At 43.6% G+C, this 72089-nt stretch overlaps 1 long non-coding RNA gene across 1 annotated transcript; it reads right to left on the bottom strand.

Moving 5' to 3' along the window:
- Positions 1-22595: 22595 nt before the first annotated feature.
- On the bottom strand, positions 22596-30029 carry LOC142138668 (uncharacterized). The gene is made up of 2 exons (XR_012688084.1): positions 25976-30029; positions 22596-24107 (listed from the first exon to the last, which is right to left on the bottom strand). It is a non-coding gene; the product is annotated as an uncharacterized LOC142138668 (long non-coding RNA).
- Positions 30030-72089: the final 42060 nt, after the last annotated feature.

Genomic DNA, 72089 nt, shown 5'->3' with positions numbered 1-72089 from the left:
AATGGAGATGGTCTTCTCTTATCAAATGCTTTCTTACTAGCGGCAGAGGTGTGAAGCAGTCTGCGTCTAATTAAATCCCACCTAGATGAGAAGTCTAATAAAAGGGAATCTATTGCAGGAACTCCGGATGCAGGTACATCATTAAAAGGAGGAACTTTAAGATGAAATCCTTGGAGAGCAAAAAAGGGGGATACCGAGGTAGACTCATGAGAATGATTGTTGTGAGCAAACTCTGCCCAAGGTAGCAAATCAACCCAGTCGTCATGTTTAGCCGAAATGAAACATCTGAGGAATTTTTCAAGCTCTTGATTAGTCCTTTCTGTGAGACAATCACTTTGGGGATGGTATGCAGAAGAAAAATTCAACTTAATTCCACAGACACGAGAAAAGGCTCTCCAAAATCTAGCGACGAACTGAGTTCCACGATCAGAGACAATAACATCCGGACAACCGTGGAGGCGGAAGATCTCCTTTATGAAAAGTTGCGCCAGAACGGGAGCAGAAGGAAGACCCTTTAATGCCACAAAGTGAGTGGCCTGAGAAAGGCGGTCAGTAACTACCCATACCACGGAGAAACCTCTAGAAGAGGGTAAATATGTAATAAAATCCATAGAGAGATGACTCCATGGCTGATCCGGGATAGGTAGAGGTTGTAGCAAACCATAGGGAGCTTGTCGAGGAACCTTGTTCTGAGCAAAGGTGGGACATGCCGCAACAAAATCTCGAACGTCCGAGTGGATAGACGGCCACCAATAATTATGGGAAATGAATTCCAATGTTTTCTTTACACCAGCATGACCAGAGAATCGGGAGGCGTGAGCCCACTTGAGAAGCTTGGACCGAAGATGCAGAGAAACCAAGGTCTTCCCGCGAGGAATCTTTAGATGAGCAGGAGTGGTGGCCAAAATACATTCTGGATCCAGGATGGGTCTAGGAACCTCCTCTACCGTATCCATACAGTCGAAGAAACGAGAGAGAGCATCCGCCTTCTTCTTCTTGGACCCTGGTCTGAAGGTGATGATCATATCGAAGCGGGAGAAGAACAGGGTCCATCTGGCCTGACGAGGATTTAGGCAAGATGCAGTATGTAAATACAGCAGGTTCTTGTGATCTGTAAAAATTGTATTTGGAAACCTGGCTCCTTCCAAATGATGTCTCCAAGCTTCTAAGGGTAACTTGATGGCAAGGAGTTCCCTATCCCCTATGGCATAGTTCTTTTCCGCGGCCGAAAGTTTACGAGAAAAGAAGCCACATGGAGAAAATCTTCCAGATGAATCTTTCGGAGATAAGATAGCCCCAACTCCAACAGAGGATGCTTCGACCTCGAGGAAAAAAGGAAAAGTAGGGTCAGGTAGATGAAGAATAGGGGCGGAGGTGAAGGCTTTTTTAAGAGACGCAAAGGCCCTCACAGCCTCAGGTGGCCAGGGTTTAGAATTGGCAGACTTCCTGGTCAATGCAGTAATGGGTGCAATCACAGAAGAGAAGCCTTTGATGAAGTGCTGATAATAATTGGCGAAACCAATGAAACACTGGATAGCCTTGAGTCCCATCGGCTGAGGCCATTCTGAAACTGCCTTTAACTTCTCAGGATCCATGCGTAGTCTGGAGCCAGAAACCACATGGCCAAGAAAAGGAAGATGGTCCTTCTCGAAAACACACTTGTCCAAATTACATAATAGATGATGTAAGCGCAGTTGTTGAAGCACCAAGGAAACATGATGACGATGCATAACAATATCAGGGGAAAATATCAGGATATCATCCAGGTAAATCACCACAAACTGATATAAGAAATCTTGAAAATCTTGTTGATAAAATTTTGAAAAACTGCGGGGGCGTTGCAAAGTGCGAACGGCATAACTAGATATTCGAAATGCCCATCGTGAGTATTGAACGCAGTTTTCCATTCACCCCCTTGCTTGATACAGATTAAATTGTAGGCACCCCTAAGGTCTAGTTTGGAAAATGTAGAAGCCCCCTTTATTCTATTAAAGAGGGGGGGAGGTAATGCTAGGAACAGAAGGTAATTTCTGGTTTCATTCTGTCTGCTGCAGTGTTGTTTTCAGCCTGGGTGTGATCACTTGAACTCCTCTCACCTGCTGCTTAATCTGACAACTGCCCTGGCTGGCTACTCCTTCTTTAAATATGTAAACTCATGGTAAAACAGCTTGAAAATGCAAGCCCAATATGTGCCACGGAACAGTCCATGGGTTCCTGTAGTTTAGGACACTCTGCCTTAAAGTGGCCTGGCTCACCACATTCAAAACACTTCAGATTAGACAGCTTTGCATCTGGCCCTCTGTCCGTAGCACTTTTGCCATTGGGCTCTGTAGCAAGGATTGTCAAACCTGGCTTTTGGTGTGGCAGCAGCTTTGGCACAAATGCAGGTTCTTTAGTCATTTGCTGTAGCGCACAAAACCTTTCTACCATGGTGGCAAGCTCTTTATAAGTTTGTAGGTCTGATTGCAGAACCCACCTTTGCAAATCGTGGTTCAGCCCCCGGATGCAGTGATCTATCGCCAGAACTTCAATAATCCGAGAAGGCGAATTCTCCTCAGGCTGCAGCCATTTCTTTAAAATTTTAGAAAGCCACTTGCGCTTTGACCGGTTTTTCTTTATCATAGCGCCATTGGTGATAGCGCTGGGCTCGGCCTGGCCCGGAAACTCCAATGTGAGCCAGTATCTCAGACTTTAGGCACAAATAATCAGAGGCCCGTTCCTCATCTAGATCCATATAAGCTCGCTGAGCTTCACCAGTCAGATATAGCACCAGTCTCTCAGCCCAATCTTTAGGAGGCCATTTTGCCCTTTTTGCAAGTCTCTCAAAAGACACCAGATATGCTTCTACGTCATCAGCTGGTGACATTTTCTGCAGAACCGGACCAGGTGGTTCATTTCTGTCATGCCTCACCTGGCTTAACTCTTCTCTTAAGAGCCTTGTGTTTTCCACCTGTGCCTCGGCGACTCGTAGCATCTGAGCTTGCTGCTCTTGCTGCGCAGCGGCCACATTCACGAGGATTCTCAGTACTTCCTCCATGTTGATGTCTGCGCGGGTTAGGTAGCGGAAACTTGCTTCCCGGAGCATCCCACTCCTGACACCACTTGTGGCAAGAGCCCGCTACTGCTGAAGCACACGCGAACATCGTCTTCCTTTTTATGTAGTTTTATTGTCAGGATGGTAAATGTTTTCAAACCCTACAGTTTTCACAGCAATTCTTGGAGACCCTAAACGCTAGCTAGACATAGCTCAGCTCTCTCAAGACCAGCCAGCTTCCCCAGCGTTGGTCTCCATGCACAAATGACACAAACAAGCTTTTATGCATGATACTCCTCCCCCAGCCTTAGCTTTATGGCCAGGTGACACACCTACCTTCTCTTTAAGAGAAAACGCCCATCACTGGCTCTGTTTGCACTAACAGACACACCCTGTCTGTTTGCTGAGAGGAAATCATGTAAGTTAACAAAACTTTAAACTTTACATAAGTCTTTACTTGGTTTAACCTGAATCTAGGTGCATAACTGCGCCAATGTCTTACTCTGCTTGTATGTTTTCTCTGCATCTTGTCAGATAAATGCCTCCCTTTATTACAATATATATATGAGTCTCCCTATCAGAGACATGTATTTCTTACACCCTATTGCAGTGGTTCCCAAACTTTTGCAGTTCACGGCACCCTTAGAGTCTCCATATTTTTTTCAAGGCACCCCAGCAAAATAATTACCGAGCAGTCCTGTTTTATAAGTAGTTGGGTCAAAAAAAAAACGTAATAGGTAGGACATTTCTGTCAAAAATAATTTACAGCTAACTCACACTGTGCCCTCCTTCATCTCCACACACTCTGTGCCCTCCTTCATCTCCACACACTCTATGCCCTCCTGTATCTCCACACACTGTCATCTCCACACACTCTGTGCCCCCTGAATCCACACACTCTGTGCCCCCTGCATCCACACACTTTGTGCCCCTGCAACCACACACTCTGTGTCCCCTGCAGCCACACACTCTGTGTCCCCTGCATCCACACACTCTGTGCCCCCTGCATCCACACACCCTGTGCCCCCTGCATCCACTCAATCTGCCTCTCTGCATCCACTCACTCTGCCCCTCTGCATCCACTCACTCTGCCCTTCTGTATCCACTCACTCTGCCCCCTCTGCATCCTCGCTCTGCCCCCTCTGCATCCTCGTTCTGCCCCCTCTGCATCCTCGCTCTGCCCTCTCTGCATGCTCACTCTGCCCCCGACATTCAGTGAGAAGTGAGGAGGGAGGAGGATGCTGGGTCCTGGGAGCCGCCGGATTGGTAAGTTTTGTGCTTTTTTTTCTCCTAATTCCACGGCATCTCTGTGACACTTTGGTAACCGCCGCCCTATTAGATATAGAAATAACAGTGATTGTAACTATATTATACATTGGATATCAATATATTAGAATATACCACAGACTCAGCTATAGCTACCAGCTATGAGATCCCCTAGTTTGCTTCCTAGGAACTATGGGCCTGATTCACTAGCGAATAGATCTGCCGTTTTTGCGGATTTTACGAAAATCTGCTCTGCGCATGCCCAGAAAAGGGAGATAAAAAGGAAAATCCGTTACGTATGTTAAGAATTTCTTGAGTTAAGATGAAAATCCTCTTTAAGTGCACTTAAGAAGAATTTCTACACTCAAGAAAAAAGGGATCTGAATGGGCGGAGATCCGCACAAAGTTAAAAAGAGGAGGCATTATTTGTACTGACTTAAGAAGAGTAGGCATTGCCTCAGAATCCATTGGATAGTTAAGAAGAAAAGCTGTGAGTTTTATCTTAAATTCCTGCTTAAACTTAAGGAAGTTCAGAGTCATGTTTAAATCCAAAGCAGCTAGCTAAATAACAACAATATACTGTTAAAGAAGAATTGCTCTTTTAAAACATTCACAGCTTAATATGCACAACGTACATCTTAATACACTTCACTTTTTTTTTTTTATTGATTTTATATTTATATTAAACATTGTATACATTTTTTTAAAAGCAACCTCTTTTTAATTTCAACCAGAATTGTAATAAATTGCTATATAAAGTGGATGATGTATCAACAGTTAGTTGCTGATATTTGTAAAAAAAAAACAGCTAAAAACACGCTAGTAATAATATGAAAGCATAACAACTTTATTTGTTAAAAGTGTTTTTGCTAATTTGCGCGAACTTAAACCAAGCGTACTCTTACATAAGGGACACATAGGAAATCCACACAAACATGGTAGGGATATATAAACTGCAGAGAGATAATGGCGTTGGTCTGGATTCAAACTCAGGTTTCTACTGTTGAAAGGTGGATTGTCTAACCTCTAAGCCAACGTTAAAGTGGAAACAATATGTGGATGAAATAGACTAGAAGGAAAAGCTGAGCATCAATAACACAAGCTTTTTTTCTTTTTTAATTTTGATTCATGTCAATAAGTATACTTTGAAATATTAGAGTCCTAAAACCTTGGTACATGCACAGTTTAAATATTTGGATATGGAAATGCATTCCTGTATAATATTAATATTAATATTTGGACTTAAAATTGATTGTCATTTTTCGGGGGGCACTTAGGTTTCTTTTGCTTTTACCTCTGGATATTTCATATATCTTTGGAATCAAGTTATTTTGATCAGCAGCTTTTTTGTGTTATAGCTGCAGACAAATTTCAATATGCAATTTATCCATATTCCACAAAATGGGTCAGGAATTGAACTTATGAACCCACTCCTGAAAAAGTGGCTTGTCTGACCACTAACCCAACGTGCTGATTGAGCATTACATACATTCCAATCCACAAAGACTTGAATGACAACCACCATGTTTTAAAGTTATTTTAGGTAAAATAATAACATGTGAGTAGAAAAGCCAGAAACCAAGGTAATACTGTTCTGAAAAATCATACAGCACAACACAGGCACTAACTGGCAACATTAAGGTTTGAGGCTAAACAAGAAAAAATGCACACACATTTTGAAATCAACGCCTAATAATTCGCAATCATAAAATACATACACGGTACCCCAGTCATATACTAGTGTTCTCTTTTCTAAGTGATACATTCAAGTAATCTCAGTGAAACATGGAGATATATAAAGTCCACACAGATATAGGCATAACTCTGGATTTGAACTCAGTACCCTAATGTTGGCAGGTTCAAGTCCAGATTGAAATTTACATACACCATATAAACTACACTGAGTGAAAAATTAAAACATATTTGTAAGTGAGACAACTGTTACATTTCACATAAGGAACACCTAAATATTGTTACAATACATCTGAAAAAAATTAACACAGGCACTTAATACAACTTCATTCATAGTAATTGGAATACATGCTACGAGTTTGGTACTTTCCAAACATACAAGAGAACTGCATTTTCTTACCACATGTGCATCTGTCATCATTTGACCCACGGCAGTATGTACACCTGCAAACACTTCTTTAATTATGAATCGGTTTAAAACACCATTTGTTGCATTTGTTTTTTGTTGGGAGTTTAGGGATTTAGTTTTGTCAGGAAGAGTGGTGTCAAGAGGTATGGTTTTTGAAATTTACTTATTAACCGATAGTTGTTTTTCTGTGCCTTAAATATGCATCTCTACTTTTCTATGTAATGTTTTTAAATTTGTTATTATTTGTAATTTTGAGGTGGTGGCAGTTTATTGTTTTTATTTTTGTCTATTGTAAACTATTTTGAATTGTCAAGCTTCTTGCACTGTGTCTTGTCACTTTGACTTTGGTCTGAGTATTTGCTCAACGTTTGTATATGTAAAATTTTTGCCCCTTTTCTTGTCTCTCTTTCTCACCCCAAACAGATTTGCAGATTGTTTTTTTTGACCAATCCCGGTTGTGGATTGTTTTATTTAAATTTTTGGAAGGTCCCCCTTTTGTTTTTCCTGTGTGGTAAGTATCTACTCCCACCTACTGTTCTGTCTGTTGTGTATCCCTTTCTGTATCTTGATAGTGATGTGTTTTTATGTGGTGGTGTTTGGTCACTTTGACTTTGGTCTGAGTATTTATTCAAGGTTTGTTTTTTTCTAATTCCTGACTGTACTTTTAAAAATGAAGCCTCAATATGATGTGCAATTTTCTTGTAAGTATGATTTGTTTGGAGTCTACATAGGAAATACCAAGCTGTTAAGCCCTCAGATAATTAGTGTATAAATCATACTTTTGTCAAACATACGGGAAATTCTGGATTTGGATTAGAATCTGGTTTTCGAGGAGCATGAGCCTCCACACCATCCAAATCAGCAACTGGCACAACATTGCAGTCCTAAGGAGCGTGTCTTTTGGCCACGTGTCAGCTCTTTGGGATGTCAGATGCAGAGGTTGTCCGTTGCTATCCGCTTACTCCTCATGTCATTTTGGACACCCTGCGCATTGTGTAGAGTGACCTTGAGCAGTACCGCCTTTGACCAAACTGTTAGCGGTACTGCACTTCTGTGCGACTGGGTCGTTCCAGACCACAATGGGGGTTGCAGCAGGTATGTCCCAGGCCACCTTCAGTCGTGTGCTGAAGGTTGTGCTCAGGGCATTTCTGTCGCGCATCTCCCAGTTTATACATCTGCCACTCGATGAGAAGCCTTTTGTGCTTATTAAGCGGCAGTTTGCCACCATAGCCAGCTTCCCACACGTCATAGGGGCAGTAGATGGGACACATGTGGCCTTGGTCCTGTTGAGTGGGAATGCTTTTCTGTATTAGAACAGGAAGCATTTCCACTCGATTAATGTCCAGGCTACATGTGACCTGTCTCTCCAGATTCGAGACCTGGTTGCCAAATGGGATTGGGAGTACCCATGGCTCCTTTGCGTTTAGGCAATCAGGAATGTGGCACAGATTTCAAGAGTGGCAAGGGGGTGCAAGGCCACATGCAGATGCGTGGCTTCTTGGTAATTGGACTGATGTTTTTTATGTTATTAAATCAATATTTAATTAAATACAAACAAGTTGAAAGTGACTGCTCTCTGAATGTGATATTTGACCTTGGATGTTAGGTTTCTTGGTAGTTTTAAGTAAACTGTTTAGTTTGTTTGTGCATGTTTCAAAATCACATATTAATGTATCCACATTTACTAATCTGAAAAATAACATCTAAGGTGAAATGATCGTGTTAAGTTGGAAAATAGCAAACACAATCTAAAGTTTAAAAAAATACAAGCCCAATGCCTAAGTAAATTTGTTTACCTGTTAACATTTTTGAACCTTAAATTGTTAAAGAGGTGGTTAGTTTTAAAGTAATCACTACATGTGAGATAGATATTGCCCAATGGCAAGGTGCTTTCAATAATTAGTCCCTAACATTGATTCAAAAACAGTGGGATTACAGTGTTTACAAAGGTTTACCAAGTCAATCTTATAACTCTTTGGTTATTACCCAAAAACATGTCACATTGGTAAATTAAGTAATGTGTGACCTTTTTAACCACAGATTGTTGAACCCCCATTCACCACCATGTAGGTGCTGGCAGGGTGAAGGGGCCACAGCACTGTCATTTGGTATCGCTGAAGGTGGCCATGGAGTTGCACCCAGGTGAATATTGTATGTATCTGTAGTGTATTTTAAAATTACAGGTACTTGTATTTTAAAGTGTGGGTGCAGCATAGAATTTGGAGGTATTCAAGCTTATGCAGGTAATTTGTGTGTGTGGCATGACAACAAAATCAAATCCCCAGGTTTAAGACATGGGGGTAAATGTATCAAGCTGAGAGTTTTCCGGCGGGTTTGAGATGTTGCCTATAGCAACCAATCAGATTCTAGCTATCACTTTGTAGAATGTACTAAATAAATGATAGCTAAAATCTGATTGGTTTTTCAAACCCGCCAGAAAACTCTCAGCTTGATACATTTACTCCCTGATGTGTTTTTAATGTTAAGCTCTCCCAGTCCTCAACAAACCAGACTCCAAAATCAATATATAGCAGGAACCCACTATGCACTATTCCGTGTTAAGGGTAACAAGATCCCTTCCATGTTATGTTACACTGGCTACCTTCATCTGCAGAAAGGCATAAAGAAAGTGCACGCATTAAAGTAGTTTCTGAGCTAATATTTTTTAAGTAATTTCAACAGGAAAAGATGTGATGCATTTTGGAAACCTGCATTTCCTGTCTTATGACACGTTAAAGATTTGTGAAAAATCAACAACCCTGCCTATGTGAATCTTTAATTTGGACTGATTGCTTGGTCATAACCCAAAGAGCTTTATGACAAATGCCAGTGTCTTTTAGTGTGTATTTATTGTGGTGGAATTATGTATTAATGTCTGATAATAATAAATAGTACCCTGCCATAGTGACGGCAATCACTACCAATGAAGTGTCTTCTGCTTGCTACAATGCTGTTCACCCTCTTCTCATACACACCATTGGTTTCATTTTTCTTTGTTGCCCATTTATGTCCAGGTATTCCTTAAAATATATTGTTTACATCCTTGAATAATTTTCAATCTGCCACATACAGCCATTCCCTTTAACTGGCAATATAGTTTCTGTGTTTAAACTAGCTAGTAATAGTTATATTTGTGTGGTTAGTATGTAAGCACTCTTTTATTGTGGCATCTGTTTAGTTTTATTAGTTTGCCAATTCAACATGCCATTTTAACTTACTTTAATCTTTCCATTTTAGCACAACCTCGGTTAATGTGTGTCAGTAAATGTTTCAATGGTTTGCACCAACGCTTTCTAGGCCACTACATATTCCAATCACATTGCAACATTTGGATTCCTCTCCCAAACCCCATTTTGCTACTAATCTTGCCCACAGACAAAGGCAAACCACAAAGTTGTCACAATCAAGTCCAATAGCTTGGTGTCATACGCATCTTCAGCATATGTTTAAATTCTCACTGTGAACAGAGTATGGCACGAGCAATAAGCACTTGTAACCTCCCTTCATCACTATTTATTTCTTGGTCCTGTGCTTTTGGCTTGAGTGGAAACATTGGGAAACACACAGGCCATTAGGCTGGTGCCTGCAGGGAGGTATTTTTTTTGTTGGACAAAGAGCACTTATCACATTTTTTTTATTCTTTTAATTTGGATTGCTGTAGAGCACATTTGATGGTGTTTGTGTATAGACCATTATTTGTGACCCTCTCTCCCTAAATCATTTGAGGCTCCTTTCCTACGGGGGAGCGGAATGTTCAGTCAACCTCTGGAAAAAGGGGCCTGCTTGAACCTTGCAGCAGAGGTGGTCTTAAAGACTCTTGCCTCCTAAGGGGCCTTTTGCCTCCGGAGGTGGGGGATGCACAGTGGCTCTCCCTAGCCTTGGCCAAAGAGGGCCTGAAAAACTCTCTCTCCCCTCTTTGGGTCCTTTAGGCTCCTGATGGATAGGGTAGAAATGGGGCCCTTTCCCTCTGGCCCAGGGTTCCAAGACCAAAGCCTCCAGCACAGTCACAGACTGCAATGGTTGATTTAGAGCACACTCCTCACCCTTTAATCTTTTGGGGGGGAAAAAAACGCAGCAACATTTCCCACATTTCCAGTTGAGAACAGCAGTCACACAATCACACTTTCTGCCCTTTTCCTATTAAACCTGCTTTCTAATTTATTATCTATCTGCTAAACATGTGAAATGTTTTTGGCACGTTCGTGCAATGTTCTATTGCTGCCATACATATTTGCACACTTCTAAGCAGACTACATTATTGGTGGATGACACATATTGTGAACTTCCACCACTTGCACACACCAGTCTGATTTTTATTTTGTTTTGTATTTAGTCAATCTGGGGGACATGATGCGTTTGCCTTGTGACTTATTTTGTAATGTTGTCCCACATGAACTCAGAACAAGCCTGCACTTTGTCTCTTACACTTACTAATTTAGTATTAGCTACACTGAACCAGGTATTTCCAGACCAGTATTGTGTGGCCTGCTTGGATAGGGTGCACCATTTTTGTTTAACATATAAAATGGCAATGATGGCAAAGGATGTAAACGTTCCGCATATATAATGTGAACGTGTTCCAAGGATGACATGATCCATTTAATTTAATAAGCAGTATGTAACTAAACTCAAATTCATGTTGGATATTAGTGTGAGAATTTTAAATCGATTCAAAAAAACATGATCATTTCAAATTGTCACTGAAAAAAAAGACCCATTACAGGCAAGGCAGAATCTTGATGGAACTTTCTGCAAGTGGCATCAGAAACTATGTGTCATTAATTGTTTGCGCAAAATAACACTGTTGTTAGACCGATTTGGAATTTTGACGTGCCTACAGTTGACATAACCAAACTACTTGCAAATTGTTTGCCTTTATACCACTATGATACAAACATTAAATTCTCGACACACAACATAGTGGCCATCCTGCAGAATGTATTCTGCAGGGTGGCCAGTAATCAAGCAGTTATTACTGACCACTGCCACACATTCCCTACGGAGATGCCCCCCCCCCCCCCACCCAAACAAGTGCATCTAGAAATATCTACCTTCAATAAGCATTGTTTTGTGTACCTAAGTAGCACTAGTACTACTATGTGAGGAATACGCCATGCCTGTAGCAACATGCTGTGACCTAGACGGAATGAGTTGTAAAGGAAAAGAAAGCAGCACAAAGCAGCAAATGCAGGGCCGTAACTAGGGCTGTGCGACAGGGGCGACCGCCCAGGGCGTAATGCTGAAGGGGGGCGCAGTTTATGAATATTTTAGGTTCATTTAATTAAAATTGAGGGCTAGAGGGGCGACATTTGACTTTCTCGCCCCAGGCTCTAGAATTTTAAGTTACGGCTTTGAGCTAATGTGCAACTTTGCCATGTCACAAAACAAGGGTGATTACAGTAATATTTTGGAGTTTGAATTTAATTGTCAAAAATGTAGAACAAACCAAGGGCACAAAACAAAGACAAAAATTATAGTTAGAGTTATACTTGGAACAGCCGTAACCCTACTCAAAATCTTCCCAGGATTATCTTACTTGATAATTGACTTAACTACTACAAGTATAATTCACTTTTAAAACCATGTTACCCTGCAAGTGGGGCTAATGAGTACTCTCTTTGGTCTTTCCTTTACAGAATGTGTTTTATATTAAATTCATGTAATGTTGAAAGCATTTTCACATCATATTTTCATTTTAAATTGCGCAATAAATGCAAATGTAACATATACTTCAAGCATTTCTTCACTTAATTTGTGGATTAAGGACACAAAAAAAAGCCGGTTCAAACAACACACACCACAGGACAATAAAACCTTTGCTTGTTCTAGATTAAGAGGTACACACATATTTATGGTCCCTGGAATAAGGAACAGACAGGTCAAAATTAAACTTTAATTGTAAGAAATGCCACAATTAAGCATCAATGCTTATCACTTTACACAAATCAAGTGTACGCTGACGTTACATACTTGTCCCTGTGCCTCAAACAATGTTAGCCATCTAACTAGTATTTTCTTTTTTGAATGTACCTTGGTTTATGATTGGTTTAAAATATTGGGGGCGGTATGCTTGTGTATGTGTTTGTTTACAATCACAAACAACTTGGAAACAAACAATATTTGAATGCCACTTTGGAAACACATTGCTGGGCCATTTGTATAGTAAAGAGTAATGTTGTGGTTTGGCCCTTAGTGTTTTAAGTTATGTGAAGTCAGTGTACTATTTTTTCATTGTACTAACAATCAACAATATTATGTTATCTTTTCCCATATCTGCATTTTAATACCACAAAAGACAATCTAAAATCCCCACCCCCCTCTCCTATTTTTTTTTATTAGTATTAGACATTGATATAAACAAATAGAAGTAAAAAAGTAAACCAACAAAATAAAACACAGCAAAAACTTGATTTAATTTTTCGCCCTCTTTTTCCTCCATTTGGATGCCGTAAGATGTTTTTGACTTCAAGGGACCCGCGATGCTGAGGGCTTGGGGGAAGCATCCGAACTCTCAGGGTCAGCAGGGTGTGACCGACTATGTGATGAAGGGTCAGGGGGCTGGCCAGGGGGGTAACCAGAGACCTGGGCAGGGGAGTAGGTAGAGGCCTGGGCATAACCCCCCCTGTATGCAGGGTGTGCCACAGGGTGTGACTGGCCAGGAGGCTGAGAAGGGGAAGGAGGCAGAGAAATGAATATTTGTTGATACATTTAGAATAGTGAGCTGTGGTGTTGGAGTAGGTGAAGGAGTGACATTGAGTGGAGGGTGTGTTGAAGTTTGTAGATTCTGGACAATTTGGCCCAACAGGGTGCACATATTAGTAAGGGTTGCATTTAAAGTGCTCATGTGCTCAAATTTGTGCTCAAGACAGGTGAGGGTATTGGACATGTTACGGACGTTTAAGTCAATAGACTGTGTGGCAGATTCAAAGTATTGGCTTATGTGTCACAGGGGCCTGAAGAGGGGCCTCAACATCACGGGCATCCTCCTCAATTTGTTCTCCCTCTGGGTTAGCACCCACACTGATCTGCTCCTCCTGCAGCTTTGTGAAAAAGAAACAAACAAAAAATATTAAGGGCTAGATTTACTAAACTGCGGGTTTGAAAAAGTGGGGATGTTGCCTATAGTAACCAATCAGATTCTAGCTGTCATTTTGTAGAAAGCACTAAATAAATGTAAGCTAGAATCTGATTGGTTGCTATAGGCAACATCCCCACTTTTTCAAACCCGCAGCTTAGTAAATCTAGCCCTAAGTGTCAAATATACCCAAATCTTACAGTAAGAAATTTCACATTGTGATGCATCCATTAAGAATAATCTGAATATAGGTTATGGCTAAAATTGGACCTAATTAAATATACATTGGATAATCCACACAGAAATTACAGTCATTATAATGTGAATACTGATAGAGGTGCCACATGTTTGTAAACTAAACACAAACATTAACATACACTCTCCCCCCAGCCACCAACTCCTTCTCTCCTTCTGCCCCACCTCGGGTGAGGAAGTCCACTCTCTCATTTCTTCTTCCCCCCCTTCTACCTGCCCCCAGGACCCCATCCCTTCTCACCTTGTTCGCTCCCTTTGGGCCTCCACCTGCTCCCACCTCGCTCACCTCTTTAATCTGTCCCTCTCCACCGGCATCTTCCCCTCCGCCTTTAAACATGCTCTCGTCTCACCCATTCTCAAGAAACCCAATCTTGACCCCACCTCACTCTCTAATTACCGCCCCATTTCCCTTCTCCCATTTGCCTCCAAAATACTCTAGAGACTTGTCTGCAACCGTCTCTCCACCTACCTCTCTGAACACTCCCTCCTTGACCCTCTTCAATCAGGCTTCCGCCCCCTCCATTCCACTGAAACTGCCCTGGCTCAAGTTACACACGATCTCCTCTCGGCTAAAGCCATGGGCCACTACTCCCTCCTGATTCTCCTCGACCTTCCAGCGGCCTTTGACACCGTTGACCACCCCCTCCTGCTTCACACCCTTCAGTCCATTGGCCTCTCCGGTACCGTCCTCTCCTGGTTCACCTCTTACCTTGCCAACCATTCCTTCTCTGTTTCCACCTCTGATTCTCTCTCCCCTTCTTCCTCCCTTCCAGTCGGGGTTCCTCAGGGCTCTGTCCTTGGACCCTTACTATTCTCACTATACACCTCTTCTCTGGGTGTACTCATCAGCTCCTTCGGCCTTAAGTACCACCTTTATGCTGATGACACTCAACTCTACCTTTACTCTCCTGATCTCTCTCCCTCCCTTCTTTCCAGGGTATCCGCATGCCTCTCTGCCATCTCCTCCTGGATGTCCTCTAGATTTCTTAAACTCAATCTTGCTAAAACTGAACTCATTGTCTTTCCTCCCTCTCATACCTCCTTCCCCTCTGACCTCTCCATCACTGTTGACAACTCATCTATCTCCCCTGTTCCCCAACTCCGCTGCCTAGGTGTCATCCTCGACTCCTCTCTCTCCTTTGCCCCTCACATTCACTCTCTCGCCAAATCCTGCCGTTTCCAGCTTCGCAACATTGCCCGCATTCGGCCCTTCCTCTCCCAGGATGCCACCAAATCTCTCGTCCACTCTCTGATTATCTCCCGCTTGGACTACTGCAACCTTCTCCTTATCGGCCTCCCCCTCTCTCATCTCGCTCCCCTTACATCTGTACTTAACGCCGCTGCTAGGCTTATTTTCCTCTCTCGCCGTTCCACCTCTGTATCCCCACTCTACCAAGCCCTTCACTGGCTCCCTTTCCCCTACAGAATCCTTTTCAAGCTCCTCACTCTGACTTACAAGGCCCTCGCCAACTCCACTGCTCCCTACATCTCTAACCTTATCTCTATTCACACTCCCTCCCGCTCACTGCGATCGTCCACTGATCGTCGCCTCTCTTCCCCTCTGATTACCTCCTCTCACGCACGTATCCAAGACTTCTCCCGCGCCGCTCCCCTCCATTGGAACAAGCTCCCCCGCTCCATCAGAACTTCCCCTAATCTGTCGTCTTTCAAACGTACATTAAAAACCCACCTTTTCCTTAAAGCCTTCCAGTCTCATGCCTAAAATCCCACCGGTCGGCTACCTCTCTTTCTCATCCCTTCTTCCCTTCTCCCCCTTCCTCGACTCCGTCTCCGTTTCTCCCGTCTCTCCGTCTCATCCATGTGTCTGTCTGTCTTCCCCTCCCTTTAGATTGTTCGCTCCTTTGAGCAGGGCTCTCCTACCTTCTGTTTCCATCACTTTTAACTGCGCTCTCCAGCTACTCAGCTCTCCTCCTCTCAGTCCCTCTGCCCTCTGTCTCCTCTCGCTTCTCTCCGCTCCCCTCAGTGACTCTCAACCTGTCATCCGTGCCCACCCTCTTGGGCCATAGTTACCTGCCTATACTCACTTTTCCCCTCCCTCCCTATCTTTCATGCTGTGCCTGAGCCCCCAGAGTTATAGTGCTTACTGTTACTTGTACTGTGCTGTTTCACGTTGTACTGTGCCATTGTTTGTCCTTGTACGGCGCTACGGATACTTTGTGGCGCCCTATAAATAAAAATTAATAATAATAATAATAATAATACACCCATAGAATATAGTCAAAATGTACCTAGAGGAGATAATGGCCATGTTAGGGGTGGGTCGCTAATGGTATCAATTCGGCCCTCCCCAACTAGAGACTCTTCCAAAATTGCCACACTTGTGCGTTTCTCCAGTGGCGTCAAGATTATGGTGTGTGCTGGGCTACCACCCGTTCTTTGAGCATGCCTGCTTTGCTCAGTTAATTTCTTTTTTAAAGTTTGCTTAAAGTCTGACCAGCTGCAAAAAATAGAAGAATATATTAATTGCAAATCTTTAAACAACTAAACCATGGAACATAACATTGGAATGTTACAATTTAAACACCCAAAAACACACACACAGCTAAATGTGTGTTCATTGTCCTGGGTGGCTAATTGTCTAAAGGTGATATGTACATTATGTAGGTACAAATGTGGCCTTCAAAAACACATGCCTTACACTGGTTAAATATGTGTTAAGGTTATACTTGGCACTCTTTTACTATTTTTACAGTTTACCAAACTAATTTAAGATTTGGTTTAACCTATTATTTTTACCGTTTTTGAACATCTTTGATCTCCCGCCGACAAGGACCAATTGCATAAATTTTTTGCGTAATCTCTTCCCAGTTTCTCGTTTTTTGACTTGCTGACATACGTGTATGTTGAGTATGAAATTTTTCGATACACACTTCAACCAAAATATCTAATTCATGGCCAGTAAAATATAAATTTCTCCAGCTTCAGGCCCCCGCAGTTCTTAGCCCTGCAACTGACATTTTTATGCCAAAACTAAAGAGAGATGGAAAAAAGAAATGTTTAACATTTACATTTATTAACACTCCCGACCCAATACCCAAAAATATTGCATGCTTAACAAGAGCAATGCATTCCTACATAGTTTTCAAGTACCTGAACATTAGAATATAAATGTTTGTGTATATCAATTGCAGATGTGTAGCATGTACACAAGTGGACGGCAAAAAGGCAGAAACTCATCTTCTAAATAGAGCTACATTAAATTTGGAAAATACACCTTCCATTGTAAGACACCCCAAACCAGTTATAAAAAAAAAAATCTTGCCAAAAGCAACATCACAAAATTGGAAATTAATTAATAATCTGATAATATATATAAGTCCACATGAACAAACTTCCAAACCGAAAAGTTGTGATACAATAGCCATACAAGGTGTGAGTAATTGGAAATCGTGCTAGTCACTTCTCAACCAACAGTAATGGCCAGCAGCCCCATTCAGAGGGCTGGAAATTAAAAAGTAAAGTGGACAGATTCCATTCCTCTAGTTACTTCATCAGCCTAGTTTACGTCATAGACTAAATAGTAGACTCACCAAAATCCAAATCCAGGACAGGATCACAAAACAAAAACGTGATTTTTTCCGAAACAACGACAAAGAATCTAAGGAGAGTGAAAAAGGAAAACATAAGGCCTATTGATATTGTAGAGTTTTTTGTGGTATTTTTTGGGCCACATTAAAGATATTACTTAAAAACATTACAATGATTCAGGCCACCAATGCTATAGTGTACTTACTCCTGGGTTTAATGTGGAAAACCCAGTAGCAGAGTGTAGCTAGAAATGTTACACTTTTCAACAGCATATACTAAGATCTGTGAAGAATAAAATTCGAACAATCATGTCCATCCTTAATATATTACAGTCTAATGTTTACAGTTGATTTTGTTTTGAAAATGGTTCATGTAAAATGAGAAATGAAACTAAAATTGCTTTATGTATAAACAGTGAATTACATAAGACATATAAATGTAATATAATATTATAATAATAATAATAATAATAATAATTAAAATAATAATATATAACATACTCACTGCAATAATGTCTCCAAAGTGTCCCACAAACAAAAATATCTGCCTGCAATCATAGAAAAAGAGCAGAACTGAAGGAAGGGCGCAGCTGCTTCTAAATACTCGTTGAATTGCAAGTCCAGGTGTACATGTCTCATCCTAATTGCTAAGCGCAGTGTACACGTCTCAATGCAAATGTTAACAACCCCCCGCTGCAAGGATACTATAGTTGAATGACAGGCAGACATTTTACTCACAGGTGTAGCTTGATCTGCGAGTGACGTAAGCATGTCCACATGTGCACTGCGAACCAATCAGAAAGAAGAGCATTGGAGAGCAGATTGCAGAAAATCAAAATTAGGTCCTTCACATTCGCGCGGAGAGAGCTAAGGGTGCTGACTGAGGGCATGGATAGTGCAAAATATTCAATAGATACTGCTGCTAAATATGACTTTTTACAGCCAGAAAAATTATTGTTTCACACTGGGGAATATGGGACACCTCAAAGCACTTGTAGTGCAAAATATTGTATAGATAGATACTGCTGCTAAATATGACTTTTGGCAGCCAGAAAAATTATTGTTTCACACTGGGGAATATGGGACACCCCAAAGCACTCGTAGTGCAAAATATTGTATAGATAGATACTGCTGCTAAATATGACTTTTGGCAGCCAGAAAAATTATTGTTTCACACTGGGGAATATGGGACACCCCAAAGCACTTGTAGTGCAAAATATTGAAAAAAATGCCTCCTCTATCCTCCTCTAACAATTGCTAATGGAATTGGTATCAGAATTGAAATAATAATAGAAAGAATAAGGTATACAATTATTGCTCTGTCCCTGCTCTAATACTGCCTGTGAACTAACCCTGCTCTCTCCCTCTGTCAAATGACGATGGATTGGTGTGTCGGCGGGTATTTATGCATTTCAAATATCGCGAGAACTGAGTTTTGAGATCCGACTACGTCACGATGACGTTTTGCCTCGATTTCGAATCCGAATGGCAGGCTCGGTACTCGGATAGGCGAAGTTTGGTGGGTTCGGATCTCGGGGAATCGAGCCCGCTTGTCAGGCGCCGTCCGCACGGCCGCCTGTCTGCCTGACCCCACCTGTCAATTATTCTGTCCCTCTCCCTATTGGTTGGAGTTTTGGCTCCAAAGTTTAAAAGGCACCTCCTCCCTGTCCTCAGTGCCTGATCTTCATGTTACCTTCCATGGGTTTCTGGCTCCTGTACTATTCCTAGCCATAGAGCTGACATTCTACTCGCTGTATCACCTCTCCTCAATTCCAGTGAACCTGCTGATTACTAAACTGTATTCCTGCCGCCATCCTAGTGGTAATCAGTCGTCCGCAGAGCTGACACTCTACAACACTTCTTCTCTGTACCTGCATAACCTGCTGGCTACACCCTGCAACATATCATCGCTATTCGTGAGTAACCTGCTGACTACTGAACTGTATTCCTGCCGCCATCCTAGTGATAATCAGTCGTCCGCAGAGCTGACACTCTACAGTGCTTCTTCTCTGTTCCTGCATAACCTGCTGGCTACACCCTGCAACATATCACCGCTATTCGTGAGTAACCTGCTGACAACTGAACTGTATTCCTGCCACCATCCCTGGGGTAATCAGTGATCCACGGAGCTGACACTCTTCTTTTGGCTACTTACTCTTGTTGCTTGTCTTCCTAATATCTCGACTGGTCACTTCCAGTAAGGGCCGCGACCTGCAAAGAGGTGCAGCTAAGTCCAAACCGCCTTGCGGCTGGTCCCTGGTGAATATCTCCTCCTTGTTAGACTCCGCGCCTTACTGGGAGTTGTATTTAGTCTCCGGTTGGTTCCCGTTCCTTACCATTCCTGCTGCAGAATCGTGACACAGACTCGTGACAACAGCATTTTGGGGGTGGCAACACCCACAGTTGCCCTAAGCAGTTTTTCACATACTACAAGACCTTACCCACATTTCTCCTGTAATATGCTTCCCTAATCTGCCACTATTTACATTATATGTTTATTGATCATGAAAAATACAAGATTAATGTCTAAATTTGAATGCGTTTTTACAATTTCACGTCAACATCCCTATGTAACCTAAGGGAAACCACAAATTTGGAACAGCCCATCTAAAAGTGTTTTGTGTTTTGTTTTTTGAAGGTCTAGGGTTTAAAACACTCCATTATTTCTGTTGCTAAATGCATGTTTCACAATCTCGGCTCAAATTATTATTTGACTACAAGTATGTAACTGTGAAATGGAGAACATTTTGCAACAAAATACTGAGTAATTACGTTATATCCAAAAAATAATAGATATTATTATCCAACAGTCCATCAGAAGCGTGAGGAGGCGGCCGAGCAGCCTGAGGATGAGGAGGAGGTGGTGGAGGCAGAGGACCAGCAGCAGCAGGAGGAGGAGGAAGAGGAGGTGGTGGTGGAGGCAGCGGGCCAGCAGTAGGAGGAGGAGGTGGTGGAGACAGCGGGCCAGCAGCAGGATGAGGAGGAGGTGGTGGAGGCAGAGGACCAGCAGCCGCAGGAGGAAGAGCAAGAGGAGGTGGTGGTGGAGGCAGCGGGCCAGCAGGAGGAGGAGGAGGAGGAGGTGGTGGAGGCAGCGTGCCAGCAGCCAGACGAGGAGGAGGTGGTGGAGGCAGCAGGCCAGTAGCTGGAGGAGGAGGAGGTGGAGGAATTGGCTGAGGGTTAGTATTGACATTAAGCCCTTTACATCAATTTCACCCATTTATCCGCCCATTGTAGTGGTACTAAATACCTGATTTCACACATGGGCAATTAAATTATACATACTTATATATGTCACAGGTTTCCATCATAATGACCCTGCTAAGTTGTTCTCACCAATAATCAATTCCCCCTTCCACTTCCCTGGCCACTACATATTCAACAAACAAAAAGCCTTCTCCCTCTTGCTGGAAATGTATTTTGCATCCCATTACACATTGTTGTAATGTGAAAGTTAAGTTACAGTACACGCGTCTGCTAACTCCTGTTTCTTTTTTTATATTTTTCCAGAGCTCAAGAAGACAACCAGGCTGGGGGTGAATTCCCACCAACAAAACATGCAATCAGCGCCGGTGCTAGGGTTTCTTGGCGCCCTAGGCACAGTGTGAAAATCGGCGCCCCCCCTTTAAAAATCGGCGCCCCCCGTCGTGGGTACCCTGTCTAAATTGGCGCTGCGCTTACCTCCCCTCAGCTCCCCTCCCCATGTCTTTCTTTATCTTACCTGCATCAAGCTGCTCCTCTCTGCTCTGTCTTCTCCCCTCCCCTCACAGACACTGTCGGGCCGTGATGATGTCATCATCACGGCCTGTCACTGTCAGTGAGCGGAGGGGAGGAGACAGAGCAGAGAGGAGCAGCTTCATGCAGGTAAGATTCATAGCCCCTTCCCCCCCTCTCCTCCCCGTGGATTTCTGCAGTTTTAAATGACCATAGTCATTTTTTTTTTTTGAGGCGCCCTGCAGAGCCCGGCGCCCTAGGCAATTGCCTAACCTTGCCTAATGGGGCCTGCATGCAATCATGCATGGTATTTTAAAATGCTGCGTAAAATTAAAAAATATGAAAAATTGTTGAAATAAAAAATCAATCTGTTGCAACAATATTATTAGTTGATCAAATTATTTAGTTTTTGTTTAAAAATTGTTAGTAAAAAAAAATAAAAAAAATTGTGGTGTGTATCTTTTGTAATTTAATTTCACGAAATGTGTCGAGGTGAGCTTATTTAGGCGAATACTGGATGGACATTTAGAACATACCTTAATATTGTTTTAACATTGGTCCCTTTGCACTACATCATAATTTCTTTAATTATTTATTTATGGTGGCGTCAGCTAATCTGAGGCACAGTACAGAGAGCACAGTCCCTGTCCCAATAGAAATTACTTTTGATTGATGAAGTCAAATGGAGTACAGGGAAGAAAAAACAAAACATGAGGAGAACATACAGGGCAAGATTTGTCAAGAAAAGTTTGTCAATAAAAGGAGTAACTTGGTCAAAGCATGTTTTATTGCATGTATATTTAAAAAGTTGGTATATATTTATAATTTGGGTAAGGCATGTCCTAGATCAACTTTCTATGTATCTGTGTGATACCTGAAAAAAGAGCCATTATTTTACTTTGGTGCAAAAACAAAAACCTTTAGACAACACTTTTACAAGGTTCAAAGTTCCTCTAATTATGACTTCACTTATCTTAATGGCCCACAAAGTCAATGGAACTAAGGCCATATTTGGGAAACAACTCATGACCCCAAGACTGTAAGGCGGAAGTGCTAACCACTAACCCACTGTGCTGCTGATGTGTTTTCTGCAATGATTTGTAGTAAAACTGAGTACATAACATACATGATGAATAAAAATTAAAAGGTTTGTGGACAATATTTGCATTAACCTCAAAGGAGCATGTCCCCTCAAAATCAACCCCCACCCCCCAAAAGTCTAAGGACATTCATAGTAATAAGTGGCAGCATGCAGATAATGTGAATAGTGTGCCCTGTGGGCCAGATTAATTTTGCATTCAAAAACATTAATATTCGTAAATGCTATTTGGCCTTATAAAGTTGCATTTGAGAGGGAGATACATCTAAAATATGAGGACAGATTTATCATTGTGGTAGAGCGTGAAAAATCAAGCTAGCAAGTGTTTGTGTGTTACATGAAAACAAACCATTACTTTCCTTATTAGGTAACTACTATCCCAATACTAGCCCTTGCCAAAAAAACATAGACTGTGTTAGATCTAAAATTCTGACCCAAGTCTGCCTGTGGTGTCAAGTATATCTGGAAGCGCTTCAATCAGCTGGAGAGAATTGACACAGACCAAGTTCTGTATACAAGGAATATTCTCTAGTTTATTGATACAAAGATACAGGTTTTTATAGGCTACTGAATAAATGAATCCTACGTCATATGCATACAATAGTTTATACCACTAGTTTATGAGAAGCGCTACTGATTAACTTTCTCACGTATTCTTGAGGTGTTTACTTTTCTCCCCCTTCTAAGGACAGATGAGCCTATTATTTCTTATCTCAAGGGGAGTTGGAGATATGCTATGTGCAACACCATGGATACAGCTCCCATACTACCAGCTGGATATGAAGCTCATTATTGTTTTCATAACTGGTTACATTCTTCAGGTGTTCTCTATTAGTTCAACTTCAAGGCCATAGGCTCACATATTGCAAAACTGCAAGTTAACAGAAAAATGAATAATCTCTTCTAGCAAATAATATTTCTATACAAGTTACAATAAAATGGCTGAACAAAGGCCTTATGAGGCCTTAACAAAAAATCATATTTAACATTTCCCATCTTTTATTCAATTTTCGACCCTTTCTCCTCCTACCTACCTAATCCTATCTATAGAACCACATTCTTAATAAGCAGGTACTTATACACATGTAGGAGGCCACATGCATAGAGTTGGTCCCCTTAGGAATCTGTCAACTCATCCCCCACTCATAAGCCTGTGATCCTCCCTGTCCTAACTTGATTTATGAGGAGATGCATTTTGGCAAATGTCCATGTCTAGAAAAGATGGTTTCTTAGAAGATGGTTTCTTAAAAGATGGTTTCTTAGTAGGTAGTTAATGAGTCTATAGTAGTTCTGCAGGCCTTGCATGTCCTTTGTTCAATCTTTAGTAGTTTCTTGTTGCAAACTCTGCAGTTCTTTGGCTTTGCTAGTCCAAATAATTCATGACACTCATAGTCTGGTCAGGTTTCAGAAGTAATTTCTGTGATCATCAGAGGTTCGGGATTTTCAGTGGTTCCCTTTTTGGAGAGACAACAATCAAGTGTCAGTAACTTCTTAATCAGCCATATATTTAGTTTCATTATCACCTATACGATCAACAGGATTGCAAAACCATTTGCTACTAATGCCAATATTTCCAATATCCAACATGAATCATTACTGACAACTTTACCAATGAGGTTATGCATCTGCACAAAGACATTTTCAGAGTTTACTCTACTATGAGTGCAAATTGTTGAGCACTCCTTCCCATATGTTTCTCACAGTGGCATAGGCAATATGTCACTTAACTGTCTGTTTCATACTGGGTTAGGGAGGCCTTAATCCCTACTTCAGTCACAATTATTCTGGCAAGACATATCAATACAATGAGACAGTCATTTCTATTTATCAGAACAAGACTCCCCTGATTTGAAGACTTTGCAGTGTTATGCGTGAATCCAGGTGTCTCTTTCCTGTACTTTCACTGCCATGGGAGTCGTCAACAGGACTTGATAAGGACCCTTGTATCTGGGTTCAAGACTTCTCCTGATGTGCTTTCTCACGACCACCCAGCCCCCCAGGGTGCAGTTTATGGGTACCTGTATCAAAATTAGGGTTTGCAATGGAGGAGAATATTTGACCATGTATTTCAGTTAGTTGTTTCTATAATAAGGCAACATAATTCAACAAATCACTATATACATGGTGTAGTTGCTATGCAAAAAATAACAGCCTGTTCTGTTTGCTGTGCCAAACAATATCTCATATGGTGTTAAACCTGTGTCTTTCCTAGCAGTATTTTTTACTGAGTGCAGGTAAACATGAGATCCATGGCAGACCTGTTTCAGCCATTATTTTCTGCATTTTCAATTTCAGTGTACCATTAAGGCGCTCCATACATCCTGAACTTTGGGATCTGTAGGGGGTGTGATAGTTTCTGGAATCCTTGCCCCGTAAAGTGTATCCCTCTGTCACTTACAATGACCTCTGGTACACCATATCATCAGATTACCTCATTCGCAATTTTCTTGGCTAATGCTTTAGCATTTGCTTTTCTATACAGCCATGTCTCCAGCCAGTGACTAAAGAAGTTGACACAGACAAGCACATTCTCAAAGCCCGAGCATTTGGGAAGTTATAAAGTCTATCTGTATCCTCTTATAGGGATATTATGTCTGGGGTGTGCTTTTCCATAGGACAGACTTACTCGGGTTACTTTGTGCACAGACTAGGCATTCTGCCACTAACGACTGTGCTGCTTGGGCGAACCCTGGTACTATCCATAAGCTGCTAGTGAGTACAACCATAGCATCTTTTCCCAGATGCACTTTCTCGTGTGCTATATTGGCCATAATGGGATAAACTACTTTTGGCAGACACAAACGCTGACCTTTACACCACTCCTTGCACTTCTAGTGCTCCATGTATTGCCCAAGTCTTTTTCTTATTTTCTGTTGCTTGTCTTTCCATAAGTTGGAGTGTGCTCTGGTCAAACAGGGGTCAGGGGGTCACCATGTAAATAGACTCCCCTTGGGGTACTGGGGCTATGGCGGCTTCTCGTGCGGCCTGGTCTATTTCACTTAGCTTCGGGGGTAGTATCTCTGTGTGTGTCTTCACCTTCATCACTGTTTGGAGGACAGCTGGAATGCAGTGAACAGTGCCCTGGTATGTTCATCATATTGACTGGTTTGCTTGCTGAACCCATAAGGTCCCTACTTTTCCATACAGGGCCATAATCATGCGCAATTACAAATGCATAACTTGAATCAGTGTAAATATTTACTCTTTGTCCTTTTGCATATATGCATGCAAGTGTCAGGGCCTTTAGTTCAGCTTCTTGTGCTGACATGTGACTCGGTAGAGTCTGTTGAATCACTATTTCTGTGTGTGTGGTTACAGCACACCCTGTATACGGGACAGGATCTATGTGATAGTGTGAACCATCTACAAAAAGAGTGATGTCTGCATCTGGTAATGGTTTATCTTTAATGTGAGATAAAACCAGAGATTCTTGTTTCATTAGTTCTATGCAATCATGTTCAGAAAAATTTTGTTTGCATTTTTTTTTTTCCTTTCTTTCTGTTCAAGCTGGAATGGAATTCCCCCAAATCCCTAGGGTAACCCCAATATATACAGGTACTTCTCCCATCTTTTGAAACTTGCTGCAATAAGGCAGCAGGATTCAACATTGTGCACTGCTTAAGTGTAACGTTACTGGGAGTAAGCAGTGCTACTTCATTAGGATAGGCTTCAGTAAGGAGCATGTGGAATCCAAGGAAAAGGTTCTTGGTTTCTGAGTTCCACAAAGTTTACACTCATTAGATGGAGTGTACAGTACAACGGTTAAGACAGATGTGGTAACTTTAATTCTTCTGGAAGAGAAACACTTAGCTTAAATAACCTGTTAATAAGCCACATCATCAGTTCTATTAGTGTATATAATAATGTGTTGGGCCACAATACTCACAAACACATTCCTGCATTGGGTGTAAACCCCTGTAGTCATGGGTTGCTCTTTTCTTTATTTGGTTGGGTTAAACTTTCATATTAGAATTTTCTAATTATGTATAATGATCTATACATTACTATGGGCCTGAGTCTGGTTCTTCCAAACTTGGCTTTCCTTTCTAGTCTAGTACACATCTACAGCGCACAGCAAAGGAAAATAACGTGCAATCTATATTCCTCCTGCTAATATCAATGAACTCCCCTCTCTGGTCTCCCTTGGACCTTTAAAAAACTTAAAATACAGTTTACTCAGATTCCCCTTGTCTGAAGGTCTTAACATATATCTGTGAACATGAGAGGCTCTGGGGCCTCTTGTGCTTCCTTTTTTTTTTTTGTCTTCTAATAAAAAAGGAAAGGGAGGAAGAAAATACACAGTGCGCTCGGCAAGTGTTATATGTCACTCATTTCACAATAGGAGGGAATGTCCTTTGTGCTGTATATCTTCATACTTAGTAAATCTGTCCGGTAACAAATGTTTTGCTTGTGCTTGGTTTCTGTCACAACGTACGATACCGTTAAGGTAACTGGGTGTCCTAGCACAATATCTATACTCTTTTCAAGCACTAAAGCAGAGTAGTATGCAAGTGACCTTAGCTTGCGACCATGTATTTGTGTCAGTACTCCTTGTACATGTGCACTGACTTCATAACAAAATAATGTGAAAGGCTTGTCATAATCTGGCAAAGCCAGTGCTGGCGCTGAAGTTATTTCAGCTTAAAATTGGTTAAACATTTGGTTCTGCTCAGAGGAGAGTATAAATGGCTTGCTATGATCCAGAAGTGCTAATGCAGGAGCACATACAATTGCTCTTAAAGTCTTAAATCTTTTTCATTTCTGTAAAAATATAGAATTCCCATCAATGCATTACCATACCCACAATAAAAAGAATTATTTACAGTATATGACAATTATAGCACAGTAAATAAGGGCAGTAAATGTCTTTACAAACACTGATTTACTCAAAACTGTAATGAGGATACAAATAAAAACCTTTTGCTTTCTGCACATACAGAAAAACCACCTAGTTCATGCATTTGCTATGCGAATAGCACATAAACTCTAATATCTCTTTCCAAAACAAGGTAATCATTACTCAGAAGAGTTTACGTTATTTAAATCCTTCATTAGTTTATACTTATGTTTGTTGTGGTGCAAAGATGGTGCATTGGAAGTTAAATCAATGCAATCTGGATTGCCTAATGGGTCTTTGCAGCTGGAGACCTGTGAATAAAAAAAACTTTTGCATAGAGATTAACATTTATTTACTAGGAATTACTGTAACTGTAACATGCGTGTATACTGTTATCAGGTAACCAGTGAACAGCTGCTAAAAGCTTAACTGTGACGCTATGCGTTCCATGCCTTGATTTCCTCAAAGGGGCAGTCCCTAATTTCACAAATAGAGAATGTCAAAGTGACGAGACCTGGGCGAGTGTTCAAAGCCACTCCTTTCTTATCATCTCTTAGTACAGCCCTTTTAAATGACACTAATTAAATTTCCGGGTTTAGAAACATTCAATCTGGAATCTTGGTTCCAAGTATTCAACCATTTTAAAAGCAGCACTGTCTCATAAATCAGAGTACTCTCGTTAGACACAATACATTGTGTCTGTAAATCATTCAACATTTTCTCAACAAAATCTCTCTCCCGTGACCAAATATTCACACATATTTCTAGATTCTGTGATTTTCGTGTTCAAAGTAAAAATATATTCACTTAAGTCTCGCTCACAGACGACATTTTATCTCGTAACATTTCTTTAAAGGCATAACAAACCCTCCTGATTTCTGAGAACATTCATCAGCGCCATTTTAACACAGATAAAAACAGCATGTAAGCTCACTCCCACAATTCTCAACTTCATTAAAGAGAAAGCTATATTTCTGAACTTCAGAAACAAAATTATTTTGTTCAAATACAGAAACGGCTTGTTGGATCCCAGCCAGCTTTGTTCTGACACTAGTACTTATAGTGATAATGTACATTATTTACAATCTTGTCCGTGCAATCGGACCAAACATTTTAAAACTTCTTTTGTATCTTTTTAAAAGCTTATCATTAAGCAATGAATGTACAACTTTTTCAACCTTGAAACATGTCTCTTGTAAAAAACGGACAAGACAGACAAACATTGTGATTTAAAGTAAATCAAACATCTCCCTTATAGAGCACTAAGACAGAGAACAAACAATGTGAATTATCACGGATCTCTCTCACACGCAGTAAGACGGAGACAAAACTCACATACAGAGAAAGAAAACTTAACTGACATCTTCCAGCCTACTGCTGTGGAACTACAAGTCCCAGCATTACACTAAATACAAGTTAGCTTCAACATGTTATCATCAATCAGCACTCCGGACACATTTTTTCAATTTTACATACATTGTCAAAAAACAAAAAACAGTGTGCTTCTTATCTCAACACACTGAAATCATTTACACAGAATAAGGGAGGGGCACATTTCACTTATTCAGCTGCACAGGATCAAACATACATTTATAATATACAACCTACTTGATTCATTATTCAGCTTCCGATGCATTTAGCATATCCACATATATTTCGACTTTTCAGATCTCTTAACTTTCCTGTGCCACCTCAAACAATCTCTTGGGGTTTGATCTCAATACCCCTTTGTTCTTGTCACATTACCACTTGCAACACCTTTGTTTCTCCATCCACACATATCTTTGGCTATCCCCGCTTTCTTGAAAAATTCCCTGCAGACCTTCTACTCCCCCATTTCCTTAAGTCTTTGTGCATCATATCTATGAGGGAGCTGCTGTCATTTGTTTACTATCTATATTACTCGTATTGACAGTATTCTGTTGAGTCCAAATCGGGACTCTTATCTAGTTTCTGTGGGTTGTCCTTGCACTGGACGTCCCGTTCTGTGGACTCCTTGTACTGGATGTCCGTGCTAAATAGCTTCTTTGACAGTATCTGGGACGAAGGTCTTTTGGAAATCTCTCTTACACAATTTGGGCAGATTACAGAATCTCCCTTCTTTGATATACCTCTGGGGATGGTGTCTAAAATGTTCACTCAATGTTCAAAACAATAACTCTCTAAATCCCTCTATTCCATTACATGCTTCTTTGATCAATGTCTTATGTGACTTTTATGCTTTATACATCATACATAGGTACAAACACATGCACTCAAAATTCAATCATCTTTCAAAAATCTAATCAACAATACAATTACAGTAAACAAATTGGGTTAATACTGTATTATATTAATCAGATGATACTTGAGACTCACAAATTCGCGTGTCAGGTGCCTCAGACAGACATGAGGTGACCCAGACTAGGAAGACCAACGAGTAGAAATCTACTGACCGCGGATGTTGGGGTTCAATGTGCTGGGAAACCTCCGTTGTCTGTCTTGTAGCCTGCTGGACAGCGAATCTCTGTGGCGACCTCCAAGTTGTTAGATCTAAAATTCTGACCCAAGTCTGCCTGTGGTGTCAAGTATATCTGGAAGCGCTTCAATCAGCTGGAGAGAATTGACACAGACCAAGTTCTGTATACAAGGAATATTCTCTAGTTTATTGATACAAAGATACAGGTTTTTATAGGCTACTGAATAAATGAATCCTACGTCATATGCATACAATAGTTTATACCACTAGTTTATGAGAAGCGCTACTGATTAACTTTCTCACGTATTCTTGAGGTGTTTACTTTTCTCCCCCTTCTAAGGACAGATGAGCCTATTATTTCTTATCTCAAGGGGAGTTGGAGATATGCTATGTGCAACACCATGGATACAGCTCCCATACTACCAGCTGGATATGAAGCTCATTATTGTTTTCATAACTGGTTACATTCTTCAGGTGTTCTCTATTAGTTCAACTTCAAGGCCATAGGCTCACATATTGCAAAACTGCAAGTTAACAGAAAAATGAATAATCTCTTCTAGCAAATAATATTTCTATACAAGTTACAATAAAATGGCTGAACAAAGGCCTTATGAGGCCTTAACAAAAAATCATATTTAACAACTGCTTTGGGCAAAGTTCCTGTTGTGTTCATTTCATTAATGAATAATGCACACAAGCTGTACACAGATGCTACAGCCATGCTTGGTATTAAAACTCATGAGGTCAGTGTTGTGAGACAGAAGTGCTAACCACTAAGGTACCTGTGCAGATCTTAATTGGCATATATTTGTGGGTAATAAGGAAGAGTACTATTAGCTAGCTCTTACATCTGTTTTACACATGCTGTATTGTTGTGCTTATTGCTGTAGTCTATAGAATGTATTTATCTTTCCAAATTAATGTTGCCTTAGTGGTTAGCCAGTCCCCCTTCCAACAATGGAGTCATGAGTTTGATTCCTGATTCATGATCTTTATCTGTGTGGAGGTTGTATGTACTCTACTATGCATTGATTATGGAAGAGTACGCTATACATTTTGGAACATTAATTATATTAATTTGTATAATACACTAATGTTTATTTTAATATGCAAGTTTATTTTTGTTTGCGAATTACTATTCGATGATTTTGCATCCACATTCTTAGTTCAAATCAAACTCATTACACAATCTTTCATGTAGGTGAATAAGAAGGTGTTACTATCTATCTATACATAAGAAAGGCTAACGCTGCTCCTCACCTTTATAACACACCTCTTCACATCAACACATCACACACACACCTCCGCACATTTACACCACATGCACACACACATACACACACACACACACACACACACAAACCTAGGCACATCTACACCACACACTCCTCGGCACATCTACACCGCACACACTCCTCCCTACACACATCTTCGCACATCTACACCGCACACACACACACATACCTCCGTACATCTACACTACACACACCTCCGCACATCTACATTGCACACACAGCTACACCACACACATAGACACACACAATACCACACATCTACACCACACACCTTCACACATCTACACCACACACACCTTCACACATCTACACCACATACACACCTCCGAACATCTACACCACACACACACCTCTGCACATCTACTCCACACACACACAACTTCACACATCTACACCACACACACACCCCTCCGCACATCTACACCACACACACCCCTCTGCACATCTGCACCGCACACACACACACATCCGCACATCTATACTGTACACACACCTCTGCAGATCCACACTACACACACCTCTACACATCTACACACACACACACACCTCTGCACATCTACACCACACACATAAACACACATTACCTCACGTCTACACCACATACACACCTCCGCACATCTATACCACACACACAACTCTGCACATCTACACCACACACACACACACAACTTCGCACATCTACACCACATACACTTCCGCACATCTGCACCGCAGTCACAAACATCCGCATATCTATACTGCACACACACCTCTGCACATCTACACTACACACACACACACACACAAACACACATCCACATATGTACATGACACACAAACAAACACAAACCTAGGCACATCTACACCACACACTCCTCTGCACATCTACACCGCACACACTCCTCCCTACACACATCTTCGCACATCTACACCACACACACACACCTCCTCACATCTACACTACACACACCTCCGCACATCTACATTGCACACACACCTCCACACAGCTACACCACACACATAGACACACACACTACCACACATCTACACCACACACACACACCTTCACACATCTACACCACACACACCTTCACACATCTACACCACATACACACCTCCGAACATCTACACCACACACACCTCTGCACATCTACACCACACACACACAACTTCACACATCTACACCACACACACACACTCCTCCGCACATCTACACCACACACACCTCTACACATCTACACACATACACCTCTGCACATCTACACCACACACATACACACACATTACCACACATCTACACCACATACACACCTCCGCACATCTATACCACACACACAACTCTACACATCTACACCACACACACAACTTCGCACATCTACACCACACACACCTCTGCACATCTGCACCGCAGTCACAAACATCCGCATATCTAAACTGCACACACACCTCTGCACATCTACACTACACACACACACAAACACACATCCGCACATGTACATCACACACAAACAAACACAGACCTGTGCACATCTATACCACACATCCGCACATCTATACCGCATACACACCTCCGCACATCTACATTGCACACACACCTCCACACATCTACACACACACACACAAACTTCCGCACATCTACACCACACACATACACACACACACTACCACACATCTACACCACACACACCTTCACACATCTACACCACATACACACCTCCGCACACCTACACCCCACACACACCTCTGCACATCTACACCACACATACACACACAACTTCGCACATCTATACCACACACATACACCCCTCCGCACATCTACACCACACACACCTCCACCGCACACACACATCCGCACATGTATACTGCACACACACACACACCTCTACACATCTACACTACACACACACACATCCGCACATGTACATCACACACACACAAACACAGACTTCCGCACATCTACACCACACACACACCTCCACCGCACACACACACATCCGCACATGTATACTGCACACACACACACCTCTACACATCTACACTACACACACACACATCCGCACATGTACATCACACACACACAAACACAGACCTCCGCACATCTACACCACACACACACACCTCCGCACATCTATACCACACACACTTCTGCACATCTACACTGCACACACACCTCTACACATCTACACCACACACATACACCACACACATACACCTCTGCACATCTACACCACTCACACACACCTCTGCACATCTACACCATACACAACCCTTAGCACATCTACACCACCTCACATCTACACCACACACACACCTCTGCACATCTACACCACACACACACACACACACACACACACCTGCGCAAATGTACACCACACACACATCTACACCACACAAACACACACCTCCACATATCTACACCACACACACTCCTCCGCACATCTACACCACAGACACACAGCTACACCCCTCCGCACATCTACTCCACACAAACACACCATCTCACATCTACACCACACACAAACACACACCTCCGTACATCTACAACATGCACATACACCTCCTCACATCTACACCCCACTCATACACACACACCTCTGCACTGCTACACCAAACAAAAACACCTCCGCACATCTACACCATACACACTTTTGCACATCTACACATCTAGAGGTTTATTGTAAAGTGGAAAGAAACATCAACCTTTATGCAATTTACAGAAATCAATGACTGATCTGTTGTTCTGGAATCAAGCTTATAGGTCTGGATGCTTCAGAACTCCCTTATTATCCTGTAAGGATCCAGTAGTAACAAGTCCTCTATCTTTAAAATCAGTATTCTAAAATCTAAAATTCAGCAAAATCCTGTCAGCAGAAATTCAGGCGCAGGAGGAGTTCACAATGATTAGACAGTAAAATGAACTCCTGTGTTATGGAACCTAATTTCTTTGTATCTCATTGAATGTTCTCATTAAGCAGTAATTCCCTGAGGTTATGGATCTCTTGATGCTCTGTAAAATAATGTATTCACAGGTAGTTTTATTTTCTCATTGCATTATATTGTTATTTTTATTGCACAATTATGTGTACGCTGAAGCATTATCTGCCACCAAATGAGATAACTGGGACACATTTCTCACCCTATGTATCTGGTGGATTTCACTTTTTCACCCTTTCAGTGTCCTTTACTGATAGTAATATTGTTATTTGGTATTACATTGCAAAGTATTTTAAATTTTGTGTTCAAACATCTGTCTATTGTAAAATAAAATTATTGAAAGATCTTGCGTCATTAAGTCCCATCGGACCTCATCAACAGGATGGAAGTTCAGGTAAATAGGCAAGTATAGTTAAAAAAGAAATGTTACTTAACTGCGCTCCATTGATTCAGTGAGCCCCACTGGCCTGATGAGAGCACAGGTAAGTTTTTAGGTTTTGGTGGAATTATCCTTTTACTTTTCTGTCTTGGCTGCTTTTGTTCCCTACCCCTTTTCTGATCTATGGCCTCATATGTGACGAAACGGGGTGCTACTGGACTGAAGACCATTTCTTCATCACCCATTTCTCACAGTTTAATGTACTTTTTACTCCTTTGCCCAGTCTAAGTATATACACCAGAGCAATGGTGTATTATGTGTATAATTATTTCATGTTATTAGACATTTTATCCTTGCTATTACCTGCAGTATTGTATGTATTAGAAATATAATGAATATTGCCATAATATGTGAAAATAACAGGACAACAGAAGTCATCTTGCTTGTGTTAGCTACGAAAATTATCATTTGTCTCAAATGTTCATTGTTATGAGGTGTGGCTTAGATTTGGTTTGTAATAAGAACAATGTCTGAGTGACTGTTAACCCTACATAGCTGGCGGCACAAGTTAATTATCTAGGTCAACAGGTAATCTGAGACCTGGTAATTAGGTCAGATAATGTGCACTGTCTCCACAGTATTATACATATGGTTATATCATTGGGAAATGTATTAATATGTATCAATATAAATGTTATTGTATCAAAATGTATCTCAAACTTACAAAAGATTGTATAATGCTACAGGTACAATGTTTTAAATGTCTTAATGTGCCACACAAGTGTCATGTTATTCCCTGATGTAATATTATAACCCTTTGTTAAGTGTATTCAGCCTAATAGCTAATTCAGTCAAGCCATTCCATTGTATAATCAAGGTAACAGAGACAGTATGTCTAACAGTTAAAGTGTCCACTGATAGACCCCTGCTGAAATGGGGAGGTTTGCGACATTTGACCCTACTCCCTGTGTATACAGCCAAAAATAGAAGGAGAGTAGAATGCCAAGTAAGCTATTCTAGCTTGGAGGATTCTGGTGTGCAAGACATCAGCATAAAGGACTCTGGGCAGACATTGCAGTGCCACTGGAGGAAACCCTACTAGGACAGGGTCTGTGTGAGCCAGTATCCCTGGCTGGGTGACATGGTGAGTGCCTAGCTAAATGGTAGTGGTAGTAAGTGGTAATACTGTGGGAGGATGTGATCCTGAAAGAGACTGAGATTATTACTTTGGGGTGCTGGCTGCAAGAGGCTGCTGGAGGGTATCCATGTATCTTGTGAATGTTTTGTGGTGTTGTACAGTTGTAATAAAGCATTAGTTTGGATATACTGTAGTCTACCCGAGTGAGTTGAATCCCACGAAGAGTAACTGCAATCCCAGCTAAGGGTGGTATCCTCACAATTGGTGGAAGCACTGGTATCACTCGGCCTGGTGTCGCAAGAACCAGGAAGGATGCAAGGGACGCAAGCATTTGCAGTCTAATAGCCTTGTAAGTACAGAAACGTGGACCATGAACGATTATAACTCCCTAAAACTGGCTGAATTACTGGGATTATGCTGAGTAAAGGAAATTGCTACTACCTAGGATGACTTCAGGCCACAGCTAGTGGAAAAACTACTATGGAAATAGTGGAGGTCCCAGCAGCGGAAGCCCCCAAGTTGGGACTTATGCAGCAGAAATCTTGGAAGCCAAGAAGTCGAGTGAGGAGCAGGAGCAACCTCGTATATTGGTGCTGAGTGATGGGGGATTCATACAGTGCATCCAGAAAGTATTCACAGCGCTTCACTTTTTCCACATTTTGTTGTGTTACAGCCTTATTTCAAAATGGAATAAATTCCTTTTTCCTCAAAATTCTACACAAGAGATTTTTGCAAATTTATTAAAAATAGAAAACGAAGAAATCACACGTACATAAGTATTCACAGCTTTTGCCATGAAGCTCAAAATTGAGCTCAGGTGCATCCTGTTTCCACTGATCATCCTTAAGATGTTCCTACAGCTTAATTGGAGTCCACCTGTGGTAAATTCATGTCACTCACCGGACCGTGAGTGCCTCTACTCTGGTGCGAGGTCCTCCATCTTTTCTCGCTACACCTGTGTGGAATCGTGGCCGTTCGCTATCCTGCCATCTGCGCATGCGCAGGTCTCGCTAGTAGCTTCACCTGTCCATGGAGGTGATTGACAGATCAATCACCTCACCCTATTTGAGGCACCTGCAACCCTAGGTAGGGGCCTGATCTTGAAGTCTCATTCCCAGTGAACTTCTATAGGTGTGTGCAGATTCCAGACTGCTTCCAGCTTTACTCGTTATACAGTTTCCAAACTGTGTGCAGATTGTTCTTACTACAGCTTCCACGCTGCTCCCTGGTTCAACTCGGCGGCCGTTCCCACACCGCTACCACACTATCATCCCGCTGATCGTGTCACAGCTTTCACGCTGCTCCTGGCTCCACTCAGCAGCGGTCCTCTGACCGTTCCAACGCTGACACCCTGCTGATCGTGTTACAGCTTCCACGCTGCTTCCCTGCTCAACTCAGCGGCGGTTCCCATACCGCTACAACGCTTCATCTCCCAGCTGATTCCGGATCTTCACAACTGGTTATGCGTTACTACTATTGACTATTATCTATGCTACTCACATACCAGTTGCATCCATTATTGTTTATTGCACAGGGTACAGGTACCCATATAGACTGTGTTTCCGCATTGCTCCAGTTAGGACTGCTGTCACTCAAGCTCGTTACCTACTCTCGCTACTACTTGGCGTCATTGTGCATAAACTGATGTGTTCAGCTTCTCTTCACTGCAAGGCACCAACTATATATACAGACTATTCATTGTGCCTTCCAAGACATTGCTATACTCGCGCTGTTCCCATACAGCCACAGTCTGCCTTTCAACTTCACTCTCCTGCACCTGAACAAGTCCTCACTCCCTCCACAGCAGTGGTACAACTTGCTGCACGCAGACCACTGACTTCCCTGCTACATACCTGCACCTGGACAAGTCCTCCTATCACAGCAGTGGTACAACTTGCTACTCGCAGACCACTGACTTTCCTATTACCTACCTACACCTGGATCCGTTTCCTCACCATAGCGGTGGTACAACTTGCTGCACGCAGACCTCCGACTCCTCCTCTACTTACCATCACCTATCCATGTCCACTCCTCGTGCCTACATTATCTTCAGTCTCCAGTTTACAGCTCCAAGTCGTTGATTGCCTCAGACTATCTCTACTCTCCTGCTGTTGTGTCGCTCCAATCATTCACCTGCCTGCTTTGAGGTGCGTGCCATATCCCCGCCTCTCCAGCAGAGTACCATCTGGTGAAACTCGGGTAGCAACTCCTAGTGCCCGTGACAGTAAGATCAGGCCATGACAGACCCAGGATTGGAACCAACAACTAAGGAGATGCTGCAGCATTTGATTACTCGGGTAGAACAACAGGATGCCCGGCAGCAACATCTGTTTCAGTGTTTCCAAACGCTGGCCACCCGAGCAGTTCCTCCACAAAATGTTTCAGCGACTGTCGAACCTCCAGCACCATCTTCTCCCCCAGTGCCATCCCAGGTGTCTACAGCTTCCACGCTACACCTGCCTACTCCCTCAAAATATGACGGAGACCCAAAAACTTGTAGAGGTTTCCTTAATCAATGCTCTCTCCATTTCGAACTTCAACCTCATCATTTTTCCACTCATCGTGCCAAAGTGGCCTACCTCATTTCCTTGTTTTCTGGACAGGCTCTGGCGTGGGCTTCCCCCCTGTGGGAGAGAAATGACCCCTTATTGGAGGATAGTGTACTGTTCATCTCCACTTTTCGAAAAATCTTCGACGAACCTGGCCGCGTTGTTTCAGCGGCTTCTAGCATCCTCCAACTTCGCCAAGGATCACGCTCTGTGGCCCAGTACATTATTCAGTTTTGAATACTTGCCTCTGAACTGCAGTGGAACACAGAGGCCCTTATAGCTGCCTTCTGGCAGGGTCTAGCAGACAAGATCAAGGACGCTCTGACCACACAAGAGTTACCATCCTCCTTGGACGACCTAATTTCCCTATGTCATAGGGTAGATATGAGATTCCGTGAGAGAGTCTGAAAGAACCAGCACCCCTAAAGGGTCCTCTACTTCATCACCTCCAATTCGTCAGTCTCCGCCTCCAGTGGAACCCATGGAGGTAGGCCGCTCAAAATTAACATTTCAAGAGAGGGATCGACGAATTAAAAATAGACTCTGCATCTATTGTGCTGACCCGTCACAGCTTGGACTCATGCCCCAAGAAGTCGGGAAATGCCAGGCCCTAACCTGTTCTGGAGAGGTAAGGTTAGGGGCCCTGGATTCCTCTCTATCTTCTATGGATGTCAAGGTGTGTGCTTTTGATGTGACCATTCTGTTTTCCTCCAAATCCTTTAGTTCCCAAGCACTCATGGACTCCGGCGCTGCCGGCAACTTCATTTCCAGTGCGCTAGTCAACCAGTGGTCCTTACCAGTGATCCCCTTAAAAACCGCCATAGCTGTCACCGCTATAGACGGTTCTCACATTGTCAATGGACTTATCACTCACTGTACGTCTCCGTTGATCCTCCAAGTCGGAGTGCTACACCAAGAGAAAATCTCGTTTCTGATTCTTCAAGTTACTACCAGTCCCATCGTCCTTGGCCTTAAATGGCTTCAGCTTCACTCACCACAAATTGATTGGAATACTCCCCAAGTCATATCCTGGCGTCCGGATTGTCATCACAGATGTCTAACCCGAGTGGTTCCACTCAAGATCAATAAATCTTCCCTAACACCTGGCCCTCCAGGCCTTCCTCCACAGAACGTCTGCCACCTCATCGGGCATGGGATTGTCCCATAGACCTGCTACCTGGCAAAAACCCTCCCAGGGGACGTGTATATCCTCTCTCTGTGCCAGAGACTCAGGCTATGTCTGAATACATACAAAAAAATAGAAAAAAGCGCTAGGTAAACCACACAAAGTATTTAATAAAATTAATATAAATGCACAATAAATACACAATGGTTTATGGCCATAAACAACCCCAAGAAACACATAAAAATATATAGCATCAATGTGGAATCGTATGCAAATGCAGCTGTATAAAATATCAGTATAGATAGAAGCGCTGATAGAAAAAATTCTTGGCAGATGAAAATGCACTCTCTATTCTTATTTGGTTATATAGAGAAAGTGCTATATTAGTTGCAGCATAAATGTTCATAAGAGCAAGCACCTCGTAGTGTGGATAAAGTCCTTTAGTGTTCACTCAGCTCCAATCGGGCCAATTAGATGATAACATGAACTCCAAACAGGGTTGTATAGCTACAAGATGGTAACAATTCGCTATGAACAAGGAGTTCCTTTGTTATTATGTTTTATTCAGCATGATTCACTGTTCATATGGAAAAACTCACACCAACATATATGCCTTTTGAGCTATAATGGAGGAACCCGTGTGTATATAAAACACACCTGCTGTGAAGCGCTATTCCCTTCTGTCATCCACTTAGGAAGTGACAGTGTAGCGTCTCATAGAGACAAGATATAGTGATCACTATAATTTAAAGCATTATCTCTATTAAGCGGGAATGCCTTATACTGAAAGTTCAGCGTGGTCTGTTGTGAGCCTTCGTAATAGGTGTACAACTGCCTCTCCTTAGTAATGTAGCACAATGTCTCTACTCACAAGCTGATCTGGTGCGTCTTCCTCGAAGCGCTTGCAGCGTTACTTCTCTGTAGGAGGGAATACCTTGTGCTAGATGTTCGGCGTGGTCATTTCCCGATCTTCACGATTAGCATATAGCTGATGTTGTTAGGCAAAGTGATCACGAGTAACTCCACTCGTGAGCCGATCTTATTCTATCATTCTCCAAGCGCTGCTGAGCATGAAAAAACCCCGGGGTTGGTATGTATCAAAAATTAAAAAGCATATATTGTCCAAAATATGAAATCAATAGTAAACTGCTTAGTTTGAATACATCAAGGACAATCTTCATCGCGGATTCATCCGTCCTTCCAGCTCTCCCGCTGGAGCGGGGTTTTTTTTCGTTAAAAAGAAAGATGGTACATTAAGACCTTGCATTGACTATCGGGGGCTTAATGCCATTACCGTTAAAAACCGATACCCGATTCCACTTATCACCGAACTCTTCGACCGTATCAAGGGTGCCCGGATATTCACCAAACTTGATCTCCGTGGCGCTTACAATCTAATCCGGATCAAGTCAGATGACGAATGGAAGACAGCGTTTAATACCAGGGATGGACATTACGAATATCTGGTGATGCCTTTTGGACTGTGTAATGCCCCTGCTGTCTTTCAAGGATTCGTGAACAAGATCTTCCGGGACCTGTTATACGTATGCGTTGTAGCCTATCTGGACGACATTTTAATCTTCTCTCAAGACCTGTCCTCCCACCATCAACATGTGGCAGAGGTTCTCTCCAGGCTACGGAAGAACCTACTATTCTGCAAATTAGAGAAATGCTCCTTTGACTTATCCCAAATTCCATTCTTGGGATACATCGTATCCGGAGTAGGACTGGAGATGGATCCGGATAAAGTTAATGCCGTTCTACTTTGGCCCCAGCCAACTACTCTCAGGACTATACAACGCTTCCTAGGCTTTGCCAATTATTATAGACGTTTTATTTTAAATTTCTCAGCTATTGCTTCTCCTATTGTGGCCCTGACCAAGAAGGGTGCCAATACTAAACACTAGTTCTCTGAGGCCCTTCAGCTTTCCAAAAACTTAAAGAAGCATTTTCTACCGCTCCTGTTCTTCGGCAGCCTGATGTAAACCTTCCTTTCTTTCTCGAGGTAGACGCCTCCAATGTCGGACTAGGAGCTAATCTCTACCAAAGATCTGAGCAACAGAAGTTCCATCCCTGTGCCTTCTACTCCCGGGGTCTGCTTCCCGCGGAGAAGAACTACACCATCGGTGACAAAGAACTATTGGCAATAAAAGTCGCATTGGAGGAGTGGAGATATTTACTGGAGGGGGCTCATTTTCCTGTAACCATCTTCACCGACCACAAAAATCTCCTCTATTTACAGTCAGCCCAATGTCTAAACCCTCGACAGGCGAGGTGGTCGCTTTTCTTTTCTCGCTTCGAACTCATTATAACGTTCAAACCTGCTGCAAAGAACAGGAAAGCAGATGCTTTATCCCGAGCATTTGCCCCTCCTTCTGACACCTTGGATTCTTCCGATCACCCTATACTGGATCCCAAATGTGTGACTTTGGCCACTTCATCCACCAATATGCTACCGTTTGGGAAAACTCTTGTTCCTCCATCTCTACGCAAGAAAATATTATCATGGTACCATTTGTAATGTGCGTATTGTCGCTAACCAATAACGATTGTCGAACCTCGATTTGTGTTTCCAACGCACAAAGATTTATTCGCAATAAGTGGAAAAAATATGCTCAAGCGATGTAATAGTAAATACAGCCGTTACTTAACGCAGGCGCTCTGGATCCAGTGCAGTCATTCAATCCTGAAGTCTGGGGACAAGAAGTCTGCACTCTGGATCACAAGCTGCTGCTTATATACACAATCAAGTACAGTAATACAATGAAGATGGTATGGCTTGCATCTATTGGTCCGGGTCTCAGGAATGTCCAAGGGGTCGTCAATCATTGGCTGGTTCATCCTAAGGAATCCAAAGGAGGGGGTCATCTCTGCAGGGGGTATGCTCTGCTCTTCCCGCCAGAATTCCTTAGTCTTAAGTAGTTCATAATTCCCTATCATTCATAACTTGCGTATGCACTCTGCGATTCCCTCGCAGAGCGCACCAAACAGTAGGATATGTAACAAGGTTCATTATGATACCACTCATGATGTTATTCCTTTAACCCGTTCTGTGTATTTCACTAATATGCATGTAACTCTGATATAACATATAAATACTACTATATTTCGACATAACTGACTATGTGTTGCAACTACCAATAATGTGTACTATTTTATAAGTATGCGTGTTTGTGCGAATGTATGGTAAAAGACCAATTACTGTTGCTGCCACGTGTAGTGGATGCGTACGCCCTTTCACGCTGTAGCGTGCCCTTGTACGTCGATGCGTACCGTACGCATCTTTTCAGACAAAGACAACCAAGTTTGCTAGACTTTAATTGAAATGACTTTATCCAATTTGCTGACTTCGACAGTTCCACCCTTTGATAGTGTAATAAACTATCACCCAATCACCGTTTCAAGTTCAGGATTATACAATACTTCTTCACAGACCATGATCTCGGTATCTGGTACCACCCTTTCAGTCTCTTTCTCAGTGTTACTCCCATGAGACCGTTTTCCACACTTCAACACAGTAGGAACACATTTGACAACTAAACCAATTGCTAAGATGACACCCAGTATAAAGAGAAGGAGCTTACCTACACTAGCAACCATTTCCTGTACCCACTTCCCCAGACCGGAGAACCATTTTGCTGGGTTCAACCATGAGAACCAACCCGCCACCTTTTCCCCGACCTCATATAACGAAGAATTATGGCTCTTTCGAAATTCCCATTTCAGCTGCAAAATTTCATCCATCTTCCGGTCTATAACCTCTTTAGGGTCTTCCGTATTATTAGTAATGTACGTGCAACATTTGACACCGAACTGGGTGGCCAGTGTCACACAGTACCCACCAGTAATAGAGGTGAGATAATTTAGTACCAGTCTATGTTGCACCAACTCCTTCTTGTACGCTTGTAGCTCCCTTCCAGTATACCTGAAAGTGTCATCATACATCTCGGTGATATTATCTATTAATTTAGCTAGGTCTTGGATATATTTAAAGTTTAATGTTCCCCGAGCGGTCCTGGTGAGATCTAGAGCAACCATAACTTGGAAACCAGCAGTTTCACTAATCAATTTTGTAGCTATGGGTTCCTCACCAGGAATCATATTTCTCTTGCCACGGTGTTCATACTGTGTGTGTATGTATGGTGGTGATGTAGTCTTGTGAATATCTACCATTTCTTCATGAGTAATAGTCATGATTTCAGGAACCAGTTTAGCTAAGAAACACAAGCCCTTGGAACTCGGAGTCACCCAGGAATAAGCTTTCCTCCCACAAACAAAATACACATCATCAGGGAGAACATAAGGAACAGTATGCCCATGAATTATATCACACAGAGTTTTGATAAAACTACCCATGCCTAGTGTCTCCATCTGCTCTAGACACGTGTCGGCATTAATGATATTTTCACATTTATCTGTAGAGACTTTTCCAATAGATACCTTCTTATGTTTGGTTATACGCCCTAACTTGTGACTTCCATCAGCATTCCTGCCTAGTAGTGACCTTGTGGGTCTCTCTCTAAAATGAGTGTGGCGAGCCATTGTCTGATCTGATAGGTCAGCCTCCCAATTCTCCAGGCGCTTTGCATGAGATATGTTTAGGCACAGCAACGATCTGCCTATGGAGTATTGTCGAAGCGTCAGACTAGGGGACCTAGTGTTATTGTACCTCCCTTCTATGGGCCTCCCACCCCTTAATTCGAGTACTTCGGATATGTTTAGCGGGAATGGCACTAGTCCTATGTTATGCTGCCCTTGAGGCACGTGAGAGCACACCCAACACTCAGTTTGGTTTAGCACCTTACCCACCAGGGAGTGATAATCCTCCAATGGATGCCCGCCTATATTCAGAGTACTGGGGGACTGGCATCTTTGGATGCATCTCTCGTCAACTAGGGAGTTGCAGAACTTGCAGATACAATACTCATCAGACAATAGCCCCTCACACTGCCTCCGAGTTCCTGAGCTAGCAGACCTTTTCATAACCCCTGGACCAAGTTTGATAATGGGCTGCTCAGGATATCCTATTAACTTTTCTTCGGCCTCTATTTCATCCGTATCACTCCCAGAACTCTCCTCCGTCCTCCATCCTCCTTCACAAAAATAGAATGTCCTAGAAAAAGTAAAAACAAGGAAAATCCTGGAACAAAAGAAAAACAAAAACCGCCACTCCATCGCTGGAAAGATAGTTCTGAGGCAACGTCTCTGGTTCAGGTGTCTCAACTGCAGGATTTAGGTCTCCCGGAACAGGCTCACAAGTGACAGCTCTATGTCGTCGGTCTGAGTCTTGTCTTGCACTTTCTCCGGATTATGGACTCTCCTGCAGTGGGTGGAATGGACCCAAGTGTCTCTCTCTGCAACCTTCAGTGATGTAGTACTGGTCAGCAGCACTTGGTACGGGCCTTCCCAACGGTCTGTTAAACAACCTGAACGTAAGAAATTGCGGATCATAACATAGTCTCCAGGTTCAACATCATGACAGTTCGTCTCTGGCATACCAGGTGACAGCATTTTTAGTTTTTGTTGTTGTTGTTTCAGCTGTCTACTCATTCTTATAAGATATTGTACAGTCACTTCATTATTACACTTTAAGTCGTCTTGTGGACTCACGATCAAATGAGGTTGTCGTCCGAACAGTATCTCAAAGGGGGACAGATTAAGAGGAGGTCTAGGAGTGGTTCGAATGCTGTGGAGGACCAACGGCAAAGCCTCAGGCCATGCCAACCCAGTTTCAGCCATTATCTTACCTAGTTTGTTCTTGATAGTACCGTTTACTCTCTCCACCTTACCACTGGCTTGTGGTCGGTAAGGGGTGTGAAGTCTGCTACTGATTCCCATGAGTTTACACATATTTTGGAAGACATCACCAGTAAAATGGGTACCCCTATCACTTTCAATGATTCTAGGGATACCGAACCTACACACAAAGTCTTGTACAATTTTCTTTGCAGTGAACACAGCAGTATTAGTGGCTGCCGGGTATGCTTCTACCCAACCGGAAAACACATCAATACACACTAACACATACTTTAGATTCCTGCACGGTGGTAGTTGGATATAGTCAATTTGTATTACCTGAAAAGGTCCGTCTGTAGGAGGGATGTGGGATGGCTCAGTTGGAATAGTTTTCCCAACATTTTTCCTCAAACAAGTAAGACATGACATTGCTTTCTTACCAGCTTGAGAGGAAAATCCGGGAGCACACCAGTATGCTCTCACCAGTTTGCACATACCTTCTTTACCCAGGTGAGTCAGGCCATGTGCTGCTTCAGCCAGGCTTGGATAGTATGTTCGGGGAGCTACAGGCTTACCTTGTCCATCCCTCCAGAGTCCTGAGGACTCTTGACCACATCCCTTCGCCTTCCAGACCGCCTTCTCCTGCAGGGAACACAAATCTTGCATTTCAATTAATTTCTGCGTGTTTAATGTTGAAAAACCATCATAGTCTCGGTCGATACAGTCATAGGTTGCCCTGCTGCCCATTTAGCAGCTTCGTCTGCCCTGTTGTTGCCCAATGACACTGGGTCTTCTTCAAAGGTATGGGCTTTGCACTTTATGACGGCTACTGTTCTGGGTAACTGTATCGCTGTCAGAAGTCCTTTTATGTGTTGTGAGTGTGCCACTGGTGTACCTGCTGCTGTCGTAAAGTTTCTAAGACGCCAAAGGGCCCCAAAATCATGCACTACCCCGAAGGCGTACCTAGAGTCAGTATATATGTTGGCTGATTTACCCTCTGCCAATTCACACGCTCTCCTTAGTGCTACTAGTTCCGCCACCTGGGCTGAGTGAGGTGGACCAAGGGGTTCAGCTTCTACCACATCCTGATCGTCTACAACAGCGTAACCAGTACATAGCTCTCCTGTCTCTGTCTGTCTATGGCAACTTCCGTCTGTATAAAACGTAAAATCTACATTTTCTAAGGGGGTGTCACGTATGTCGGGCCTTGCAGTAAAGGTCTGATTCAGGTGTTCCATACAGTCATGCGTGTCAGTATTCTTGCCTAACTCATCATCAACCAGGGTCTCCTCACCTCCCACCCTTTGTGTCTCTTGAGACACATACGGAAGGTATGTAGCTGGATTTAGGGTGCTACATCGTTTGATGGTGATGTTTGAGGGTGCCATCAGGGCTAGTTCCCACTTTGTGAATCTAGCTGAAGAAACATGTCTGGTTTGGGCTGAATTTAACAGAGCTGATACAGCATGGGGTGTATAGATGGTTGAATTATGTCCTAATACTACATCCTCGCTCTTACTTACTAGAAGGGCCGTTGCTGCTACACTTCTGAGACATGTTGGGAGTGACCTTGCCACATTGTCTAATTGTGCACTGTAGTATGCTACCGGTCTGCTAGCGTCACCATGTTGTAACAGCCTCTCAATAACAGGATATACCCCTAGTTCCACCTCTGGTTTTAATGGATACTGTGGGATTTTTGGAGCTATCCTACCACTTTTTGGATTGACCATGACAGGGGCTACGTTTGCCATCAGTCCAGTGTCCTGTCCATCTCTGGTCCATAGGGAACCTGGTATTTCCAGCAACATCCCCTTTACTTGAGATGGACTTTGTTCTATAACAGGAGAGTGTAACATTAACCTTGGAGGGGTGTCCAATATGTCCTGTACCTCATGTGCAACCTTCTCGGGTATATCTAGGAACACACCATCTGAAGTACAGTATATGACACATCCCATTTTACATAACAAGTCTCTCCCTAGCAAGTTAGTAGGAGCCGCTGCAGCCAAGAGAAACGAATGCTTAGTATGCAGAGGCCCGATAGTAACTTCGGCGGGTTTAGTTAGAGGATAATGTAACACTTTTCCCGTCACCCCCATAGCTGGAATAGTTTTGCTGGTCACCTGTAGATTGAAAGGAGAGGTTATCACAGATCGGGCCGCCCCTGTATCTACAAGAAAAGTTTGTTTCCTGCCAGCTATGTCAACTATCATTGTTGGTTCTTCACTCTGACTCTCAGTTAACCTCACTGGCTGTAGACTACAGGTATGACCTGACCCCTAGCGCTGACTATTGATTTCCCGCGCAGCATTTGCTGCCGTAATATGCGCGGGTAGATGTGAGTCTTCTAGTCTATGTGAATCCTTTCTTGGAGGATATCTATGTGACCCACCCCTATGTGTATTGAGTCTTTCTTTATTACAATCTCTCCTGTAATGTCCTTCCTCGTTACAGTTGAAACACCTGATCACTTTAGGTTTCCTGTTATATGGGTTGTATGCTGGTGGTCGTGTATGCACCCCTTCTAGAGCCTGTATACTTACCGTCATTAACCTATCACTTTTCTCTTCCCTTTTTCTAAAAAGGTTCTTGTCATGCTCCACAGCAGACTCCCTAAGGAAGTCTACCGTGACGCCTCTCCAATTAGGTAATGTGGTTTGTACTCTCGTCTTTAAATTTTCCCTAAGGCCATCCATCAGTACCCCTACAGCTACCTCTCTGTGATGTGGGTCCTCACTTATGTTGGATATCCCAGTAAAACGTGCAATCGCTGTTATAGCTCTAGCAAAGTAATCTGAGGCAGTTTCATTATCCTTTTGTTTAATGGTGAAAATCTTACTCCAATTTACTACTACTGGAAAACAGATGGCTAAGTGTTTGACAATTTGTTCTATATTCCGTTGGTTAATCTCATCAGTCAGGGTGTCATCTTCCTCCAACAAACAATCTCCAATAAATTTTTGTATGTTAGTAATGGGAGGAAGACACGCCCTCAACACTACCCGCCAATCCTTACTGGTTGGTTCATGAGCATTCCCTAAGTCTTTAACAAATTTCTGACATTTAGCTAACTCTTTTCTAGGATCTGGGAATTCAGTCATAATGGAACGTAATTCTGATCTAGTCCAGGGACAATGCATTGTAACATTTCTTAAAGGAACTACACCATCCTTATCCGGTTTCCCATTGGGAACTGATATTGTGCGGACCGGGAACACACCCTCTGGTACACTAACTTCAGGGGACGCTACAGGATTTACAGGCCCTAGATTTAGAACACTTTCACTCCTAGTGATCACGCTACTCTCACCTATCTCAGCCATTTTCTCATACTTGCGCTGAGCCTCTAGTACATTAACAGCATGGGCAATGGCCGAAATCACAGTGGGTTCATCTTCGTTTTCAGATACACTTGATTGAAACTGATTTAAAACAGGGTACAACTTAGTAATTTTTCTATTTTCAGTTTTAACAACGGCTGTACTTACCCCTCCCGCCACATAAGGTGGCGGGGGCGCGCTTGCGCTGAGTTCGCCACGCTTCTCAATGGTTACATCCGCCTTGCGCGCGCTTTTCGCCACGCCTATTTCCGGTTTGCATTCGCTGCTCTGCCACGTGTTACCTTCCATTTGCCACAATTTTAAACAATCATTATGTCTATTTCTCTTTTTCGTTGACTTGATCAACCATATTCTATCTTTTACAGTATTCAGTACCTCTGCATTAAAACTCCCTATTGTTGGGAAAGGCCTATCACAAGCTTTGGTCATCCCGACCCACGTGTCACAATACACAGTTGCATATGCACCATACTTCTTACACATGAGAAACCTCGCTGAACCAATAGGGCCTTCCTTAGGCAGTACACTGACCATCTCTAGCGTATGCTTAGCACCCATGTTGAACAATATACCTTCTACCCGGAACACAGACACACCGCAATGCTCTGTTCCTTCCGGCCAAATGTGAAATACAGACACACCGCAATGCTCTGTTCTTTCCACCTAATAATTTCAACTCTGTTGCTATACTCACCGCTAGAGATCTATAATCCTCGGTGAACGTATTTCCTTTAGCCGCGCTCACTCGCTTTTCCCTAATACAGAAATATCACTGTGGGCCCCAAGGGCTATCAGCTCCTCGATACCCTGGCTAAACCACAAAATCTGCTGAGTTTATTATCGCTGGGAGCGCAAAGTCGATACAATCAACCTGCCTTTCCAGTATAATTCCTCCTAGCTGCTTCACCAATTCGCACTAACGGTGCGACCGGATCGCACTGCCTACCAATACTAATTATTAGCAAACCTTGCGATCTATTGGTAGCGCTTTGCGAAAACCCAGTTTTCGCATTCGGTATACCTGCCCTGTATACCGTCCTTCAGTTGGGCAATCCGCCTCGTCAGACAGCAACTGAGCACCTCAACAATAAAACAGTGTATCTACGTTACAACATCACACACTATACACCTTTTCTGCGCAGAAAATCAAAAGTTCCCAACAATAGTAATAATGTCTCAGAGGCTTTCACAAGTAATTATACTATGCATGTATAATAACTATCAACACGATTGTTTAACCACGTGGCAAGTTTACCGGAAGTTCGCGTACGCACAGCAGGAAGTACACATACGCTAAACAATGCAATACAGTTAAAACGCACAATGACAGAAAAAAGAAACAGTTTTCTCTTTTGTCCCTAGGTTCTAGTTAGCGTGCCCTAGATAATGCAAAACGGACATTCGGTTTCGCAACACAGAGTAAAATTCAGGTTTTGAACACCATGCGTTCTTACCCGTTTATGACGCGTCTCCACCCTTTGTTGAGGAACCGAAATCCGTTGGTCTTGCGTATCATCGGCAACGAAACCTCCAAAGCTCACGAGCCCCCAAATTGTAATGTGCGTATTGTCGCTAACCAATAACGATTGTCGAACCTCGATTTGTGTTTCCAACGCACAAAGATTTATTCGCAATAAGTGGAAAAAATATGCTCAAGCGATGTAATAGTAAATACAGCCGTTACTTCACGCAGGCGCTCTGGATCCAGTGCAGTCATTCAATCCTGAAGTCTGGGGACAAGAAGTCTGCACTCTGGATCACAAGCTGCTGCTTATATACACAATCAAGTACAGTAATACAATGAAGATGGTATGGCTTGCATCTATTGGTCCGGGTCTCAGGAATGTCCAAGGGGTCGTCAATCATTGGCTGGTTCATCCTAAGGAATCCAAAGGAGGGGGTCATCTCTGCAGGGGGTATGCTCTGCTCTTCCCGCCAGAATTCCTTAGTCTTAAGTAGTTCATAATTCCCTATCATTCATAACTTGCGTATGCACTCTGTGATTCCCTCGCAGAGCGCACCAAACAGTAGGATATGTAACAAGGTTCATTATGATACCACTCATGATGTTATTCCTTTAACCCGTTCTGTGTATTTCACTAATATGCATGTAACTCTGATATAACATATAAATACTACTATATTTCGACATAACTGACTATGTGTTGCAACTACCAATAATGTGTACTATTTTATAAGTATGCGTGTTTGTGCGAATGTATGGTAAAAGACCAATTACTGTTGCTGCCACGTGTAGTGGATGCGTACGCCCTTTCACGCTGTAGCGTGCCCTTGTACGTCGATGCGTACCGTACGCATCTTTTCAGACAAAGACAACCAAGTTTGCTAGACTTTAATTGAAATGACTTTATCCAATTTGCTGACTTCAACACATTCTTCACGGTTCTCTGGACATTCTGGTGAACGAAAGACTTTTGAGATCCTTTCCCGGAGTTATTGGTGGCCTTCTATCAGAAAGGATGTCAGAGAGTTCGTGGCCGCTTGCGAGATCTGCTCTTAATTTAAGTCTTCCCGCAGAACACCAGCGGGATTGCTCCAACCACTACCTATTCCTACTAAACCTTGGACCCATATAAGCATGGACTTTGTCACCGAACTACCTCTTAGCAAGAGATGTAATACCATCTGGGTAGTGGTGGATAGATTCTCCAAGATGGTTCACTTCGTCCCGCTAACCGGATTACCATCTTCTTCTACCTTGGCTGACCATTTTATTAAGGAGATCTTTCGGATTCACGGCTGTCCGTCCGAGATTGTGTCCGATAGAGGGGTACAGTTCGTCTCCAGATTCTGGCGAGCCCTTTGCAAGAACTTGGGTATCCGACTGTCTCTATCATCGTCTTACCATCCCCAATCAAACGGCCAGACCGAGAGGGTCAATCAAGATCTCGAGACCTTCATAAGAATCTTTTCCTCAGCCAATCAAGATAATTGGGTAGAATTACTCCCGTGGGCTGAGTTTGCCCACAATAACATGTACCAGAGTCTTCAACAAAAACTCCTTTTTTCGTGGTTTACGGTCACCATCCGTCTCTCCCAGAGTTTCCTGCCCTCCCTCCCACCCAAGTCCCTGCGGTGGAAAGACTCAAAACTTTAAAACCATCTGGACTCAGGTGAGATCTTCCCTGAAGGAAGCATCAGCCAGATACAAATTCTTCGCAGATAAAAAGAGGCGAGCCATTCCACCACTCAAGCTTGGAGATCGTGTATGGCTTTCTACAAAAAATATCCGCTTGAAGGTTCCGTCCATGAAGTTTGCGCCACGCTTCATCGGGCCATACAAGATCACTCAAGTCATAAATCCAGTATGCTTCAAGCTACTTTTACCAAAGAACCTCCGGATCTCCAATGCCTTCCATGTCTCCCTGCTCAAACCTCTTGTGATCAATCGCTTTTCTGCTCCTCCTTCTGTACCTATACCAGTACGGATTCACCAAGAAGAGGAGTTCGAGATCTCTCAGATCCTGGATGCTAAAATTTCGCGAGGAACTCTCCGATTCCTCGTTCATTGGAAGGGCTTTGGTCCTGAAGAACGCTCATGGATTCGTGCTGATGTCCTCAACTCTCCAGGCCTGCTTAAAAAATTCTATCTAAAATTTCCGGGCAAACCCGGTTCCAAGTGTTCTGTGCCCACCTTTAAAAGGGGGGGTACTGTCACTCACCGGACCGTGAGTGCCTCTACTCTGGTGCGAGGTCCTCCATCTTTTCTCGCTACACCTGTGTGGAATCGTGGCCGCTCGCTATCCTGCCATCTGCGCATGCGCAGGTCTCGCTAGTAGCTTCACCTGTCCATGGAGGTGATTGACAGATCAATCACCTCACCCTATTTGAGGCACCTGCAACCCTAGGTAGGGGCCTGATCTTGAAGTCTCACTCCCAGTGAACTTCTATAGGTGTGTGCAGATTCCAGACTGCTTCCAGCTTTACTCGTTATACAGTTTCCAAACTGTGTGCAGATTGTTCTTACTACAGCTTTCACGCTGCTCCCTGGTTCAACTCGGTGGCGGTTCCCACACCGCTACAACACTATCATCCCGCTGATCGTGTCACAGCTTCCACGCTGCTCCTGGCTCCACTCAGCAGCGGTCCTCTGACCGTTCCAACGCTGACACCCTGCTGATCGTGTTACAGCTTCCACGCTGCTTCCCTGCTCAACTCAGCGGCGGTTCCCATACCGCTACAACGCTTCATCTCCCAGCTGATTCCGGATCTTCACAACTCGGTATGCGTTACTACTATTGACTATTATCTATGCTACTCACATACCAGTTGCATCCATTATTGTTTATTGCACAGGGTACAGGTACCCATATAGACTGTGTTTCCGCATTGCTCCAGTTAGGACTGCTGTCACTCAAGCTCGTTACCTACTCACGCTACTACTTGGCGTCATTGTGCATAAACTGCTGTGTTCAGCTTCTCTTCACTGCAAGGCACCAACTATATATACAGACTATTCATTGTGCCTTCCAAGACATTGCTATACTCGCGCTGTTCCCATACAGCCACAGTTTGCCTTTCAACTTCACTCTCCTGCACCTGGACAAGTCCTCACTCCCTCCACAGCAGTGGTACAACTTGCTGCACGCAGACCACTGACTTCCCTGCTACATACCTGCACCTGGACAAGTCCTCCTATCACAGCGGTGGTACAACTTGCTACTCGCAGACCACTGACTTTCCTATTACCTACCTACACCTGGATCCGTTTCCTCACCATAGCGGTGGTACAACTTGCTGCACGCAGACCACCGACTACCCTGCTACCTACCTGCATCAATCCTATTCTTCCCATCAGAGCAGTGGTACAACTTGCTGTACGCAGACCACTGACTCATCCTCTACTTACCATCACCTATCCACGTCCACTCCTCGTGTCTACATTATCTTCAGTCTCCAGTTTACAGCTCCAAGTCGTTGATTGCCTCAGACTATCTCTACTCTCCTGCTGTTGTGTCGCTCCAATCATTCACCTGCCTGCTTTGAGGTGCGTGCCATATCCCCGCCTCTCCAGCAGAGTACCATCTGGTGAAACTCGGGTAGCAACTCCTAGTGCCCGTGACAATTCAGTTGATTGGACATGATTTGCAAAGGCACACACCTGTCTATATTAGGTCCCACACTTAACAGTGCATGTCAAAGCACAAACCAAGGAATTTTCTGTAGACCTTTGAGACAGGATTGTCTCGAGGCACAAATCTGGGGAAGGGTACAGAAAAATATCTGCTTCTTTGAAGGTCCCAATGACTACAGTGGCCTCCATCATCTGTAAATGGAAGAAGTTCGGAACCACCAGGGCTCTTCCTAGAACTGGCCGGCCGACTAAACTGAGCGATCGGAGGAGAAGGGCCCTAGTCAGGGAGGTGACCAAGAACCTGATGGTCATTCTGTCAGAGCTACAGCATTCCTCTGTGGAGAGAGGAGAACCTTCCAGAAGCACGCCCATCTCTGCAGCAATCCACCAATCAGGCCTGTATGGTAGAGTGGTCAGACGGAAGCCACTCCTTATTAAAAAGCACATGGCAGGCCACCTGAAGTTTGCCAAAATGCATCTGAAGGACTCTCAGACCATGAGAGACAAAATTCTCTGGTCTGATGAGACAAAGATTGAACTCTTTGGTGTGAATGCCAGGCGTCATATTTGGAGGAAACCAGGTACCGCTCATCACCAGGGCAATACTATCCCTGCAGTAAAGCATGGTGGTGGCACAGCATCATGCTGTGGGGAAGTTTTTCAGCGGCAGGAACTGGGAGACTAGTCAGGATAGAGGGAAAGATGAATGCAGCAATGTACAGAGACATCGTGGATGAAAACCTGCTCCAGAGCACTCTTGACCTCAGACTGAGGCGACGGTTCATTTTTCAACAGGATAACGACCCTAAGCACACAGCCAAGATATCAAAGGAGTGGCTTCAGGACAACTCTGTGAATGTCCTTGAGTGGCCCAGCCAGAGCCCAGACTTAAATCCGATTGAACATCTCTGGAGAGATCTGAAAATGGTTGTGCATTTATGCTTCCCATCCAAACTGATGGAGCTTAACAAGTGCTGCAAAGAGGAATGGGCAAAACTGCCCAAAGATAAGTGTGCCAAGCTTGTGGCATCATATTCAAAAAGACTTGAGGCTGAAATTGCTGCCAAAGGTGCATCAACAAAGTATTTAGCAGAGGCTGTGAATACTTATGTACTTGTGATTTCTTAGTTTTTTATTTTTAATAAATTTGCAAAAATCTCAAAAAAACTTTTTCACGTTGTCATTATGTGGTATGGGTGGATGGCAGAAAAGCCCAAGGACTCAGGGACTATGGGGCAGCCATCACCCTGGTATAGCCCGAGTTGGTGGAGGCCAAAAGAATTATCCCCAACAAGTACATTAGAGTTAGAATAGCGGATGGGAGAAGAGCAGAGATTCCAACAGCCCAAGTCCAGTTGCACTGGGGCCATTGTAAGAAGCTATTGGAAGTTGGAGTTATGAATGGAATGTCCAATGAGGTGATTTTGGGCAATGATTTTGGGCAAGACATTAGGAATTATTTTGCTGGAAAAGATGCCCATGCAAAGGAGAGCCCCAGCCAGAGGAAGAACTTCCAGCCCTACACGTCAGTGACAACCGGGTGTCAGCAGTCTATCATTTCCATCTCCGGGCCTTTGATGGTGAGTAACCAAGACCATCCTGAGGGGCGTTAGTCCTGGGGGAGGAGGTAAAGACTAGACTACAAGAAGCCCAGTTACTAGATCCAGATTTAGAAGGGATGCGGGCACTAACAGATATGACATATAAGAAAGAGGTGGTAGATGAATGTGCTTGATTGGACAGGTTATTGTATATGGTGTCCAGCCCAAATCATAAGTGCAGGCTGGTAGTCCCACCCGAATATTAGGATCAGTTCATAGCTTAGGCCCATAGGGAAGGGGGTACAGATCACAAAGGAAAAAGGAGAACAAAAGCCAGGCTCAGGAAGCAGTTCATATGGATAGCTTTAGCAAGGGATGTAGACCACTACATAGTCAACCGAGCAGGACATTGATGACTGCATGATGTTACTCTGAGTAGACCCTGTAGAAGATTGTGTGCAGCAGGAGTCCTGCAAGAAGCCAGTCCATAAGCGGATGCAGACTGAGGAAGTGAGTAACCCCAGGGCAAGAAGGAACTGGGAGAGATGGAGGAATAGCCAGGCAGGTTCCCAGACAACCAGGGAAAGGTAGTCGGTAGGGTTCTCAGGCAGTAGGGCTCAGAGTAGCTACTGGATCAGGAGACTAAGACTTCCCACAGAGGATCTGGGAATTGACCGGTGCTGGCGGCTACAAGAAAAGAACAAGTGCAACAAGTAAACGTAGGAGGGTGAGCACAGCCTAGCAGGAAATTGGTTCGCAGGAAATTGGTTGGGGACCGCATAAAACCTGCAGTAGTATCTGCAAAAGAGACTGGGCCTCAAGTTTAAAAAGTGGGGAAAAATGTGACAAAACGGAATTCTACTGGACTGAGGGTTTTTTATTCATCACCCGTTTCTCACAGTTTAATGTACTTTTTAATCCTTGGCCCATTCTAAGTAAGGATGAGCGGGCTCGGATTCCGCTAATCCGAGCCCACCCGAACAGTGCGGATCCGACGGGATCCAAGCACTGTTCGGGAACTTCCGGGCGCCAAACTAATCCAAACCGAGGCTATGACATCAAATTCTTGCGTCGGATCTCGCGAGACTCGGATGTCATAAATGCCCCGCTCGCGGCCGCCATCTTCATTCTCCCTGTGGGTAGTGTAGAGGGAGGTTGTTGAGAGATAGTGATACTGTGCTCTGTCCTGCTGATTATTTTAGTACAGTGTGCTCTGTCCTGCTGATTATTTTAGTACAGTGTGCTCTGTCCTGCTGATTATTTTAGTAAAGTGTGCTCTGTCCTGCTGATTATTTTAGTAAAGTGTGCTTTGTCCTGCTGATTATTTTAATACAGTGTGCTCTGTCCTGCTGATTATTTTAGTAAAGTGTGCTCTGTCCTGTTGATTATTTTAGTAAAGTGTGCTCTGTCCTGCTGATTATTTTAGTAAAGTGTGCTCTGTCCTGCTGATTATATTAGTAAAGTGTGCTCTGTCCTGCTGATTATTTTAGTAAAGTGGTGCTTTGTCCTGCTGATTATTTTAGTAAAGTGGTGCTTTGTCCTGCTGAGTCCAGTAGTACTTTGGCCAGTGCTCTGTCCTGCTGATTAGTTTAGTCAAGTGGTGCTCTGTCCTGCTGAGTCCAGTAGTACTTTGGCCAGTGCTCTGTCCTGCTGATTCCAGTGGTGCTTTGGCCAGTGTCTGTCCTGCTGAGTCCAGTGGTGCTTTTGTCCTGTATTTTTTTTCTGCTAAATCCATAGTAATTTGATAACTATCCCAAAATCTTAAAAAAAAAAAAAAATCATTTAAAAAAAATAAATTTTTTTTTTAAAAAAATTATAAAAAATATTATAGAGCAATAAATTATTGCAGTCCCAAAAAATAGGTACTGCAATCTAGATTACTACGTTCACTGTTTCTGCAGTCCCAAAAAATAGGAACTGCAATCTATATTACTACGTTCACTGTTTCTGCAGTGCCAAAGTGTGTGTGGTTTAGGGGTACGCTCTCTTGTGCTGCATATAATGGAGTACAAAAATTTGGAGGATCAAGTAGGGAAAGATCAAGACCCACTTCCTCCTAATGCTGAAGCTGCTGCCACTATTCATGACATAGACGATGAAATGCCATCAACGTCGTCTGCCAAGGCCGATGCCCAATCTCCTAGTAGAGGGCATGTAAAATCCAAAAACCCAAAGTTCACTAAAATTGCCAAAAAAAGGAAATTCAAAACATCTGAGGAGAAACTTAAACTTGCCAATATGCCATTTACGACACGGAGTGGCAAGGAACGGCTTAGGCCCTGGCCCGTGTTCATGACTAGTGGTTCAGCTTCACCCATGGATCTAAGCCCTCCTCCCCACCCCTCAAAAAAATTTAAAAGAGTTATTCTGTCAGCAACAACACAGCAAACAACTTTGCCTTCTAAACAGATGACATCACAAATCCCCAAGGCGAGTCCAAGGGTGTTGGTGGTTGCGAAGCCTGACCTTCCCATCACTGTACGGGAAGAGGTGGCTCCTTCCACCATTTGCAGCACGCCCTCTGCATATGCTGGAAGGATCACCCACAGTCCAGTTACAGATTTGGCTAATGAAGGTGTGAATGTTGTACACCGGGAGAAGGATATTGATGTAGCTGGCGCTGAGGAGGAACTTGACGAGGAGGATGCTGATGTGGTTATCATAAATGAGCCACCAGGGGGGGAAACAGTTGTTGTCCATGGGATGAAAAAGCCCATCGTCATGCCTGGTCAGAAAAACCAAAAAATCCACCTCTTCTGTCTGGAGTTATTTTTATCCCAATCCGGATAACAAATGTATGGCCATATGTAGCTTATGTAAAGCTCAAATAAGTAGGGGTAAGGATCTTGGCCACCTAGGGACATCCTCCCTTATACGTCACCTGAAGAACCTTCATAATTCAGTGTTTAGTTCAGGACCTGTGGCTAGGACTGTCAGCAGTCCAGGGACACCTAAATCCCTTGGTCCTGTTGGATACACACCACCAACACCCTCCTTGTCAACTTCCTCCACGATCTCCATCAGATTTAGTCCTGCAGGCCATGTCACCAGCCAGACTGAATCCTCTTCAATCCGGGATTCATCCGAGGAATCGTGCAGCGGTACGCCTACTACTGCCACTGCTGCTGTTGCTGCTGGTAGTCGGTCATCTTCCCAGAGGGGAAGTCATAAACAGCAGGGCCGTCTTTCTCATTGGGCACGATGGGCAGGTGCCCGGGGGCCCAGGGGGAAAGGGGGCCCTGGCAGGTCTGCTGTAAAAAAAATCCTGTAAAGAAAAAGAAAAAAGAAAAACTTACCTTTTGCGGTCACCTGACCGTTCAGGTCAGGTGACGATCCGGCTCACTCCCTGGTCCTCTCTTCCGTGATGCGCTCGCAGTGAATGTCGGGCGTGGTGACATCATCACGCTAGACATTCACTGCGAGCACAGCATAGAGGAGCACAGAAGAAGATTCAACGCATCGCGATTGAAAGGTAAGTATATATAATCCTTTTTTTTTTACTTATATATTTATATATAGGGGCCCCGGTGCACTGCTGTGCCCGGGGGCCCATACTATTGTTAAGGTGGCCCTGGTCGTAAGACCACTACGTCTTTCACCAAACAATTGACCGCCCAACAGTCGTTTGCCATGAGCACCAAGTACGACACTAGTCATCCTATGGCAAAGCGGACAACTGCGTCAATAACAGCAATGTTGGTATTAGACGTGCATCCGGTGTCCGCCATCTGTGCAGTGGAATTCTGACAATTTGAAGGAGGTATTGTGGCCCCGGTACCAAATTGGGTACCGGGGCCACTCCACTACGCAGTCCAGAAAGCTTCGTATCAGATAATAAAATACGTTCACTGTTCCTGCCAAATAAAAAAAAAATGAAAATGCCCTGTCATCAACGAAAACAAGAGGTAGTGACGTGCTAGAACTCCACCCTCTATATGCTGCAGAGGACGGAGGAGCAGAAAAAGGCCATTCAAGCCTACACAGCCACCTACGATGGGCCACGTGTTAGTGCCGCCCACTTGTGTCGCTTAGCTTAGACATCCAGCTACCTCGGTGCAATGTTTTGGACTAAAAACAATATTGTGAGGTGTGAGGTGTTCTGAATAGACTGGAAATTAGTGGAAATGATTGTTATTGAATGTTATTGAGGTTAATAATAGCGTAGGATTAAAAAAAAAAACCAAAAACTGGATTTTAGCACTTTTTATGCTTTTTTAAAAATAAATCAGAACCCAAAACCCAAAATCAGAACCAAAACCTTTCGTGGGGTGTTTTGGCAAAACAAATCAGAACCCAAAACCTCAAGCTAATCAGATTCCAAAACCCCAAAAGTGCCCGGTGCACACCCTTAATTCTAAGTATATACACCAGAGCATCTGTCTAGTATGTGTATTATTATTTCATGTTATTAGGTACATTTTGTCCTTGCTATTACCTGTAATATTGTATGTATTAGAAATATAAAGAATATTGTTATATTGTGTGAAAATAGCAGGACAACAGAAGTAATATTGCTTGTGTTAGCTAAGGTAATTACCATTTGTGTCAAATGTTCATTGTTATGAGGCGAGGCTTAGATTTGGTTTGTAATCAGAACAATTTCTAAGTGACTGATAACCCTAGCTATCTGGCATCCCACGTTAATTATCTAGGTCACAGGTAATCTAACACCTAGTAATTAGGTCAGATGATGTGCACTGTCTTCACAGTATTATGCACATTGTTATAGCATTGAGAAATGTATTAATATGTATCAATATTAATGTTGATGCATAAAAATATCTCTCAAACTTAAATTGTATAATGCTACAGGTGCAATGTGTCAAATGTCTTAAAATGTCACGCAAGTGTCATGTTATTCCCCAATGTAATATTGTAAATTAAGTTAAGCCCTTTGTTACGTGTATTCAGCCTAATAGCTAATTCAGTCAAGCCATTCCATTGTATAATCAAGGTAACAGAGTCGGTATGTCTAACAATTAAAGTGTCAACTGATAGACCCCTGCTGAAAGGGGGAGGATTGAGACATTTGACCCTACTTCCTGTGCATGCAATCAAAATTAGGAGAGCAGAATGCCAAAAGAGCTATTCTAGCTTGGATGATTCTCATAGTTGCCAATTCCGCTTACAACATGTGGAATTGTGCTTGTTTTTTTTAGAGTTGCAGGTTTTTTTTTTGGTGGTTGCGGATTGCGGGTTTTTTGGCTTCAAAACACTTTTTTTTTTTAAAGAAAAAACAACTAATTATTATTAAACTGTCAGAAAACAGAAGACAATGAAGTCCAAAAACATGGTACACTAAAAAAAAAAAAAAAAAAAAAAAGTGCACAAGTACAAGAAATCTCTCTTAATAGGAGTAAACAGTGTTTGGGGACAAAATCGTTGTCACAATAGAAAGACCAAAGGTTTTGTGTATTATAAGAAATGATCAAAGAAAAAGAAAGAAGAGAGAGACCCTTAGGGGCATATTCAATTGTTTTGAATCCCTGCAGCATTAAAACTATTACCGTTATTACTGTATTTCAGGGAGCTGCGAGCTGAAATCCAGTGAGAAAAACGGTAATAGTTTTTATGGTAATAGTGCGTGCGCCGCGAGATTTTTGGCGTTTGCGCCAACAATTGAAAATGCCCCTTAGAGAGTGAAAGAAGAGATGAGTAGGGTAAAAAAGGTGGAAGGAAATGGGGAGGAAGGAAGCAGCGTGGCAAAGAACCGCCGAACAATAAAAGGGAAAGAAATAGTAGAGAGGAGAGGGGAAGAACTTAGTGTATGCTTTATGTGAAGGGGAATAGTAGGATAGCCAGGGATCCAAAACTTTATTGAAGGGTTTAGCGATATTGTTAATTATGCTTTCCATGAATTTCAAGTGGTGAACCTGCCAAATCCTGGTAATAACGGAAGGAAGAGAAGGGGTGGGGCAGTGCTTATCCAATCAGAGGCAATTTGGCAAGTAGCAGCAGGTATAATGTGGCGGGCTAATTTGTTCTGATATTTAGTTGCTGAGGGGAAACTAAAGAGCAGGGATCGAGGTCACAGGCAATACAGCAGAGTCCAGTACACAGTCCAAGGTCATACACAGCAAGATCAATCCAAAGGCAGAGAAGGGGAACTGAGCAGGGAGCAGGCAAGTATGCACAGAGCAGGAACTATAACCAGCAGTGAGGCCCAGTCCTCACTGCCTTAAATACTATGATGGTCAAATCAGAAAGGAGGAGGACAGGGCTGATAATCAGCCTCAGGAGGCTGCTGATTAATTACTAGCTGGGAACTAGCATAGGTCATATCACAACCAGGAACATGTATGAATGACAAATAGAATCATGCAAGAGCTCCCCCTGGAGTTGGAGGATGTCACTACAACCTCCAAAAATATAACAGTGCATTGAAACTAATGTACGTGCTCGGATGCTACCTTACGCCCTGGGAAACCGGGTTGTCGGGGTTCCTTGACCCCTCCTCAAGGGGGGGTACTGTTACGAGCCGTGGCACTACGACACATCCTGGAGTAAGGTAGCATCCGAGCACGTACATTAGTTTCAATGCACTGTTATATTTTTGGAGGTTGTAGTGACATCCTCCAACTCCAGGGGGAGCTCTTGCATGATTCTATTTGTCCAAGAACACTAAGGTGGACGCCTTGTCTCGCAGTTTTATCACCTCTCATCCTTCCCTCGCAGAACCTACTTTTATTATTCCGGCATCCAAAGTAGTCCTTGGCCTGACTGAGGATCTTGGCACGACCCTCCGTGGTCTCCAACATTTGGCACCATCGGCTACTCCCAGGGGTAAACTATTCATACCTGATTATCTGAGGAGGACGGTCCTCGCCGAATGCCATGATAATAAAACCTCGGGTCACCCTGGAGTATCCAAGCCGTTGGAACTTCTGTCTCGTTCCGTCTGGTGGCCCTCCTTGTCAGCAGATACCAAAGAGTTTGTGTTATCCTGTGAATCCTGTGCCAGGATTAAGTCTTCTTGCAAACTTCCTGCAGGTCCTCTTATGCCGCTGTCCGTTCCAGTGAGACCCTCGACTCACATATCTATGGATTTCATTGTGGAACTACCGCGGTCATCCAGCTTTAACACCAACTGGGTGATAGTTGACAGATTTAGCAAGATGGCCCACTTCATCCCTCTCTTAGGATTGCCATGTGCTAAAACATTGGCATCTCTATTCATTCAGCATGTTCTCAAGCTCCATGGACTTCCTGTTAATATTGTCTCTGACCGCGGCTCCCAATTTGTAGCCACCTTCTGGAGAGCGTTCTGAGCCCAATTGGGAATCAAACTCTGTCTGTCGTCACGGTATCACCCACAGTCCAACGGACAAACGGAAAGGGTCAATCAATCCCTTGAACAATTTCTCCGTTTATATGTAACCAAATGCCATAGTGATTGGGCTGCTCTGCTTTTATGGGCAGAGTTTGCCTACAACAACTCGTGCCATTCTTCTACTCTGGTATCGCCATTTTTCTGTAACCTTGGATTCCATCCTCGGTCCAACTCGCTGGAAGTTCCGAATCAAGCTAAATCTAGTTCTTCGATTTCTCATCTGTGCCGGATATGGAGAAAAGTTCACATTGCCCTCAAACAAGCTTCATTTAAGTCTAAGCATTATGCTGATCGACATCGTGGACCATGTCCTTTCAAGGTTGTTAAGTGCGTATTGTCACTAACCAATAACGATTGTCGAATCTGGATTTGTGTTTCCAACGCAAAAAGATTTATTCTCAAAAGGTAGCAGAATATATTCAAGCAAAGTAATAATAAGTACAGCCGCTACTTATCGCAGGCACTCTGGATCCAGTGTACAGTCATTCAATCCTGAAGTCTGGGGACAAGATGTCTGCACACTAGATGAGGAGCTGCTGTTTATATGCACACAGAATTACACTAAAACAATGCAGATGTTATAGCTTGCTTCTATTGGTCCAGGTTTCAGGAAGGTCAAAGGGGTTGTCAATCATTGGCTAGTTCAACCTAAAGAATCCAAAGGAGGGGGTCATCTCTCCAGGGAGTTGGCTCCGATCTTCCCGCCAAGATTCCTTAGTCTTAATAGTCCATAACTCCTTATCATTCATAACTTGCGTATGCACTCTGAACCGGACAGTAGCAAATGTTAAGGGGATTGTTATGATACCACACATGATATGATTCCTTCAACCTGTACCATATGTTTTACTGATTTGCATATAACTTACAATATTACACTTAAATACTACTCTTTCGACACAAATGACTATGTGTTGCAACTACCATTAATGTTTACTATATTACAAGTATGCGTGTTTGTGCGAATCTATGTAAAAGGCTAAATACTGTTGCTGCCACATGTTGCAGCTGCGTATGCCCTTTTACGCCGTAGCGTGCCCTTTTACGCCATAGCATACCATACGCATCTTTTCAGACAACGACAACCAAGTTTGCTCGATTTTAATTGAAATGACTTTATCCAATTTGCTGACTTCGACAGCTCCACCCTTTGATAGTGTAATAAACTATCACCCAATCACCGTTTCAAGTTCAGGATTATACAATACTTATTCACAGACCATGATCTCGGTATCTGTTACCACCCTTTCAGTCTCAATCTCAGTATTTCTCCTAGGAGACCATTTTCCACACTTCAACACAGTAGGAACACATTTGACACATAAACCATTTGCTAAAATGACACCCAGTATAAGGAGAAGGAGCTTACCTACACTAGCAACCATTTCCTGTACCCACTCCCCCAGACCAGAGAACCATTTCACAGGGTTCAACCACGAGAACCAACCTGCCACCTTTTCCCCGACCTCATATAACGAAGAATTATGGTTCTTTCGAAATTCCCATTTCAGTTGCAAAATTTCATCCATCTTCCGGTCTATAACCTCTTTAGGGTCATCCGTATTATTGGTGATGTACGTGCAACATTTGACACCGAACTGGGTGGCCAGTGTTACACAGTACCCACCAGTAATAGAGGTGAGATAATTTAGTACCAGTCTATGTTGCACCAACTCCTTCTTGTACGCTTGTAGCTCCCTTCCAGTATACCTGAAAGTGTCATCATACATCTCAGTGATATTGTCTATTAATTTAGCTAGGTCTTGGATATATTTAAAGTTTAACGTTTCCCGAGCGGTCCTGGTGAGATCTAGAGCAACCATAACTTGAAAACCAGTGGTCTCACTAATCAATTTTGTAGCTATGGGTTCCTCACCAGGAATCATATTTCTCTTGCCACGGTGTTCATACTGTGTGTGTATGTATGGTGGTGATGTAGTCTTGTGAATAACAACCATTTCTTCATGAGTAATAGTCATGATTTCAGGAACCAGTTTAGCTAAGAAACACAAGCCCTTGGAACTCGGAGTCACCCAGGAATAAGCTTTTCTTCCACAAACAAAATACACATCATCAGGGAGAACATAAGGAACAGTATGCCCATTAATTATATCACACAGCGTTTTGATAAAACTACCCATGCCCAGTGTCTTCATTTGCTCAAGACACGTGTCCCAATGGATGACATTCTTACAATTATCTATAGAGACTTTTCCAATTGATACTTTCTTATGTTTGGTTATACGCCCTAATTTGTGACTTCCATTAACATTCCTGCCTATTGGTGACCTTGTGAGTCTCCCTCTAAAATGAGTGTGGCGAGCCATTGTCTGATCTGATGGGTCAGCTTCCCAATTCTCCAGACGTTTTGCATGAGAGATATTCAGGCACAGCAAAGATCTGTCTAAAGAGTATTGTCGAAGCGTTAGACTAGGGGACCTAGTGTTATTGTACCTCCCGTCTATGGGCCTCCCACCCCTCAATTCGAGTACTTCGGAGATGTTTAATGGGAATGACACTAGTCCTATGTTATGCTGCCCCTGCGGCACGTGAGAGCACACCCAGCACTCGGTTTGATTTAGCACCTTACCCACCAGGGAGTGATAATCCTCCAAAGGATGCCCGCCCACATTCAGATTACCGGTGGAAAGACATCGCTGGATGCATCTCTCTTCAACGAGGGTGTCGCAGAACTTGCAGATACAATACTCATCAGACAATAGCCCCTCACACTGCCTCCGAGTTCCCGAGCTAGCAGACCTTTTCATAACCCCTAGACCAAGCTTGATAATGGGCTGTTCTGAGTATTCTAGTAACTTTTCCTCGACCTCCGTTTCATCCGTATCACTGCCAAAACCTTCCTCTGTCCTCCATCCTCCTTCACATAAATAGAATGTCCTGGAAAAAGTAAAAACAAGGAAGATCCTCGAACAAAAGAAAAACAAAAACCGCCACTCCATCGCTGGAAAGATAGTTCTGATGCAACGTCTCTGGTTCAAGTGTCTCGACTGCAGGCTTTAGGTCTCCCGGAACAGATTTACGAGTGACAGATCTGTTGTCGGTTTCAGTTTTATCTTGCGCCTTCTCCGGGTTACTGACTCTCCTGCAGTGGGTGGAATGGACCCAAGTGTCTCTCTCTGCAACCTTCAGTGATGTAGTACTGGTCAGCAGCACTTGGTACGGGCCTTCCCAACGGTCTGTTAAACAACCTGAATGTAAGAAATTGCAGATCATAACATAGTCCCCAGGTTCAACATCGTGACAGTTCGTTTAATGCATACCAGGTGACAGCATTTTTAGTTTTTGTTGTTGTTGCTTTAACTGTCTGCTCATTTTTATAAGATATTGTACAGTCACTTCATTATTACACTTCAAGTCGTCTTGTGGACTCACGATCAAATGAGGTTGTCGGCCGAACAGTATCTCAAAGGGGCACAGATTAAGAGGAGGTCTAGGAGTGGTTCGAATGCTGTGGAGGACTAGTGGCAAAGCTTCAGGCCATGCTAACCCAGTTTCAGCCATTACCTTACCAAGCTTGTTCTTAATGGTACCATTTACTCTTTCCACTTTACCACTGGCTTGTGGTCGGTAAGGGGTGTGAAGTCTGCTACAAATTCCCATGAGTTTACACATATTCTGGAAGATATCACCAGTAAAGTGGGTACCCCTATCACTTTCAATGATTCTAGGGATACCGAACCTTCATAAAAAATCTTGTACAATTTTCTTTGCAGTGAACACAGCAGTATTAGTGGCTGCTGGATATGCTTCTACCCAACCGGAAAACACATCAATACACACTAACACATACTTTTGATTCCTGTACGGTGGTAATTGGATATAGTCAATTTGTATTACCTGAAAAGGTCCGTCTGTAGGAGGGATGTGGGATGGCTCAGTTGGATTAGTTTTCCCGACATTTTTCCTCAAACAAGTAAGACATGACATTGCCTTCTTACCAGCCTGAGAGGAAAATCCGGGAGCACACCAGTATGCTCTCACCAGTTTGCACATACCTTCTTTACCCAGGTGAGTCAGACCGTGTGCTGCTTCAGCCAGGCTTGGATAGTATGTTCGGGGAGCTACAGGCTTACCTTGTCCATCCCTCCAGAGTCCTGAGGACTCTTGACTACATCCCTTCGCCTTCCAGACCGCCTTTTCCTGCAGGGAACACAAATCTTGCATTTCAATTAATATCTGCATGTCTAATGTCTGAAAAACCATCATAGTCTCGGTCGATACAGTCATAGGTTGCCCTGCTGCCCATTTAGCAGCTTCGTCTGCCCTGTTGTTGCCCAATGACACTGGGTCTTCTTCAAAGGTATGGGCTTTGCACTTTATGATGGCTATTGTTCTGGGTAACTGTATCGCTGTCAGAAGTCCTTTTATGTGTTGTGAGTGTGCCACTGGCGTACCTGCTGCTGTCGTAAAGTTTCTAAGACGCCAAAGGGCCCCAAAATCATGCACTACCCCGAAGGCATACCTGGAGTCAGTATATATATTAGCTGATTTACCTTTTGCCAACTCACAAGCTCTCCTTAATGCTACTAGTTCCGCCACTTGGGCTGAGTGAGGTGGGCCAAGGGGTTCAGCTTCTACCACATCCTGATCGTCTACAACAGCGTAACCAGTACATAGCTCTCCCGTCTATGTCTGTCTATGACAACTTCCGTCTGTATAAAACGTAAAATCTACATTTTCTAAGGGGGTGTCATGTATGTCGGGCCTTGCAGTAAAGGTCTGATTCAGGTGTTCCATACAGTCATGCGTGTCAGTACTCTTGCCTAACTCATCATCAATCAGGGTCTCCTCACCTCCCACCCTTTGTGTCTCTAGAGACACATATGGAAAGTATGTGTTAGGAACCCCTCCAGCCGGCACAACACAACCCGGAGTCTACTCTGCCAGTCAGGTGTTCACTGGAGCCCCTGATGGTGGGGACAGACTGGGCTGCAGACTGACAGAGGGTCGTGAAGTGTGTACCGGCTGGGGAGAACCCAGGCAAGAAGAGTCAGGTCCACGCAGAGGTCAAAAGGTCGGCAGCAGGTAACAGTAACGATGAACAAGCTGAGGTCAGAGGTCACAGGCAAAGTAGCAGAACGGGTAAACGAGCCAAGGATCAGGGTCACAGGAAACACAAGCGAAGTCAAATACGAAGCCAAGGGTCATACACGGGAAGTCAAACGTAGATACAGGAACAGGAACAGGAACTGGAACAAGCAGGTAAGCAGACTGGAGCACAGAGCTATAACCGGCAATGAGGTGGCAGACCTCATTGCCTTAAATACTTGAAACAGCCAATCAGGGCCTGGCTCAGATAGAAACCAGCCCCCTAACTTCATTAACCCGCAGGTTAGTAATTCCGTAGAGCGCATGCGCCCGGCTTCTCAATGCCGGGACGCAGCGCTGGAGCGTCTAGTCGTTGCCCCGGCAACAGCCGGGACATGAGAGGAAGTGACGTCCCGGTCGCCATAGCGACGGCCGGGACGCAGGTGAGTGAGTCGCGGCGGCTGGGCACCGCCGCGGCTCGTAACAGTACCCCCCCCTTGAGGAGGGGTCGAGGGACCCCGACATCCAGGTTTTCTTGGAAATTTTTTAAAGAACTCCTTCAACTGTTTAGGAGCATCGAGTTGTCTCCGTGGGATCCAAGACCGTTCTTCTAACCCACGATTCCTCCACTGCACTAGGAAGTGCACCTGACCTTGCACTTTTTTGGAATCCAAGATCTTCTGAACAACGTATCTTGGTGATCTGTTTGATTTTCTCTCAGGCAAATTTGAAGACTGGATTTGAGTAGGATATAATACCGGCTTCAACAGAGAACAGTGAAATGTGTTGGGAATTCTCAACGAGCCCGGAATTCTTAACCTAAATGCAACAGAATTAACCTGCTTGATGATAAGGAACGGGCCGATGAACTTGGGACCCAACTTTTTGCAAGGCTGTCTGAGTTTAATGTTTTTTGTAGACAGCCACACTCTCTGGCCCACCTTGAAGGAGCAGATGGTACGGTGACGATCCGAATTTTTTTTTGCGATATGTGAAGCCTGTTTCAGAGATGCCTGTACTTTCCTCCAGATAACTCTGAGATCTCTTGCAGTGGAACGGATCTCCTGGACACCAACTGGGTTAAGCGAATACAGGGAGTTAGATCTGGGGTGAAAACCATAATTGCAGAAAAACTGAGAAGTTTTAGTAGATGAATGACAGGAATTGTTACAGGCAAATTCCGCCCAGGGTAACAAGGAAGACCAATTATCATGGAACTCTGACGTGTAGCATCGCAAAAACTTTTCCAAGGACTGGTTAACTCTTTCGGTCTGCCCATTAGACTGAGGGTGATATGCGGATGATAAACTAACCTTGATTCCGAGAAGGGTACAGAAAGATCTCCAGAATTGCGCTATGAACTGAGAACCCCGACCGGAAACTATGTCAGTAGGGAGTCCATGGAGCCGGAAAATATGTTGAATGAATAAGACGGCCAAATCCCGAGCTGTAGGCAGTCTGGGTAAGGGAACGAAATGGGACATCTTGCTGAACCGGTCTACCACGACCCAAATGGTATTGTGTCCTGCAGAAGGTGGTAGATCCACTATAAAGTCCATGGACAAGTGGGTCCATGGTTTTGCAGGTGGTGCCAAAGGAACTAACTGGCCTATTGGGCGGATCCTAGGAACTTTGTTTCTGGCACAAACCTCACATGAGAGGACATGACTCCTGACGTCAGCAGACATAGATGGCCACCAGACTGTACGGGAAAGGATTTCTAACGTCTTGAAAATTCCAGGATGCCCTGCAACCCTACTGTTATGCGCCTCTGCAATAACCGCCTTCCTTAGATGGACTGGAACAAAGAGACGTCGCTCCGGAGTAGTATCAGGGGCTAATTTCTGGAATCTCTGAAGTGTGATACTCAGATCTTGGGTCAACCCGGCATGGATTACAGAAGGCGGAATAATCGGCTCTGGGATAGTGACTGGAATGTGGTGTGCCGAGAAACTTCTGGAAAGGGCATGTGCCCGGACATTTTTGGAGCCTGGTCGGTAGGTGATAAGGAAGTTAAACCGGGTAAAGAATAACGCCCACCGGGCCTGTCTGGGATTTAAACGTTTGGCTGACTGTATATATTGTAAATTCTTGTGATCGGTAATGACAGAGATCTGATGTGAAGCACCCTCCAACCAATGCCGCCACTCCTCGAAGGCCCATTTGATTGCCAATAGTTCTCTATTACCGACATCATAGTTGGCCTCCGCTGAAGAGAACTGACGGGAGAAATAAGCACATGGGTGCAGACGATTGGTATGAGGATCCTTCTGGGATAGGATGGCACCGGCACCAATGTCAGAGGCGTCGACCTCAAGAATAAATGTCCTAGCTGGATCCGGATGTCTAAGGACCTGAGCGGAGACAAAGGCCTTTTTCAGGCTTTCGAATGAGGCTGCTGCTTGGGACGACCAATTAGTTGGATCCATTCCTTTACGGGTCAGAGCGACAATGGGAGCCACAATGTCGGCAAAGTTGTGAATGAATCTCCTATAATAATTGGAGAAGCCCAGGAACCTCTGCACCGCCTTAAGATTGTTGGGTTGCACCCAATCCAAAATAGCCTGGATCTTAGCTGGATCCATGGAGAATCCCTCAGAAGAGATTACATAGCCTAAAAAGGATACCCTCCGTACCTCGAACTCACACTTTTCCAGCTTAGCGTACAGGTGGTTCTCTCGTAATTTCTGTAGAACTTGTTTGACGTGAGTCTGATGGGCGGGCAAAGATCTGGAATAGATGAGGATATCATCTAAATAGACGACCACGAAACAACCAAGGAATTCCCGAAGAACTTCATTGATCAAGTCCTGGAACACTGCAGGTGCATTGCTAAGGCCAAACGGCATGACCAGATACTCGTAGTGGCCAGAGTGCGAATTGAATGCCGTCTTCCACTCATCTCCTTCTTTGATACGGATGAGATTATATGCTCCGCGAAGGTCGATTTTAGTGAAGACAGTAGCCCCTCTTAGCTGATCAAACAATACCGAGATGAGCGGAAGGGGATAGGTGTTCTTGACTGTGATATGATTCAATCCCCGGTAGTCAATACAAGGTCTTAACCCTCCGTCTTTTTTCGATACAAAGAAGCATCCTGCTCCTACGGGAGACTTAGATGGCCTGATGAAGCCTCTCTCCAGGTTTTCGTCGATATACTCCTGCATGGATTTTGTTTCTGGAGCAGAAAGGGAATACAAACGCCCCTTAGGTAACTTGGAACCAGGAATAAGTTCGATGGCACAGTCAAAGTCATGATGTGGCGGTAAGGTATCAGCAGCCTTCTTGGAGAACACGTCCCAGAATTCATGATACTGTGAGGGAAGCTGCTCCGGAATAGGCTGAATCATACGCAGAGACAGTGACAAACAAGACTGTGTACAATAAGTACTCCACTTGACAATCTCTCCTTTTACCCAGTCTATGACAGGGTTGTGACAGGAAAGCCATGGGTGGCCCAAGATCATAGGAACCGACGAACAATCGATCAGGAAGAAGGTGATTGACTCAGAATGGAGAGCTCCGATCTTCAACTGTAGTGGCGGGGTCTCCCAGGAAATCTTGCCACCAGGCAACGGACCTCCGTCTAAGCCACAGACAGTAATGGCAGAGTTGAGTTTTACCATCGGAATTCCGGCAGAGCGGGCAAACCCAATATCAAGGAAGTTGCCTGCAGCTCCGCTATCAATGAAGGCCGACAGGTCCACAGAGCGAGCCCGGAAGGTGAGCTGTGCAGGGATTAATACAGCATTTTTCGGGGAGATAATTTGCAGACCTAGGTGAACTTTCCCCTCATTCCCTAGGCATGGTCTTTTCCCGACTTATTTGGGCAAGAACGGGAGAAGTGGCCTTTTATGCCACAGTATAGACATAGACCTTGCGAACGTCTCCTGTCTCTCTCTTCAGAAGAGAGACGATATGCTCCTAATTGCATAGGCTCCTCACCATCCTGGGAAACAGGAACGAAGGCGGATGGAGGTGATGATGTTTCCTTTTCAGTTTGCTGCTCCTTATATCTTCTGTCAATTTTAATGGAGAGGTGCATCAGATCCTCCAGAGAACTAGGAGACGGGTATTGCACCAAAGAATCTTTAATCTGTTCAGATAGGCCGAGACGGAACTGACTTCGTAAGGCAGGGTCGTTCCATCCACTATCAGGTGACCATCTACGGAATTCCGCGCAGTATTCTTCTGCCGACCGTCGGCCTTGTTTCAAGGACCGTAGATGAGCTTCCGCGGAGGCCACTCGATCCGGGTCATCATACAGTAGACCCAGTGCCTCGAAGAAGGAGTCTACGGACTGCAGGGCCGGACTGGTCTGCGGCAAAGAAAACGCCCAGGACTGGGGGTCACCCTGTAGAAGGGAAATAATAATCCCAACTCTTTGCTGCTCTGAACCGGAGGAGCGGGGTCTCATCCGAAAATAGAGCTTGCAGCTCTCCCTGAAGTTCCGAAACAGGGTTCTATTTCCGGAGAACCGATCTGGTAAGTTCATTTTGGGTTCACAGATGGGACCTGGAGTCGGTTGTGAAGCTATTGTGGCTTCTTCTTGAACAGACATACGCTCAGCCAATCCCTGCATCATCTGATACAAGGACTCAACGTGGCCTGCTAGGGTTTGTGCCGGAGACGGTGGGGATCCACTTGTATCCATTCTAACCTTGTCTCTGTGAGTGGGCCGGTTATAATGTTAGGAACGCCTCCAGCCGGCACAACACAACCCGGAGTCTACTCTGCCAGTCAGGTGTTCACTGGAGCCCCTGATGGTGGGGACAGACTGGGCTGCAGACTGACAGAGGGTTGTGAAGTATGTACCGGCTGGGGAGAACCCAGGCAAGAAGAGTCAGGTCCACGCAGAGGTCAAAAGGTCGGCAGCAGGTAACAGTAACGATAAACAAGCTGAGGTCAGAGGTCACAGGCAAAGTAGCAGAACGGGTAAACGAGCCAAGGATCAGGGTCACAGGAAACACAAGCGAAGTCAAATACGAAGCCAAGGGTCATACACGGGAAGTCAAACGTAGATACAGGAACAGGAACTGGAACAAGCAGGTAAGCAGACTGGAGCACAGAGCTATAACCGACAATGAGGTGGCAGACCTCATTGCCTTAAATACTTGAAACAGCCAATCAGGGCCTGGCTCAGATAGAAACCAGCCCCCTAACTTCATTAACCCGCAGGTTAGTAATTCCGTAGAGCGCATGCGCCCGGC

Source organism: Mixophyes fleayi, chromosome 2 (genome assembly GCF_038048845.1).
Source record: "Mixophyes fleayi isolate aMixFle1 chromosome 2, aMixFle1.hap1, whole genome shotgun sequence".
NCBI classification, from domain to species: domain Eukaryota; kingdom Metazoa; phylum Chordata; class Amphibia; order Anura; family Limnodynastidae; genus Mixophyes; species Mixophyes fleayi.
The sequence above is the reverse complement of the archived record's forward strand: the minus strand, read 5'-3'. Positions and strand labels throughout refer to the sequence as shown.